General features: G+C 41.3%; 3 protein-coding genes and 4 pseudogenes across 3 annotated transcripts; 2 read left to right on the top strand and 5 right to left on the bottom strand.

Annotated features, from left to right (window-relative positions):
• Positions 1-20,014: 20,014 nt before the first annotated feature.
• Positions 20,015-22,297, bottom strand: LOC133750741 (transcriptional coactivator YAP1-like). Its single transcript, XM_062180403.1, has one exon. It carries the CDS (start codon positions 22,295-22,297, stop codon positions 20,819-20,821), a length of 1,479 nt encoding a protein of 492 aa, XP_062036387.1. The 3' UTR covers positions 20,015-20,818.
• A 23,152-nt stretch (positions 22,298-45,449) lies between these two features.
• On the bottom strand, positions 45,450-46,415 carry LOC133750519 (protein yippee-like 1; annotated as a pseudogene).
• An 87-nt stretch (positions 46,416-46,502) lies between these two features.
• Positions 46,503-48,219, bottom strand: LOC133750518 (DNA (cytosine-5)-methyltransferase 1-like; the record flags this gene model as incomplete). The annotated part of the gene is given in 3 exon segments (XM_062180097.1): positions 46,503-47,698; positions 47,701-48,132; positions 48,135-48,219. Coding segments are annotated over 3 exon segments (1,713 nt in total), but the record flags the coding sequence as incomplete, so codon positions are not given.
• Positions 48,220-48,221: 2 nt separating this feature from the next.
• On the top strand, positions 48,222-49,879 carry LOC133750517 (protein Aster-A-like; annotated as a pseudogene).
• A 378-nt stretch (positions 49,880-50,257) lies between these two features.
• LOC133750516 (mediator of RNA polymerase II transcription subunit 29-like) lies at positions 50,258-50,737 on the top strand. The gene has a single exon (XM_062180096.1). It carries the CDS (start codon positions 50,258-50,260, stop codon positions 50,735-50,737), a length of 480 nt encoding a protein of 159 aa, XP_062036080.1.
• A 312-nt stretch (positions 50,738-51,049) lies between these two features.
• Positions 51,050-52,018, bottom strand: LOC133750904 (mRNA decay activator protein ZFP36L1-like; annotated as a pseudogene).
• Positions 52,019-58,295: 6,277 nt separating this feature from the next.
• On the bottom strand, positions 58,296-59,338 carry LOC133750621 (heterogeneous nuclear ribonucleoprotein D-like; annotated as a pseudogene).
• Between the last annotated feature and the right edge of the window lie 12,751 nt (positions 59,339-72,089).

Raw genomic sequence — 72,089 nt, 5'->3', positions numbered from 1 at the left:
CTGTCCTCTGCAGCAATGGCTATATGGCTCCCAGGCATCAACAGGCAGCTGTACTTGTAAAACATGTATTTTTAAAATATGCCAGATGGTTGTGTTATTACCATTGTCCTATCAAAAATTCTTAAAGGAATGGTCCTTTTAAAGTAAATATGAAATAATGCTTCAGCTTTTTAATTTTGCTGCAGAATTTTAACTGAGAATATTTATCAGGAGTAGTCAGGGTATTAAAATGCTTTGGATTTATTGCCATGTCTTTTTAAGGGAATTTATTACCCTCTCTTTTTATGTACACAGTATGCATATTGTCTTCAGCATTCCCTTGAGGAGTTATGAAATAGTACAGGTGAATATACACAGGAAAACCCACAGGAAGCACCAAAAGTTATTTTGTTGACTAAATTATGGAACATCTCGACTTTGCACTGTACTCTTGAGGTTATCTGCCAAAAATAGTTTCCTAAGCCAAGTTAACTGCAAACTGTTATGATCTTACTAGAATATGCTCTTTGGATTTTAATTGTCTTAATTCATATTACTCAATGAGCCTTGATCTTTACAATATATTACTGGGATTTTTTTTAAAATCCTAGTAATTTTTATTGAGTCAAAATTCATTTTGTGAACTTTCATCTCAATTTCTCCACCACCTGAGACAGACTACCCATAGTATACCACTCCTCTCTTCCTTCTGTCACTTTGCCCTTTCTGGGAATGCCTTGTATATTTTTCAGTTTCAGGAACTAAATGTAAGGCAGTTGACTAACAATAAAAATTTGAAGGTAAGTATATGGTCTCGTACTAGGTCTTTTTAAATTTAAATTGTGCAAGTATTATTTTTTTTTGAGATATAATCTTTTTATTTTTTGTAATTAATTATAATTTTTATTTTCAGAAAATATGTGATCATGGTAAAGAATTTAGAGCTTACAGAAAACTTTAAATGTATGATAAAAGCACATGTGCACTATTATTACAACAACTTGTTTACCTTTGCTATATTTTTACAAGTTTCTAAGTTTATAAATTTAAAGTATTCAATTTTATACACATTAGTTTAAGATTAAACTTTATACAGAATTGCATTATTTGTAAGTTTACTGCAAATCATAAAGATTATCCCACTCCATGAAATACTGTTTAAAATTGACACCTAATCATACTGCATTGTTTATCTTATAGCTATATTTAAATTGATATAATTATTACCCAAACATTAGACACTTAGTTTTCTTGAGTGCTTTTGATGTTATAAATATCTCATGATTTTCTTCTTTGTACAAGCAGGTTAGTCTAGATTGTGCAAGTATTATGTATTTCTTATATATAGATTTAGGAATATAAGTGATACTTCCCACTTACACTCCCTCCTACCCATGCTCCAACCCTTCTTCCTCCCACATCTGCTATTCCCACTCTTTTTTTAAAAGATTTTTATTTATTTTTACATGTAGAGTTACAGGCAGTGAGAAGGGGAAACAGAAAGAGAGGTCTTCCATCTGATGGTTCACTCCCCAAATGGCCACAATGGCCAGAGCTGGGCCAATCCAAAGCCAGGAGCCAGAAGCCTCCTCCAGGTCTCCCACCCAAATGCAGGGGCCCAAGCACTTGAGCCATCTTCTACTGCTTTCCCAGGCCATAGCAGAAAGCTAGATCAGAAGAGAAGCAGCCAGGACTACAACCAAAGCCCATATGAGATGCCAGTACCACAAGCAGAGGATTAACCTATTCACCAAAGTGCCACCCCCCACTCTTAAGTTTTACATATTTTCAGTTTACTTAATGATCATAATGTTAACCATCACTAAGTAAAGAGTTCAACAAATAGTACGCAGGAAAAAAAACACTGTTCCTCAACAGAAGAGACACTAGGTCTTGACTCTTGTCTGCCTTTACTTTCATCAAGCTTAGGTTGAAAATGAAAGAGGTGCTCTAGATATTACCATAGGTAGGTAGAATCCATCTTGTGAATGCATTTGAATCTAGAAAAGTGGCACTTGGCATTAACTGCATCACAGACTCCTTTGAGAATCTGCTGAAAGCTGTAGTACCTATACACAGAGAAAAGTACATGTGCAAAACTGCTTGTGTCTAATCTTAGGAGGTTAAAACACGTGCAGCAATGCAAGTAAGAATCCTTGACCTGCAGTTCACTGGCAGTAGGAACTGAATAGAATAGAGTGCATTTTTGCTTTGGTTAATGCCATTTTCTTATTTCTGTGTGATTTACAGTTGAAATCCCTAATTATCCTTTTTTCCCATATTCCTTACCCTCCTAAATCCCCAAATGCTGGTTTTTATATCTCAACAGAGGATTTTGCTTTGTAGTGGATGCTGTAATACCAACAAAGTATACATTTGAGGCAATTCCAAAAAGAATCATCAGTGATGGCAAATTTGGATGGGAAGCCAAATTTGAAATCACTAACATGAATATTTTTCATAGCTGGCTGTTTGATCATGAAGAATTAAACATTTTTAATATCAAATTTTACTAGAATATATTATAGAGCTTGCTATGGTACTCCTCACTTCTCACCATGCTCACCAGCAAGTATGGAAAAAACTCAAGCCAGTTCTCAGTATTTGAGTTGTCCTCATTCTAGTCCAGGGAGGCCTACTTCAAAATCTTGGTCTAAAAGGTCTTTAGCTTTTATCTAGAACAGACAACATGCTTGAGAATGGTCCTTTAACTTTTTGTTTCAGTTGGCATTGACACAGTGGGTCAGATTTGTCCCAAAGCACCATGTCTAAACAGCTTCCTTTATGTGATTCTAATTGGGTTTCTTTCTCAGGAGAGTCAAATTAGGGCTCCTGCAATTGGAGCTACAGTGCTGACAGTTAATAACATCAATACAGTTCTGCCTCTTGAGGCATGTAAGACAGCAACTTAGAGTTTTTTCCTACTGACTTTTGACAAATGGCCCTTCTCTGACTCTACCTAATAGACAGTTTTTGTTTTTCTTCTGTATCTGTGCCAAAACTGTGGTTTTTACTTAAGCACCTTACTTGTGCTTTATTTTTTTTTTTGCTTTTGACTTTGGTTTGCCATGATTCTGTTTGTTCAAATGCAATTGCTAATTATCTGGTATTCCTGTTATCTCTAGCATACATACATGACACCTGGCTTACACAGATTCATTCCATTAGAATGAATGCAACAGAACATTGAACACCTGAAACTTCTGTAGGTCTGTTTGTGAAGAAAATATGTGGTAGATCATTTACGTTGGACATTGCAACAGTAAAATTAATTAGCAATGACAGGGTTTGATCTAAGACTTCTTCCAAAAAATCATTGATTAGTTGATTACCTCTCATGTACCATGACCTTTGAAGAGATATGTTACATGTGTTAATTTTAACCTTATTTTGTTGAGCATTTTGGTGTACATATTTTCCAGTGTTCCATTTTTGGTAGCTTTGAAACAGGAAGCTTTTATAAAAATTTTAAATTGCATCATACCAACTGAGTTTAGTTACTAGAATTTAAGTATGTTCCAGTGCCCTTTTAAAATCTTGCTGTTTAAAAGCCCAAGAAGAAATTTATGACTGTGAAAATAGTAGTGATAAATTGGAGACTAAAGCATGCATTGCTTTCTCCCAATGCCCTGCCTGATAATAGGAGGTCAGACAACTTAAGTCTGTTCTCTTTTCTGGGTTCTATAATATGCTTGTAGAAGAAGGGGAAGAATTGTTTTTGAACAGGGGCAGCAAGAGTGCCAAGTGACTCTTGTCTTCAGGGTCTGTAAAGTTTGATTAGCTTTATGCTCCCTTGACCAAAGTTGTTTACAAGGGGGATACTGGATTTAATATTATGAATACGCTTAACACCATAAACACCTTCTCTGACTTCCTTTGAAATACTTTGAGTCGTATCAGAGCTCCCTTTGTGGTCAGAAGGATCCAAGTATATGAGGAGAAAAAAACAGAGGCTGAGAGAGGGTACAATAGGATCATTTTCCCCTCTTGCTAGCAAAAGATACATTTGTCAGGCCCTTCTCCCCTGTCCACAAAAGAAAGAAGACAGAATGCGTGAGTGTTAGAAAGGATTTCTCCTCCTCTCAAGAGGAGGGGAGCTAAGTGAAGAGAAACACTTTCTGTGCCCTTTGCTTTGTTAGACATGTGATGGGATTTTAGAGAGGACACTTTTTGTCTTCTGAAGACTTCCGTTTTTTACTTGCATCTGCTTATTTTTGACAATCTTGACTGCTTTCTTTCCCATTCTTGTTGAATGGTTTCTTCAGGCTCGTGCTGAGCAGCAAGCTGTCTCAGGCATGGAATTGAACAACTGCCCTGCTAGGGTCTCCATTAAGTCTGTGGGTGTCCCACAGTCATGACATCTGAGCACACCACATAGTCCCTGCCTTGTTCACATCCTGCTCCTCACTCAGCAGACCTGATTTGTATTTGTGTGTGTGTGCATGAAAGAGATTGTTTTAAGTGAGTGGCAAGGAACCTCAATAGATAATCTTAGGGAATGCTGTCCTTAAATTACATAGCACCCACTGTTGGATCTGTGTTATATTCTTAAAGATTCTCATACATAGAAATTCACTATCTCCCTAAGTAGGCATCACTTACCATTTACACATAAAATATATTCAATCTGCATTGGGTTTATTGCAATTGTGATAGTCAAACCTTTTCAGTATTCTTGGCTTGCACATAGATTGCTTTTTTTTTAATTTTGTAACTGTTTTAAATTTTCATTGCTCAAGTACCCTGGTTTCTAACCACTCAGCGGCAGGGGCCGTATGTTGGTAGTAGACTCAGTTGTCCTTTCCTTGGATACTATGTGTGCTACTCAGTGTGCTACTTACTGTCTCAGCTCCATCCTCTAGAAAGGGGCACACCGCACTGACCTTACAGGATTTTAGTAAATGCTAATTGATAACATGTGTATATGGTGTTTGGCACATAGTAGTACACTTTAGTAAAAGGTGCTTGATCTTAAAGTTTCCTTGAAACTTCCACATGATGAACATGTAAATGATGGCCAGTGTTAATAGAATGATTATTACTTAAGAAACATAGTTAAATAAGTATAAATTCTACTGGACCAATGTCAACTAAAGGGGTATGCCACTGGCAACTGCTGAGGGTTGTACAGAAGACATATAGTAAAACATTGTTTTTTTGAAGGCATAGGTGTTTAAATGAAGGAGAACTCTCTTTTGTGAAGTCTTTCCCTTTACCTCAGGACCCAGTCAAGCAAGTAAGTGCTGTTATTCTTGTGTTCCTTTTCTTCATATGTGTTTTGAAAACAAAGAGCATTTTTAATGCTAAAAAGTACTTAAATTGTTTATTCCTGTAAAATATATGTAATACACTTTACCATGTTATCCACTTTTAAATACTTATTTTTTAATTGATACAAAAAACATTTTTGAGGACCATGTGATGTTTTGATAAATGTACAGGGATGCTTGAAAAGATACATGAAAAACTGAATTAAAGGGGACACTTAGTACAACCTAAATTGAAATCTATATAATTCTTTCATAATACATTTTTCATGAACTTTTGAAGATCCCCTGTGTGCATGTGTTTCAAAAATTGCATCAAAAATAAACTTATTTTTCAATTCCAATTTCCATAAACATATATAGATAGTGTATTGTTCAAATCAGAATGAGCATATCCATCTCCTCAAGTGATTATAATTTCTTTGTGGTGGAAGCATTCAAAATCCTTTCTTATAGCTTGTTTGAAATACACATTCCAGGACCCATTTCTAATTATACAATATTGATCATATTAAGTACAGTCAGATGGTTGTGCAGCCATCACCACCATTATTTCTAGAACTTTCTCATCTTCTCCAACTGAATTTTTGTAGGCTTATCTCCCCCTCCCCACTGCCCACTGCTGCCCACCCCCATGCTACTTTCTAGCTCTATTTTACTCTTGTAGATTCTGCATATAAATAGAATCATATTTGTCCTTTTGTAATTGGCTTACTGTAAACTAATCCCATGAGGCCTACGCTGTCAGGGTGGTGGGGCTACGGCCTTCAACAAGAAGCATAGGAGACAAGTTTTGGTGGACATGTCTGTTTATTAACAATCAGGCACAAGCTTTTCAAGGGCAGGCAAAGAGGAGTAGCTAGCTCACGGTAGCAACACTAAAGCAGATACTGCCACCTCAATGCTTCTCCAATCTACTTGAAGGTCATGTAGTGTATGTAGCCTTCCAGGTGATCATTAAGGATCAGGGCCACACCTGAAGCTGTTTACCTAGTTGACAAGGCAAAGCCCTTCAGCAGAAAGTGAGGGTGGGAGAAATATGCCTGGGGTCTCTGCTGCCTGCCAGCAGTCAGGTCATTTGTGGCTCTCTGTTAGGAAACTAGCGCAGTTTTAGCCAGGTGGCCACATGGCCCAGCTACCTGAGCCAGGCTTCATCCCCATCCTAATGGGATTCTCTGCTCCTGCTTCCCTGTCCTCCCTCAGGCAAAGTTTTAAAAGGGCCTGTTCCTGAACACATGCTCTCTTGACTCTTCTCTCTTGGCCTCCCTTGGCTCCTCTCCTCCTTTAGTCTCTCTTCTCCCTCCTCTCTGTCTCTCTCTCTCTCTCTCTTTTTTTTTTTACACATTTCCCATGAACTTTTGAGAGACTGCTTGTATTATAATTTGGGTATTGTTTTTTTTTTCTTGTTTTTTTTTTTTTTTGACAGGCAGAATGGATAGTGAGAGAGAGAGACAGAGAGAAAGGTCTTCCTTTTTGCCGTTGGTTCACCCTCCAATGGTCGCTGCGGCAGGCACATCTCGCTGATCCAAAGCCAGGAGCCAGGTGCCTCTCCTGGTCTCCCATGTGGGTGCAGGGCCCAAGGACTTGGGCCATCCTCCACTGCCTTCCCAGGCCACAGCAGAGAGCTGGCCTGGAAGAGGGGCAACCGGGATAGAATCCAGCGCCCCAACCGGGACTAGAACCCGATGTGCCGGCGCTGCAAGGCAGAGGATTAGCCTGTTAAGCCACGGCACCGGCCCTGTCTCTCTCTCTCTTACAGTCTCCTTCTCTTTTCCTTCACCGCCCCTTCACTCTGGTCTGTTGGGTGTTCCCCAATAAATCCTTTCCCTTACTCCAGTGCTTGGTGTGTTTTGCGACAGCTAACATTAATATATAACACTCTCAGTGTGCCTGAGCCCCTGACCAGGGTCTTTCCTGGGAGGCATGGTATGCCATGCTCTCTTAACCTCCTGCATGGGGTAGGCAGGCAGTCTCCCAGCCAGGTACAGGCTCACTCACAGCTTATTATACTTAATAAAATGTCTTTAGGGTTTAGTGTATGTAAGAATTTCCTCTCTTTTTCAGGCTGAATAATAGTACATTTTGTGTACACATCACATTTTGTTTATTCATTCATCTATCCCTTCATGTATGGGTTGTGCCTTTTTGGTATAGTGGATAAGGCAGGTAGGTTGCTTTTTTTTTAATGCCATAAATAGGCACCACATAGAGTGTAAATCTATATATCAGTCTATGATAATTAAATGTATAATACCACTAGTGTGGACATACTGATACTTTTACATTTAAAATTACCAGATAAAAATAATTTTTAAGTAAAATGTGTGCAAAATAACCCTAAGTACTCTGAAGTATCAGGTACCCTATTTCTCATAGTTGCAATGAAGTTTCTGAATTTTCTCTGATGAGTTACAATTAAATATATGCTTATAAGTTTATATAATGTAAACTTGTCAAAATTGGTATTTCCTTTCCAAACTCCACTTACTGCATTTTGCTAAATGAGATTTTGCCACATTTGGCATTTTATTATGGTAACTGTTAAGAGTTATTAATCTATTGAATTCATGATTGAGTTTTTTATTTTTAGTTATATAGTACACACACTGGAAAAGATTCTCTCCTCCCATTTTAGTGTTTAAGTAAATGTCATTTCCTTTTGATTAAAAATTCTTGCTTTCTCTTAAATTCTAATTAGGAAGTCATCATTCATTTGTTCATTTTTAGGCAAATTGCAGCAGACTGGAAATGACCTTTATTACCATTCATACTTTTTTCACTCAGGGGAAATTCATATTAAGATACAATTAAGCATTTTAAAGCATACAATTCAGTAGCATTTTGTATATTCACAATGTGCATTTTTTACTAAGTACTAAATAGTATTATCTGTGACATTCTTGGAAACTCCTTTTGTCAAGATGAAGACTTTTTAAAAAAATTGCAAAGTTTTCTTTTAATTTCTAACTAAATAGAAGTCAGGACATTGTTTCTCCTACATTTGCAAAACTAAAATAATGTTTGATGGGTTAAGCTTCAGTCTGCAGTGCCACCATCCCATATAAGTGCCAGTTTGAGTCCCATCCAATCCCTGCTGATATGTCTAAGGAAAGTAGCAGAAGACGCCCCAACAGATGTGGATGAAGCTACTGGCTCCTGGCTTCAGCCTGGCCCAGGCCCAGCTGTTGAAGCCATCTGGGGAGTGAACAACAATCTTTTTAAAAAAAAAGTTGGAAATATTAAAATAATAAATGAATTGAGAGTCTTTTTTTAAAATTTTTTATTTGATGGCTGGTGCCGTGGCTCAATAGGCTAATCCTCTGCCTGTGGCACAGCACACCAGATTCTAGTCCCGGTCCAGGTGCTGGATTCTGTCCCAGTTGCTCCTCTTCCATTCCAGCTCTCTGCTCTGGCCCCGGGAGTGCAGTGGAGGATGGCCCACGTGCTTGGGTCCTGCACCCACATGGGAGACCAGGAGGAAGCACCTGGCTCCTGGCTTCGGATCAGTGCAGTGTGCTGGCTGCAGTGTGCCAGCCACAGCAGCCATTAGGGGGTGAACCAACAGAAAGGAAGACCTTTCTCTCTCTCACCCACACCATCCACTCTGACTGTCAAAAAAAATTGATTTATTTGAAAGACAGAGTTAGAGAGAGAGAGAGAGAGAGAGAGAGAGAGAGAGAATCTTCCATATTCTGGTTCACTGTGCAAATGGTCGCATAGGCTAGAGCTGGGCCAGGCCAGTACCAGGAGCTTCATCCAGGTCTCCCACATCGGCACAGGGCCCCAAAGACTTGGGCCATCCTCAGATGCCTTCCTAGGCACTTTAGCAGAGAACTAGATCAGAGGTGGAGCAAACAGGGTGAGTCTTCTTTTTCAAAACTTAAGCCAATGAATCTAATCTCTTAGTAAACAGTTTCATAAGAAATTCAGATGATTTGGTGTGTAAATGATTTTAGGATCTAAAATCATTCATAAGGCAAGTGCTAAAGAATATACATGTGTATATAATATATTCCAATACTGAGATTTGTCATTAGACATAAAAGTCTCTTTGTTAAGTTTGCCTCATAGAAAAAGCTGTTTTTCCTGTTCTAACTGTAGATGAAATTGTCTTAATTTTTTTTAACTTTTATTTAATGAATATAAATTTCCAGTGTACAGCTTATGGATTACAATGGCTTCCCCCTCCCATAACTTCCCTCCCACCTGCAACCCTCCCCTCTCCCGCTCCCTCTCCCCTTTCATTTGCATCAAGATTCATTTTCAATTCTCTTTATATACAGAAGATCAATTTAGTATAAAGGTTTCAACAGTTTGCACCCACATAGAAACACAAAGTGAAACATACTGTTTGAGTACTAGTTATAGCATCAAATCAAAATGTACAGCACATTAAGGACAGAGATCCCACATGAGGAGCAAGTGCACAGTGGCTCCTGTTGTTGACCCAACAAATTGACACTCTAGTTTATGGCACCAGTAACCACCCTAGGCTCTCGTCATGAGTTGCCAAGGCTATGGAAGCCTTCCAAGTATGCCGACTCTGATCATATTTAGACAAGGTCATAAAAGACAGGGTGAGGATAGTAACCAATGATCCTAAGAGTGGCATTTACCAGGTTTGAACAATTATACAGCATTAAGTGGGGAAGAGGACCATCAGTACACACAGGTTGGGAGTAGAGCCATTGGTGGTAGAGTAGAGGTTATGATTACAAAGGAATGAGGCCCAAGTACGCTAGACAGGGTCTAGAACAAAGGACAGAGTCATTATTAGAGGAGCTAAGAAAGGTGCTGTCTAAGCTACAATTAAGTTTTCTGATTGAGAGGCAAATAGAACCTGATAGAAGGGGCTTGATAATAATCTGGTGGGCTTTAGGCCTTGTAAGTTAAGAGGCCCAGACCTATCTATCTCTTCACATGGGGTACATCCTAAGGGAGGTGTGAACCTCCTGGGGGAAGGCACTCTGCTGACTTTCATTACTTGGCTGGCCTGGGAAGAGAGCTGGCCAGGTAAAGGCAGGTGGCATCTCTAACAAGCAATTTACAGTTCTGCCTGGAATGTTGCTGATCCTACTTGGCCGTCCCCTCAGCTGCAGTGGTCACTTTGGAAGTTGGGCTGAGTGAAGGGCTTTTCAGCTTAGAGCCAATAAGATCTGTGGCTCTGACCTGGGCATCCTTTGACTCCAGGGCAGGTCCATTTCCAGTGATCCAACTCTTGGCAGAGCTGCCAGGGCTCTTCACAAGCTGACTTCTGCTGAAGCCCAGGCTTACCACTTTGAAAGCCACTGCAGTGGACTGGCCTGTTGGGTCTCCTTGAGGGCAGATCACTGTACAGATCAGCCATTAATAGGCCTGCCACCCATTGCTTCTGATGCCGAGCTTTCTTTTCCTCCTGGTTTGTGTTCAAGCAGACCAGAGGATGCAAGTCAAGGGAGTGCCCGTGTCCCATCTCTAATCTTCGGTGGCCTGAACTACAAGTCTATAGTCACAGGCATGTTCTGTAGTAGTTTTTCTAAGGTAGACAATGCCCATGAGGAAAATTATATTCTCACTTTAAAACTTTCTTTCCCTTTGGTCTGAAAGGGAGGTTTTCTCTACTTACTGTATACTTGGCTGATGGCAAAGTGAATCTAGCTATGAGATTATTAAGTTCTTATTTTGGCTATGCTATTACAGAAAAATGTTAGCCATCTCTTTTATAAGGTCTAAAGATTAAATTGTGCGTCCTACAGATTCCTTCATAATAGAATTAGTTTCCTACCTTGAAGAGAATAGAGAAATGAAAGAACAAGTTGGGCTTAGAATAGAGAAATGAGGGAGCAAGTCCTAGATCGCTTGCTGACAATAGCAATATCACATGAATACTTAGCAAACCGTTTCAACCATTAGATAACAACTTAAGAAAACATTTACCAGAAGGTCCAATGCCTTCTATAAATTTTAAGAATCATGTATTTGTATTTGAAGACACCTCTTAAATATCTAACATGTTGTAGTTTGTTTAACCAGTAAACTTAAGCACAACCATATAAAATGTTTTTAGTTTCTTTCTACCAACAAGTTTAAAACATATGATACACAGATTCAGGTCACACAAATTAAAATGTATCTTTGATTGATTTTAGCAGCTTAAATTTATGAACAATCTTATCTATAAGCCATTTAAAATAAAACTCTTAATAAAATTTCCCCATTTGGACATACAATATGTACACACATATAACATAGCATAATAGACCAATATAGCAATTTTAATAATAGCTTTTAAAATCTTTAACTCTTTTTGTAGATTGCCAATTGATTTGAATTGCTTTTTGTTTTTAGTAACCTCAGTTAACCATACTTTCTCTCAGTTGGTACTGTTAATACATTATTGGCTTCATCTGTTTACAGAGCCATCCCAAAGTACTGAATACAATGGAAGTGGCTGGAAAAAGTCCATAGGAACCTATAGGAGGACAGCTACACACAGAACCAACAACGCTTTAGTTTTATGAGCAGCAAATCATATATAACTGTGGATGACAAAAGACTTTAAGTCGCCATGTTTAAAATTATAAACTCATCAACCAACAAGAGGCACTTGCTTACTTCACAGTATTTTTGAAAGCACCTGTAGGATTTTACAAGTATTTAACCTTTTAGGCCTCTGGGGCTTTCTCATTAAGATAACTATCATGTCTAGTAATACAAGATCATTAGACTTTTTAATTCTCAATCATTTGTATTGATAGCATTTTCCATTATAGAAACTTAAAATTTAGTACCACATCACATCTTGACAGTTCTTCTAATATAATCCAAATAGCCTGATTAGTTGGTGTCTCTATAAGATGAGAGACATAGGTCCTTCGATTTTTTTCAGTTGGGCCCAAACTGGAAAAACCAAAGTCCAGGATTTACTGGAAATTTTAGAGACCAGATTGTTTGAAACTTTGATTTTTTGAATGCCTGTCAAGAATGCCAAGAAGGCTCAAAATCCAAAATATCTGGTTGAAATAAGATTCCTTAAAATCATGACATAACATAGACCAAATTTGATCTTTTTACAAGGTGATTATGCAAATCTTTGAAAATAAGCACATATTTAAATAACCCATAGCTCTTAATAAAAATTCAGCTGTTTTTGAACAATTAGAATTTAACATGCATCAAGAGAACATACTAGATTACTTTAACACATTGCTTTAACAGAGCATCAGAGTTTAATTCTATGTCAAAGAGAAATTGAGCTCCTGTGATCTTTTGCTGTGAGATTTCCTTCCTTTACCTTCTTTCATATTGGTGACCATGTTTCTGTGTTTCTGTGTGTAACACATCTTTAAGCATCTTTTGCAGGGCAGGATGAGTGGCAACAAATTCTTTCAGTTTCTGTTTGCTATGAAAAGTCTTAATTTCACCTTCATTCACAAATGCGAGCTTTGCAGGATATAATATTCTGGGCTGGCAGTTTTTCTCTCTTAGTACCTGGGCTATGTCTCGCCATTCCTTTCTAGATTGTAGGGTTTCTGATGAGAAGTCTGCTGTGAGTCTAATTGGAGACCCTCTAAGAGTAATCTGAAGTTTCTCTCTTGCACATTTTAGGATCTTTCCTTTATGTTTCACTGTGGTGAGTTTGATTACAACATGTCGTGGTGAGGATCTCTTTTGGTCATGTTTATTAGGGGTTCTATGAGCTTCCTGTACTAAGATGCCTCTGTCCTTCTCCAAACCTGGGAAATTTTCTGCTAGTATCTCACTGAAAATGCCTTCTAATCCTTTCTTCCTCTCCATGCCTTCAGGAACTCCTAGAACCCGAATGTTGGGTTTTTTAATAGTATCCTGTAGATTCCCGACAATATTTTTTAGATTTCTAATTTCTTCTTCTTTTCTTTGGCTCTCTGTTTCCTTTCCTGTTCTCTGTCTTCTAAGTCCGATATTCTCTCTTCTGCTTCGCCCATTCTGTTTTTAAGGCTCTCTAATGTGTTTGTCATTTGATCTATTGAATTCTTCATTTCATTGTGATTTCTCATCACTATCTCAGTTTCTTGTTCCACTAGTTGTTTCATTTCATTTTGATTCCTCCTTAATATTTCATTTTCATGAGATTTTCTATCTTGTCCATTAAGGATTTCTGTAGTTCAAGAATTTGTTTTTGAGAACTTCTTAATGTTCTTATCAATTTTTTGAGATCCACTTCTTGCATTTCTTCTATCTCATCATCTTCATAATCTTGCATTGGGGTGTCTTTTTCATTTGGGGGCGTCATAGTGTCTTCCTTGTTCTTGTTACCTCGATTTTTGCATTTGTTGTTTGGCATGTTGGAGATATTTGGTTTCTTCACTGTGGTGTTTTTTCTTGTTACACTATGGCTCTATATTAAGTGGACTGCCTGCTTTCGGTGGAGCCTTAGAGGCTTGAGATGAATGTGGACTGAGAGCTGTGTTTGGTTCCTCAGGGCTAAGGGTGTGTCAAAGATGACACTCCCAGGTTAGGTGTGGTAAATCTCTCTTTCTTTCTTTCTTTTTTTGATTCAAAAGGGAAGTAATTCCGCACAGCTGAACGTAATTGGAGGTAGTTAGCAGGCAAATGATATACCCACAGGAGCCAGAGATCGGAAGCTCTTTCCCAAGGACCACACAGGGAATCTCTGCTGCCCTCAGTGTGGGCTCCAATTCTTCTGCAGTCTCCCACTGGGTTGCCAAGTTAGATGCTAATCTCCTGTTATTTCACCCCTCCCCCCAGAGTCAGGTTTTTCTGCTAGGCTCAGGGCTGGTGCAGACCTGAGGTCGCCCTGCTTATGACGTATCTCCAAAATGGCGCCTGATCTTTGTCTTGCTCGCCTTTGAGAGGTGAGCGGAGAGAGAGAAATTCGTGTACGTATCGGTCACTTTTTTTTTCCCCTCTCTCTTCTAGTTAGCCTGGTGAACTTTTCCCCATGTAGTTTCAAGCCTCGTTCCCTCTAGTCTCCTCTTTCCGCTTGCCCGCTGGTGTCTCGGGCTATTGAGGTTCGGCTCACCTCGCGTTCCAGCGCTGGTGTGTTGATTCTGCCGCTGGTGTCCCGAACTTGGGCTCCCACGCTCTCCACGCAGGTCCACTGTGAATCACTAGTTCCGGAAGAGTTTCCTCTGCTGTTTCTTCCCCTACTCTTCCTTGACCCTGCAGTGTCTCCACTTTTATTAACATGTGTCTTGACAAACTATCAATGTGCTCCCTTCCTATTCCGCCATCTTGCCACTCTCCGAAATTGTCTTAATTTTTTATAACTGCTGATTATGTTCATGATAATTATGTTCATGATAATTATTTTTGAAATTTGCTATTAAAATAAATTAGCCACAAGAAAATTTTCACACATCTTTCTCTCTTTTTTTTTCCTCCCCAGACTGAAGTAAACTTCTTACTATGTAACATCCCTAGAGTTTATTCAATGCATAAAATCTCATTTTCTTGACAGTCTAGAAATTGTGATTCTGATATTTAGTCATTTCAGAAGTACCCTTAGGAGGTATCACCAGATTAACTCTAGAGGAGAGAACTGCCAAAGACCTTAGAAACTTAAGAAACCTTAATAGAGGCTCTTTTTCAGAACCACAATGGAGCTAGGCAGCTTTTAGGGAATTTGAAAACTACAACAGACTGAGATTATTCACAGTATTTGGCCCATATGTGGCTTTACTTTCTGTATTTTCAAGTAATAGCAACTAAATTGTTTGAAGTAGTTTAGATAAATTAGACAATAGTCTGCCTCTCTCTCTCTCTTTCTCTCTCTCTCTCTCTCTCACACATACACACACACACACACACATCATGTTCATATAAATTGATGTCTAGCAAGCTACCAATCCCAGAGAGTTTTATTAGGTATGAAAACCAGAAGTGACCTCTTGATCATTTATGTCTGCTTACTTGATCATCCATCTAATCCTGAAGAACAGGCAGCTTTATATACCTCACATCATTTCTTATACATACATTTTTAAACATCCTGTTTTAAAGTTACAGTTATTTAATCAAGAGGCTGCAAATAAAATAAATACAGGTAGCATCATGCCAGATATTATTTTATGATGACCTCAGTTCAACATCCGTATATATGTCTGATGTGCTGTCTTTTACAGACTCATTTATATGTAGCCATTCCTAACATACTGTCTTTATGGCTACCATCAGAACTGTGTAGATTGCCAATGCCATAAGTTTTAGATTGTAAGCTCCCAAGGGTAGAGATCACATTTTATTAGTGTTATTTAAAATCACCTCAGTGCACAGTATTGTCATGCACTTCAGTGGGTTCAATCAGTATTCATTGATGAGCATTTAAAATAGTATAGCTTTCATGTGTCTCAATATTTAATAGGTAGAATTTAATATTACAAATCATTTAGTATTTTTCAACTTTTCTTAAGTGATGGCAAGTGACCCAGTAGGAAATTGTTTCCAAAATGACTGTCTGTTGTCGATTGTGAAATGGAATCATGTTGACAATGAATTACAAACATTTATAGAATACTTACAGTATGCAAGCACTTTGCTGTAAAGGAGTGCTATAACAATAAACAGCTCAGGGTGGTCATTTGGCATGGTCATTAAGATGCCCACATCCCATATGGAGTGCCTGATTTGCAGCCTCAGCTCCATTCCCCATTTCAGGATTCTTTCTGCTAATGCAGACACTCTGGGATGTGGCAAGTAATGGCTCAGGTAGCTGGGTTCCAGTCATTAGTGACCTACCTCCATTTGCTCTGGTCCAGTCCTGGCTGTGGTAGGCCTTTTGGAAGTAAACCAACAGGAGGCAGCTCTGTCTCTGTCTCAGCTCACAATTTAGGAGTATATGTTGAAGTTGATACTGAGAATATCATATAGAGGCATATAGAATAATAGAAGTAAAATATGTTGACTTAACTAGAGAAGCAACCAATAAATTTGGCCTGTATGTTTCTGATAAAGAACTTCAGATATGCATGATAGAGAGGAGGAAGGAGGTAGATTAGAAGAAGATTCCCGAAAAGGTAGGAAATAGAAATGAAGACTAGAAACTTTAAGGAATATTGGGCAGCCTGGGATAGTCATACTCCATAATGTAGGTTTAGGAGAGGCAGCAGAGGAAACTGGCTAGAGGTTAAATCCACATATGGAATACAAGCTATAGAGTGAGGGTAGTTATGAGGAGTCCATAGTGTTTGGAGCAAGCCTGATAGCAGGAATATAGGTGATCAGGTCCTAGAATAGAGCAGGGCAGTGTAAGTGGAAACCAGATATCTGACTCAGGACACATGGTGAGTGGTGACAGATGAACATGCTTCCCTGGGCACCTGGTGGGATGGTACAATGGACAAATATATTTGAGATTTTTTTTTTTTGCAAAGGAGGAACAAGCTATTTTTTACATGCTAAGTAATACTTGTAATTAATTGCAAAGTATGTATAAATGAAATCTACCTCTTACTATTTTTCAATATTATTAAATCTTTTCTCAATCAAGTTAACTTTTCTTTAATCTGGAGGGGTGTGTGACTTTAAATGATTAAGAATTTAAATGACCATTGAGAGCTGCAAATGTTCTAAGTTCTGTGACTTTAAATGTTCTGGCTTATTTGAACTGAAGCATTCTCACAGCAGAACAACTGATACTTTCTATGATGTGTGGGTATTTAAAATGCAATAAAAATTATTTTGGTACAAAAAATTTTGAAATCCATGGATATGAGGGGGTCCTCAACATTCATGTAAGATGAATGCTATTAAAAACTGTGCATAGATTCAAATTTTTAACACTAAAATATTTTGATTATATATTCATGAACTTTTTGAAGTATTTGCATGTTTATTTTCACTCTTTGTTTTCTTTCAAAACTATTTAGATCAAGAGGGAGCCCTATCCCAATAACTGGTCTAAAGACTGGTCTCTTCCAGACTCTTAGTGCTGAGATCCTAACCCTCTGCTGTCTCCTTCAGTAAAAACTCCTCTCAATCTGTGTGACCTTTTAAGTCATCCATTGACATAGGCAACACATGCTCATTTTGCCATTAATTTTTAAATACGAAAAGCCACATTACTGTATTTTCAATGGGTTACCACTATCAACCCAAAATAAGATTTACTTTTTAAAAAGACTAGTCACAAATACTTTTTGAAAGTAATTACATGAAAAGCAGTTCTTTTTTTTAAGAGTTTAAGGAAAGAATATATTTGAATCACATAAACAAACAAGAAGGTATTACATAAGAAAAATAATGTAACAACTTATGTAAGTACCTAACATGAGCGTGCTCTTATATCTAAAACAAAAAACAAAACGGTAACATTGGTAATATATATATATATATATATATATATATATATATATATATATATTTGACAAGTGTGCATTAAAGAAATCTCTAATATAAAACATTTAAAAAGTGGAGAATACTTTTTTAAGGTACAGAAAACAATTGTTAAGATAGGCACACCCACAACTCCTAAACATGCTTGCAAAGATAAAATGCAACTGAGTACTCATTTCTCAGATGTACAAAAGCTACAGAATTGTTAATTACTGGATATTGCTTCTCACTTTTGCATTATTTGAGCTGCAACACTGATTGGTATGAATTCTGAATTACTATTATTTTTTCAGTCTTCCTGTCATGAAAGCATCTATTTAATATGAATACTTAAAACAGCAACATTATTGGTATCAAAGTCACTTCCTTATGTTCATTTTTTCTTATTTAAAAAAGGCACTAATTTTTACAAAGTTGTTATTACAACAAATATTGCTTTGGAAGATCTGAAACTCCAAATCAATGTATTCCATCAACCACAAGTATTATCAAGAAGCCCTAATTAATAAGAACATGAATGTGAAAAGCTGGTAAGATTAAAGATTATAAAATTGGTTTATTGTAAAAGCAATTCAAGAATACCCAGTTAAAATATTATTACAATGCTATCCAATACAACCAAGAAGCAGTTAAACACTTTTACGTGAGGAACGACATAAAACAAGAAAGACCACATCAAGGCTGTGATTCAAACTCAAAAAGAGAAAGGACTCTTAGGTCTCGTTAAGGTCAGTACATAAGGTATGATAACATCAAGGCACTGTGTCAGGTACCACAGTGTTGCTACAACATTGAGATATAACTGGGAAAATTAAAGTCAAGGGGAAATGAAATCTGCATATTCTTGTTCATAGGTATACTTAAGTGACTAAAATTTTAGAAACTGCCTTCAATGATAGCAAGATGCGAGACAAGTCTTTATGGAAGAGAAAGAAGTTTATAAAGTTCTCTATCAAGGTCCCACTAAATCTTCACAACCCACTCCCACCCTCCCCCTAAGCTAAAGCTATTTTGCTGATATATAAGATAGGATCTTAATTTGTGGCTTACTGGCAAATTGTAGGCACTCCTTCTAAGTAGCTTTGATCTTCTGCACATTAAAAACAACATACTGTATCATTCATATACTCAATTTTGCATTTTAGGCAGAATTTCATTATTGCTCTAAAACTCAATGCATCTATACAGTGGCCATTTCCCCCCAGACTTATTCAAGATATAATCTTTTTGCTGTTTTCTTAATAAAAGCCTTAGAGTCAATTTTTTGAATGATCGACCTATGAATCATTATATACAACACAGTGATTGCATTTTTTTCAGCACTGAAAGTACTTAAAATAAAATTTACTTCCATTTTTATAATCCTCCAAATCGAAGGGCCAAAATATTTAGATGTAATAATTGAAAAGAAAAATCTATCTTCCCAGGCTGAGGCTTTTTATAGCAGCTTTAGCCAGGAAAAGGGATTTTATGTCTGTTATAAACCCTTGAAAATAAGGGCTTACTCTGGAAACATTGAAAGACCCTTAAATCTCAGGGGTGCTAGCTGGTGCCACTATAATTCATAACCAACTATTACTTCATAGCTTATACTGAAGAGTTAATTCATGCTCATTTTGTTCCTTTAAAAATACTCTTTGGAAACCATTATTACTACTGTAGACACATACTCTAATTATATCTCTTCCTGTAAAAATAAAGGTATAATCATGATTATCTCTATTTCTTTGCTAATTTCAACTACCAATGTACATTTTTCAGTCTGATCACTTTACCAGCTAACTCATACCTTATGGCATTCTATATACTACCCAGGGTCAATTTTCAGTATATGGAAGTAGGAGCAAGTCTTACACCAACAATTTTGCAGGTAATATTTCAATCTAGTCTTTAATGTGTTCATTGCAAATGAAACCAAAGTACTAGAATTGACTTTCAAGAATAGGGAGAAATAAACTTCCAAAGCTAAAGAAAGCAAACCATTATAAAGCTTACTTCTGTCGTGTACATGATAAACCTACTCAGTGATTTCCCATCAAGACTTAAAATTCGTCCAGGGAAGTCTAAGAGGGAAAATAAAGCCTTTTCTTGTTTGTTCCTTTCTAATCCATCAGATACTACTTGTTGTGTGTTCAGAGGGCACACAGTACCCCTCTAGGCACTATCCATGTTAACAGCCCTTCCTAGAATACTAAACTACCTCAAACATCTGTAGGTTACCCCAATCAAGTTTAAACTATCTGTGAATATAAACTACTAGCCATGTACTCTAAATGCATACATTCAAAGCTACCATTTTAAAAATAAACTGGAAAGTAGAGAAACCTAAAAACAAAGATAGATTCTGCTATCACACTATTATAAACATTTTAAGTGTGTGTGTGTATAGAGAGCGAATAATCAAGATTTAAATAATATGGTAAAAAACTAGGAAATGTAGATTTTACCAAAAGAACTACAATAATCGCTCCAAGCTATACCTATAAACAGATTCACTAATATGGTAATTTGCCTAGGTTCCAACAAAAACAAAAACAAACAAACAAAAAACCATAAAATATCCACCAAAACCTATACTAGAGTATGTGGCAATAATTAATATATTTCTATGGAAATTGTCTCATGCCTTATAAGCTCCTAAAATAAAATCAAGGTCACTATGTGACGAATGATAGCACTAGGAGGAAAAAAAAAACACTGAAAGTAAAACAGTCTTCAGCCTTAGTTTCAGCTATCTCTTCAAATCAGCATTAATCATTCAATATTAGATACAACATTTTTGGCTTGTCAGACCAGTAAGTCATGTTTTCCCACTGGCCAAAGGCAGCTGAAGAAACAATTGCTTGAACAAATTAAATGCTGTGACATGAAGCATTTGACTTCCAAGTCTGAGTACTTAGTTAAAATGACTGGTGAATGTCTAACTGGGCAAAAGGAATGGCAGCCATCATCCAAACAGGCTCACTTCCTCCAGCCCCCAAATGAACAGTAGTTATAATAGCAAAAGAAATAAAACAGTTTTGTTTTTTGCTTTTTGATTCTTTAGAGCCAACTGTGAGAGAGGTCAGCAATATATTAACAGCAGCAATGGACAAGGAAGAGCAGAAGAGTGGATGAAAGAATCTTGCTGGACGTTTGTTCATCTGTTTCTGTATTGGCCATAAAACTGTGACCGGCTTATTTGGAAATATCAGGTATTATGTCTTATCTCCTTAGATCCTTCACAGATTTAGAATTCAGTCTACCTGAGGGCTCTATAATCATGTAAGAAAGCTTTCTTTATCTAGCTTGGTGGCAGCCAAAACAGACTCCATATCATTAAGGATGTCAGAGCTCAAAGCTTCCTGCAGACTTGGCATCAACTCCTCTCCTATGTTCATTCCATCTCCTTCCAGTGTTCCAAGGTCCACATTTGTCCCAGGAATGGCTTCAAGGTAGTCTGGGAAACGGTTCTGCTGTGAGGGCAGGGAGATTTGGTTTATGGTATCACCTGTATCCATTTCATCAACACTGTTCAAGAAGTCATCTGGGGTTCGAGGGGCACTGTAGCTGCTCATGCTCAGTCCACTGTCTGTACTCTCATCTCGAGAGTGATAGGTACCGCTGTTAAGAAAGGGATCTGAGCTATTGGTTGTCATTGTTCTCAATTCCTGAGACATCCCAGGAGAAGATACTGGATTTTGAGTGCCACCATCCTGCTCCAGTGTTGGTAACTGGCTACGGAGAGCTAATTCCTGACATTTTGGAGAATTTGCTGTGCTGGGATTGATATTCCGCATTGCCTGCCAGAGCAGTTCTTGGTGTTTCAGTCGCAGTCTCTCTTTCTCCATTTGCAATTGTTGCAGCCTCATCTGTTGCTGCTGGTTGGAACTGCCACCTCCCATGACACCCCCTTGTGGGCTCTGAGGAGCAAGGGGTGGTGGCTGTTTCACTGGAGCACTCTGACTGATTCTCTGATTCATGGCAAAACGAGGGTCAAGCCTTGGGTCTAGCCAAGAGGTGGTCTTGTTCTTATGGTTTATATAGTAAATTTCTCCATCCTGAGTCATGGCTTGTTCCCATCCATCAGGAAGAGGACCTGAGGCCGAGTTCATCATATTCTGTTGCACGGGTGGACTAGTGGGGGCTGTAACATTCATCTGAGAGAGCATGGCCTTCTTTGGGTCCTGCCATGTTGTTGTCTGATCAATGTGATTTAAGAAGTATCTCTGACCAGAAGACGTCTTTGCCATCTCCCAGCCTGCTGGTAGAGGAACATCGTCAGGTATCTCAAAAGATGACTGTTGAAGATGTTGTTGAGTTGTGGGTGTAGCTGCTGGGCCAGAGACTACTCCAGTGGGGGTCAGTGTCCCAGGAGAAACGGCTCCCAGCTGCAGGGAAGCTGGAGAGGAATGAGCTCGAACATGCTGTGTACTGGCCTGTCGGGAGTGGGATTTGGGCTCCGGCGGCTTGAAGAAGGAGTCGGGCAGCTTCCGGAGCCTCATGGGCACGGTCTGGGGCACGTTGGCCTTCTTGGGGTTCATGACGGCGTTGAAGAGCGCCTCCAGGTCGGTCTCCGAGTCCCCCCGGACGTGCACGATCTGGTGCCCGGCGGGGGGGGCCTGGGGCGCCGCCTGGGATGCTTGCGGTGCAGGCTGCCCCGGCCCGGACGGCGGGCCTTGCCCCTGGGGGGGCTGTGCGGGCGGCTGCCCTTGGCCCTGGGGAGCCGGCTGAGGCGGCGGCTGTTGCCCGGGATCCATGGCTTCGGCCTCCCCCCCCCCCCCAAACGCGCACCCCCGTGACCAGGCGGCGGGCGAGGGCTCCGCCGGGACGCCCCGGCTCCACGGGCCGCGACTGGAGAAGCGACGAGAGCGGCGGGCCGGGCGGCGCTGCGTGGCGGGAGCGGCGCTGTCCTCGCTCTCAGGGCCGGGGGGCTGCGCTGTGGCCCCGCATCCCCCGCCCCGGCGCCTCCGCCCCCGCCCTGCGCCCGGGCTCCACTGGTCTGGCGGCGGCGCCTCGGGAGGGGCTGCCAGAAACTCGGACCTGCAGCACCTCAGAACTTTTTTTTTTTTTCCCTTCAGCTCCCTGGACGGAGCCGCCGGACAGCTAGCTGCCTTTCCTCTCCCCCTTTCTCTTTTATTTCCTTTTCTTGTTCCTTCCTTCCTCTCTTTCTTTTCCCCGGCGGCGGCTGCGCCCGACTGAGACGGAAACTCGCCTCAGACGCCAAAACTAAAGCTGAGAGAACCGCCCGCCCGAGCCGCTCGCCGGCTCCGCCTCCTCCCAGCTCTTCCTTCCTCTGCGCGCCCGCCCGCACTAAATCCCCGGCCGCCCGCCCGCCGAGGGAAACTTTCCCCGGCAAGTTACCACATTCCTGCAGACTCCGGCCTCCGCCGCCTGTGCCAGAGCACCGAAAAGCAGTTCTTTAATTTTCCTGGCACCAGGTTCAGAAGAGGAAGCAATTCCCCCAGGGGTCACCTGTAGGCTCTCAGTGAGGAAATGAAGCCTCTTTTTCTTGTGCTAATGGTTCTTTGATGGGGAAGCTCAGTGCCTCAGGTTCTGTTTTCATAGGTGGGGGACTTCATGGATTTAGTGTTAATCTGTAAATGTGTTTGCAATTTAGAGGTTCTGCATCCAAAAATTCTGTTAATAATTGGAATCTCGAGTTGAGATGCAAACTCAAGTTACACTTAAGAAAATGTAGGCAAGAAATGCTAATGTCGCCAAGGGCCTCTAAGTGCTGTTTATATTACCCCCTCTCTTGTCAGGCTCATACTACTAGAGAATACTGTGGTCCTTCCTAGGTTCACACAGTTTTCATTTTGGTTTTGCCTTCTTGGTGGTCCTTGCTCCAATTTTTGCGTTAAGCACTTTTGATACATATATGTTAAATGAAGACTTCAGAAAATTTATTTTAAAATGAAGTTAAGAGATAAGTTATTTTGGTAGAAATATTTGTCCTTGTGCATATTTTCTGTGACCTTTATAAAGGCCCCTTGTATGCATGGATTTCAGAATTTTTTGCATCAGCACACGCAGACACACACATGCGCATGCACATACACAGAGAGAGAGAGGTTTGGTCTGAAGATGCTTGCAGATTCCTGAAACACATTGACATTTTTTTTTTTTACAGGCAGAGTGGATAGTGAGAGAGAGAGAGAGAGAGACAGAGAGAAAGGTCTTCCTTTTTGCCATTGGTTCACCCTCCAATGGCTGCCATGGCAGGCGCATCTCCCTGATCCAAAGCCAGGAGCCAGGTGCTTCTCCTCGTCTCCCACGCGGGTGCAGGGCCCAAGGACTTGGGCCATCCTCCACTGCACTCCTGGGCCATAGCAGAGAGCTGGCCTGGAAGAGGGGCACCTGGGATACAATCCAGCGCCCCAACTGGGACTAGAACCCGGTGTGCTGGCGCCGCATGGCGGAGGATTAGCCTGTTAAGCCACGGCTCCAGCTGACACAATAGTCTTTTTTTTTTTAATTAAACTTTTATTTAATGAATATAAATTTCCAAAGTACAGCTTATGGGTTACAATGGCATCCCCCTCCCAAAACTTCCCTCCCACCCACAACCCTCCCCTTTCCCACTCCCTCTCCCCTTCCAATCACATCATGATTCATTTTCAATTCTCTTTATATACAAAAGATCAGTATAGTATATATTAGGTAACGATTTCAACAGTTTGCCTCCATATAGCAACACAAAATGAAAAAAAAATACTGTTGGAGTACTAGTTATAGCATTAAATAACAGTGTACAGCACATTAAAGACAGAGATCCTACATAATGTTTTTTTAAAAATTAATTAATTTTCTATGCCATTTCCAATTTAACACCAGGTTTTTTTTTTCATTTCCAATTTTCTTTATATACAGAAGATCAATTCAGTATATAATTAGTAAAGATCTCATCAGTTTGTACCCACACAGAAACACAAAGTGCAAAAATACTGTTTCAGTACTAGTTATAGCATCACTGCACATTAGACAACACATTAAGGACAGATCACACATGGGATGTAAGTACACAGTGACTCCTGTTGCTGACTTAACAACTTGACACTCCTGTTCATGGTGTCAGTAATCTCCCTAGGCTCTAGTCATGAGTTGCCAAGGCTATGGAAGCCTTTAGAGTTCGCTGACTTTGATCTTATTCTGATAGGGTCATAGTCAAAGTGGAAGTTCTCTCCTCCCTTCAGAGAAAGGTACCTCCTTCTTTGATGGCCCCGTTCTTTCCACTGGGATCTCACTCACAGAGATCTTTCATTTAGGTCTTCTTCTTTTTTTTCTTTTCCATGGTATCTTGGCTTTCCATGCCTACAATACTCTCATGGGCTCTTCAGCCAGATCCAAATGCCTCAAGGGCTGATTCTGAGGCCAGAGTGCTATTTAGGACATCTGCCATTCTATGAGTCTGCTGTGTATCCCACTTCCCATGTTGGATCCTTCTCTCCCTTTTTGATTCTATCAGTTAGTATTAGCAGACACTTGTCTTGTTTGTGTGATCCCTTTGTTTCTTAGACCTATCCGAGCCATCGAATGTGAACTGAAATTGATCACTTGGACTAGTGAGATGGCATTGGTACATGCCACCTTGATGGGATTGTGTTGGAATCCCCTGGCACATTTCTAACTCCATCATTTGGGGCAAGTCTGATTGAGCATGTCCCAAATTGTACATCTCCACCCTCTCTTTTTCCACTCTTAAATTTAACAGGGATCACTTTTCAGTTAAAATTTAAACACCTAAGAAAAATTGTGTGTTAATTACAGAGTTCAACCAATAGTACTAGAACAACAACAACAACAAATACTAAAAAGGATAAAGTATTACATTGTACATCTAGAGTCAGGACAAGAGCTGATCAGGTCATTGTTTCTTATAGTGTCCATTTCACTTCAACAGGTTTCCCCTTTGGTGCTCAGTTGTCGCCGATCAGGGAAAACAAATGATATTTTTCTCTTTGGGACTGGCTTAATTCACTCAGCATGATGTTTTCCAGATTCCTCCATCTTGTTGCAAATGACCGGGTTTCATTGTTTCTTACTGCTGTATAGTATTCTATGGAGTACATGTCCCATAATTTCTTTATCCAGTTTACTGTTGATGGGCATTTGGGTTGGTTCCAGGTCTTAGCTATTGTGAATTGAGCTGCAATAAACATTAATGTGCAGATGGCTTTTTTATTTGCCAAATTAATTTCCTTTGGGTAAATTCCAAGGAGTGGGATGGCTGGGTTGTATGGTAGGGTTATGTTCAGGTTTCTGAGGAATCTCCAGACTGACTTCCATAGTGGCTTAACCAGTTTGCATTCCCACCAACAGTGGGTTAGTGTCCCTTTTTCCCCACATCCTCTCCAGCATCTGTTGTTGGTAGATTTCTGAATGTGAGCCGTTCTCACCTGGGTGAGGTGAAACCTCATTGTGGTTTTGATTTGCATTTCTCTGATTGCTAGTGATCTTCAACATTTTTTCATGTGTCTGTTGGCCATTTTGATTTCCTCTTTGGAAAAATGTTTATTAAGGTCCTTGGCCCATCTCTTAAGTGGGTTGTTTGTTCTGTTGTTGTGGATTTTCTTGATTTCTTTGTAGATTCTGGTTATCAATCCTTTATCTGTAGTATAGTTTGCAAATATTTTTTCCCATTCTGTCGGTCGCCTCTTCACTTTCCTGACTGTTTCTTTTGAAGTACAGAAGCTTCTCAATTTGATGCAATCCCAAATGTTAATTTTGGTTTTGACTGCCTGTGCTTCTGGGGTCTTTTCCAAGAAGTGTTTGCCTGTACCTATATCTTGGAAACAAGTGCAAAATTTGAAGGTCATTAATTAAAGTAAAATAATGGGAAATGAGCAACAGAAACCCCATCCTTCACAAGAGTAGAAACTCACTTCACTGTCTTTAAGGGAAATTGCTGCTGGGGTGTATGGAATGCATCAATGCTGCCTCTTGACAGGTTCACCTTAGAGAGACACAAATTAAACCTTTTCAGTTGCTGTTTTGAAACTAAAATTGTTTGACCAGTTCAGTCCCTGAATGATGTTTAAGGAATAAAGAGAAAAAAGGAGGAAGCTCTAATTGGCAAATTACTCCTTGTTATTTAGCTTGACTTTCAAGTTGGAAATTCCAATAATGAGTAGCTTTGGTGGGACTTGCCCTTAAGCAGAACCAGGGGCTTTTTTTTCAAATACTATTTAATGTGAAGGTATTCAAGAAACATATTGTAGCACTTAAGCCATCACTTTCTATTAATATTGTTGTATAATAATTTTTAAATCTGTCTCCATGGATGCTTTTATGATTCTAAACCATTTAAGTGAAGTGTAAATTGCAAATAAGATGTAAATGGATTTTTCTTGTTACATAGTCTTTATAGGGGTGCTGTTACTTAATGATAATTTCCTAGAATGTTAGAAAACATGCTTACTTACCAGTTATCTTAACATGCCCATGATGGGTATTCTAAACTTCATTAGGAAAAAACAACTCAAGATTTTTTAAACTCACCCCAAACAGATTTAGTGGCAAATATTTACTTTTGGATGTTAATGATGAATTTATTTGATTGATTAATAAGTTGCAGAAGATGTTTTCTGACATTAATTTTGACTTACTTAAATTGGGGAAAATGAACTCCAATTTGCAAAACTATCTTGCTGACTAATATTACTGAAGGATGGAGGATTATTTCAAATTTGGTGATAGATCATTTTCTACCTTGATGGTTCCACTGAACCTCAGTATTTAATCTTATCAAAAGTTGTAAAAAGAATGAAATAAAGAACTAGGGTTTTGCTCAATGAAAAGCAATTTTGGAAATAAATGATTATGTTTAATATTTTTTCTTAAACTTCAAAGATTGGCTGTATCATTTAGATAAATAAAAGCTAAGGGTTTAGTTGAAATTTTCTGTTTAGTTTCATTTCAGATAGGGTTATTGGGCTTCAGAGGAGATAGACTTTTTTACTTCATTTTTGTAACTTTGCATATTCACTTAAGTCTATTACTTGGATAACAGATTTCACGACATGAATATTACTTGAAATAACCATGCAGTTGAAATGACTGTGAATAACCAGTTTCCTATTTACATTGAAATGTCTCAAACAGAAACTATTGATATAGTGCTTTTGGAAATGATAATGGCTCCTGAGGTACTAATCTTGCCTTGTTTCTGAACAGTTAGAAGTCTCTCTGAGTGGGACATGGGCTTACACTATGCTGTGAGGAGGTAGTAAGCTGGTAAATGAATAGTTTTATGATGAGATATGAGTCTGAAGTTTTCCCCAAGGGTATTTAGCCTTCCTGATTAAAAAGAAGGAAGTTGCCTTTTCCCCTCTAGCATTTTAATTTCTCTACATTGGAGTATGTATTTGAAAGTAGTGATTACAATCGAAAGTGTGTCAACACTGCTCCTTCTTTGAGGTGCATTTGGGATCCCTTACTCATTGATTAATAGGTTCAGATTCTTTTACCTTGATGAAAATTATAGTAAGCACTCTACCACATGTTTTTTTGGAAGGAAGGATACTAAACTGGAAATACTCAACACAGTCCAAATTTGTGATTTGGGAAATGATGGAGAATAGTTGGAGCCATGTCATTGAAGTATATGTGTGACTTGAATAGCTGCTTAAATTGTTTCCTGTAATCTAATGGCATGTGGCATACTTAGTTTTCTCTTTTATGACCAGATTCTCAATGAGGAAATGATTAGAAAGCTATTACCAGTGGTCCAGCTAAAGTATGACAAAGGCTGAATGGAGGCAATAAGCCAGTAGATCTATAGAAGAAAGGGGGGAAGTTTACAGTTTTTAAGAGGTTAAGCAGATTGATTGTTGACTGTGGACTTAGGAACAGAGTGGGGACTGCAGAGGCCTAAGTCAGCCATGATAGTGTCCCATGCTATGAAGTCACCCTGCAGCTGATGTCCAGGTAACATGACATTTCATTAAGACTCTAACTATTGACTAAGGAAACATCTATTGTTCCTTAAGAATGAATAAGCTAACTGTGGGCCAAGGCAGGAGGAGGGATTAAGGACTCCCACTGTTTCCCTCTCCCTCCATGGCTGCATGCAGGTAAGGCTGAGTGCCGGAATGAGCATGCAAATATACTTCCTTAATCAGTTATCAAGTCTGTTAGCTCTTAGTTCTTCAGTTTCAATAAGCTATTCTCTGATTTTCAATGTGACTGATAACCACACATAAATCTGTATTGTTGAAACTTGATTCAGTACACATACCCACTCTGTAAGAAAAGTGTAAAAAGCTGTAACCAAACTCAGGCTTGTGGAACAGCTGACTCAGGCAACTGACTCTTTCCAGGTTTAAATTCTCAGTTTGACCAGCAGAGTAAACTTTCCCTTTGATTTTCCATCCAGACTGATTATTTCAGTTGCCACAGTTAATTAAAGGAGAAGTATTATATAGGATATTGAATTTTATAACTAGAATTTTGTAGCCAAAGTTGTTTACTTAAATGTTTATTTTTATTGATAGTTCCAGATTATTTTTTCAACTTCATTGTGACAATTTTACTGTCTGAAATGGCAAATAGAAACATATTTAATGTCATTTGCAGCTTAAAATCCTTCAACAAATTCTCATTCCTTTAGGTTAGTGCTCAACCCAATTCTTGAATAAGGCATGTAACGTTTGTGCTAACAAATTACCCACAAATGTAGGGGCTGGAAACACAGATTTGTTTTGTCACAGTTTCTGTGGTCACATGTCCAGGAGCAGTTGGTTAGGATGCACGGTCTCAACGTTCCAGGTGTCAGCCAGGGCTGCACTCATTTCCAAGTGCAACTTAACAGGAATCTGCCTCCAAGCTTGCTTAAGTGGCTCTCAGAGACTGCACAGGCTTTCAATGGAGCAATTCATGTCCACTGGAGTGACAGAACCGTGGAAGAGTGAGAGAGCACCCAAGACAGAAGCCATAAACCTTAAATTTGACATGCCATCTCTCTTGCTGTATAATCCTTAGAGGGGAGGTAATAACCCAGTCCTTGTTCAAGGGCCGAGAACTACACAAACTGGGGCTCACTGTGGCCTTCTCAGAGGGCTGCCTGCCACACCTGGCTCACATCAGCAGGGCCCTAACTACCTAGTGCTCTGGTTTTATCCCTTGCCACTTTTTCATTCCAATTAGAAACAGTCCAATCAGATTCTTTCAGTTTCTAAAATGCTTCATGTTCTCTTTTGTTCCCAGACCTGGGGCAGATGTCCTGTCTTCTCTTTGTTTGGCTAATTCAAATATGTAGGGTAGATTTCAGCTTGATATTATCTGACCAGTCCCTCCCAATTCCCCACAATTGGGTAAGAACTCCTGTTCCTTTTCAATTGTACATGCATGAGACTTGAAGATTTTTGTTTTTAGGTGTGCCTTTTATGCCCACTGTGAACTGTATCCTCAGTGCCTGGGTGTCTAGCACAATACCAAGTACTTATTAATGTTTGTTTATGAAAGGCTAACTGAATACCAAGAGGCAGTAAGGATAGGATCAGTATGATAAGTAAGCTGATGGTCTCACATATGGATCTATCAGAGCCACCACATGTGACTTCCTTTGACTACATTTTGTTGTGTCAGATCCCATGTTTGTAGGTTTTTTTTGGAGGAAAAAGCCAGATGTCTGTTTTATGTAACTTTGTCCTGTTTTGCCTTTTATTTTTTACAATTCCTTAAGTAGATTTATGTTGCATACTGAATTTGGAGATTAAGATTAAGAAAAAAATAGCTCTACTTAAATTAAGATTCAATTATTTGGTAGAAACCAGTCCCTGTTCTGATTTAAGATGTCCTTACCAGTTTTCAAAGTTGATAGTTTCAGAAGGACTAAGGGAATTTTTTTAACATGGGTATATTTGCTTTCAGTCTTGCTGGTGTTTTAACATTAGAAATTTAGTATGAAAAAAAAATTTTGCATTGAAAATGGAGGAATGATAGTCTCTGGGATAAGCTTGTGTGATTATATATTATTTTATGTTTGTTTTTGTTATTTATTTTCACATCAGAATGGAGGGGGAGAACTGAGAGAGAGGGAAAGCTCATGAGAAAGTACGCTCCCATCCACTGGTTCACTTTCCAAATGCCTTGCAGTGACTGGAGCTTGGGCTGGGCTGAAGCTGGATCCAGGAACTCAGTCCATATCTCACATGTGGGTGGCATGAGCTTAGCCAGAAGTTGGAGTCAGGAGGGGAACCAGGTATTAAACCCAGGTATTCTGATGTGGGGCATGGTGTCTTTTCCTTTTTTAAAGATTTATTTTATTTATTTGAAAGTCAGAGTTTCACAGAGGGAAGAGGCAAAAGCAGAGTTTGGTTTGGGCCAGGCTGAAGCCAGAAGCCAGGAACCTCTTTCAGGTCTCCAATGTGGGTGAAGGAGCCCAAGCACTTGGGCCATATTCTGCTTTCTTAGTCACACTAGCAGGGAGCTGGATCAGAAGTGGAGCAGCCAGGACTTGAACCAATAGATGCTAACACTTCAGGAAGTGGCTTAACCTGTTACACCATAGCACCGGCCCCAGGACATGGTGTCTTAGCCAACTACTAGGTCAAATGTCTTCTCTATTTCTTTTTGGATTTAGAAAATGATAAGGAGACATTTTTTTCAGTGAGTAAACAATAAAAAAGCAACACAGAATTAATATAGTTTAACTTCTTCAAAGACTACTCTCTTTTCACTGTAGTCATTTCCTCAATCTAACTTAGTCCTCACTTCTAAATAGCCTGTCTTCCACTTCTGTGTCTTCCTGGAATGTCTTCTGGCAAAACTCATGACTGCCAGTTCACAGCCAAAGGTAAGGGGTGCCATATGCCAATCTTATTAGACTTCTCTACTGCACTTCATTCTTGATGACTGGATCTTTTTTGGAACACTTTTACCTGTGGATTTCAGGGGATCTCTTCTTGTGGTGGAGGTCATGGTTCTCCTTTTCTCTCCCCTACTCCTTCCCTCTTTCTCCTTGGCCTTTCTTCTCCTGCTCATCTTTATTTCTGAACAATTACTTCTCAACTGTCTTGATCTCCTCTTTGTCTAGTGCCTCTTGAGTATGCTACAGGTCATATTTTGGCCTCTACATTTTGGGGTCCACAAGAAATTCCATCACTTGTGTATTATCTCTCCTCTACAGCCTGATAAATTCAAATCTCCAGCTCAGACTTTTTCTCTAAGTGTCAGGCTTACATTTGTAACCCCAGCTGACTGTTCCAGCTAGATGTTCACAAACATTTCAGACTTCAAATGTGCCTTTCCCCACACCTTTTTGCTCATTGCAGTTGATGGCTCCATTATCGATCTGGCTTATACAATAATCCTAGGTTCCTTATTTCTCCACCAGATTAACCACTCAGTCCAAGTGATTATATCTTCTAAATATGTGGCTCTCAACCTTTTTATTCCCTAAGAAGATGAGGACCAAAGCATATTTATAGGCATCATAGTAAATCATAATGTCGGTGATCCTCATTGGAGGTAGAGGGCTGTACTCCTTAGGAGAAATCCTAAGAGAGAGTGTAGTGGTCAAGGTAGCTTGAAACAGGCTGCCAATTGGCTCCAATGGATTCCAGAGCTTGGGGACTGCTGTCCTAAGCATTGTGTTAATCAGATGCTCTCTTCCTTGCAGATCCTACTGTTTTAGTTCAAGCCCTTATCAATTCTCTTCTTGGGGCCGGCGACGTGGCTCACTTGGTTAATCCTCTGCCTGCAGCACTGGTATCCCATATGGGCATTGGGTTCTAGTCCCAGTTGCTCCTCTTCCAGTCCAGCTTTCTGCTATGGCCCGGGAGGGCAGTGGAGGATGCCCAAGTGCTTGGGCCTCTGCTCCCATGTGGGAGACCAGGAAGAAGCACCTGGCTCCTGGCATTGGATGGGTGCAGCGCTGGCCATATTGGCCATTTATGGGGTGAACCAATGGAAGGAAGACCTTTCTCTCTGTCTCTCTCTCACTGTCTAACTCTATCTGTCAAATAAAAAAAAAATTCTTGACTACTGGAAAACAATTCCACCTCTGTCTAATTTATTTTCTACATAATGTCAGAGTAATTATCTAACATAGAAACTTATCATTTGCTACTTAAGACTTAAAGACTTCCTATTACCCATAAAAAAACTAAACCAAAACAATACAGTTTCTGTGATCTGCTCTATGTCTTCCTTTCCAGTAATCTGCCTTCCATTTAATCCACAGCCATGTGGAACTTGTCATTTTTGAGCACCCCTTCTTTTTCTCATCTTCTTGCTTCCCCTGAGGTGCTCTCTGCTTTGTTAGCTCTTTGGCAGACTATTGTTCATCACTGAGTACTCATTTCTTTGAAGAAACATTGCCCAATCTACATTCCTCTTCCCACAGTCCTCCAAAGATGGATTCACATGGTATTTTATGAAAACTTCAGTTATTGCATTTTCTATTTTTCATGGTTTGTAATTTTTTTTATTTTTCATAATTGATTGACAGATTTTTGGAGGTTGAAGATTGTGTCTTACTCCAGTGTTTGTTTCTGTATGTTCAGAAATATTATTGAAGGAAAGGGTGAATTGATTTAATAAATTAGTTCTTTAATTGAAAATATTTGCTGAATGCCTCTGTGTGACAGTCACTGTTCTGCTCAAAGTCACAGGTAACAAATTCCTACTATAATAGATGTTATATTAAATTGCTAATATATCCTTATATAAATATCACTGGCATTTACAAGAATATTCTGATAAGGGGAGGAGATTTTCTGATTCTAACTGAACAAATTGGGCCCTTTCCTGGTAAACAATGAGTCTCTGCTCATTATTTCCTTAATTTGTACCATGGATATTCCTTTCCTCAACGTTTCCTTGTGGGCAAATACTTATTTGGTGGAATTTTGGGGAAAAAACTCCATTAGTCATAATAGTAAATAATAGAAATATTGGACAATAGTAAAAATAAATATTAAGATAGGATCTGTTAGAGTGGTGCTGTGGCTCATTTGGCTAATCCTTCACCTGCGGTGCCAGGACCCCGGGTTCTAGTCCCAGTTGGGGTACTGGGTACTAGTCCTGGTTGCTTCTCTTCCAGTCCAGCTCTCTGCTGTGGCCTGGGAGGGCAGTGGAGGATGGCCCAAGTGCTTGGGTCCCTACACCCGCATGGGAGACTGGGAGGAAGCACTTGGCTCCTGGCTTCGGGTTGGCGCAGCGCTGGCTGTAGTGGCCATTAGGGGAGTGAACCAACAGAAGAAAGACCTTTCTCTCTGTCTCTATAACTCTCTCTCTGTCTCTCTCTCTCTCACTGTCTAACTCTGCCTGTCAAAAAAAAATAGGATCTGTTGGTTCCATTAAATTTTTACTTCTATTACTTGGGTCACTTTCCTTTAGTATCATATTGCTACAAATTATACTGTTTCTTCAACATTTGTACAAATTAAAATTACAAAATCACTTCCTTACCGATATTTCATTCTAAATATTATGTTAAAGAAGAAAATCATATTTTTCTTTGTAAACATATAGAATAGACATGTTTTATAGATTAATAACTGTAGTCTTCAGATAGTATATGCTGTTCTAGTTACTATAAATGGGTTCCATATTAAAAGTTTTTATTTCTCTCTAACAACAATAAGTATAGTCAGTTTCAGGGGGAAGAAGTCAAATCTAAACATAAAATATCTCATTGTAAATGATTATGTAAAGTGACTATTCCTACTTTGGGGAGTATATTTATCATCATGAATTGTTACAGCTCCTCTACTACTAATGCTTTGACAATTCATTTGTAAGTGGGAAAATCAACAGAATGTATGTCCACACTGTAATATCCAAACCCAGAAGATTGGTGGATTTATATTATTGGAAGAGGCTTTGAAAGTAGTTGTTCCCATTCCTCTGCCTTCTAAAAATGAATACTATGTTATCAATTCCTTATATCCAGAGAAGTATAATCCATAACTCCAGAAAACATACTCAAATATGTCAGAATTCACATTGATTCAGTTCAGTTGATTTCTTGATAGGGAATCAAAGTTTCTCCTTTCCCTTAAAAAAATAACTCTGTAATTAAGTCCATGTAATAGAATGGATGTGGGTAAAAGCAAATCTGAGATAAGACCCCTATTTCCAGTCTAACAATTATAACAAATATGGCAATATCATGTTCCAATGTAAAGGATGTTGGAAGTATTGTCTTTGAAAACTATTTTTGAGAAAATAAACATAAATACATAAATAACATATATATTTTTATATATTTAAGGTCTAAATGCCAGACTATTTCAAGTGTAATGGCTTCGTTCCACCAGACACTGCTTGGATGGGCACAAGCCTCCCCTTCCTCCTCCTTTTCTCTCACTCATTCTCACTCAACCTCTGATACTCTTACTGATGTAGTTATGACTAACCATCCAACTGCTGCATCCTTTTTTCTTTTTAAAATCTAATTTTTAAAATATTTATTATTTGAATGGTAGAGAGAGAGAGAGAGAGAGAGAGATCGATCTTCCATCTGTTGGTTCACTCCCCAAATAGCTGCAACAGCTAGGGCTGGGCCAGGCCAAATCCAGGAGCCAGGAGCTTTTTCTGGGTCTCCCATGTGGGTGGAAGGGGCCCAAGCACTTGGGCCATCTTCCACTACTTTCCCATGCATGTTAGCAGGGAGCCAGATAGGAAGTGGAGCAGCCAGGACTTGAACCATATGGGATACTGGCACTGCAGATGGCAACTTAAACCTTTGCTCCACAATACTGGCCCCATCTAATATTTTTTAACCTTACAAACTCATGTAAACTTTTCAGCACCAAGAATCTCGAAATTCTGGGTGTGATTAAGTTAGGGACCTTTACTGCAGGATAGTGAGATGTGTAAGAGGAAGGATTTTGCTGTCTTGGCTAGCAATATCTTAATAACATATTTTTCATTGCTTTGTACCCTCTCAAGGACTTCTCCTACATTTTTATACTTGTATATTGCCACCAAATATTTATAAATAAGTGGCATTTAAAAACATAGTATATTCCCTGCCAAGTGAGTATAGTAATATGCTTAAAGCTTCATGAAAAATATTCTAATCTTGCTTTCTATCATCTTTTACATTTCAGCTGTATCAGTATCTAGAAGAGTGCTGTACAGTGGAAAGAGCCACATATGCTATTTTAAATTTTCTAATAGCCATGTTTTAAAAAATAAAAATATGTGAAATTATTTTGTCTAACCCAGTATATCTTTTTCTTTTCTTTTAGGCACTTTTTATTTTCCAAAAAAAAGACATTAATATATAAACATCTTGTTCTCTCAAAAAATCCTACAAAAAACACCTGTTTCCTCCATTATTTGCATAGTAAATTACCACAATACAAAAATAAGGGAAAAAGAAGCAAAACAGCAACCAATTTATGCTTTTTATGTAGGTAATGTTTCCATGTATTAACGTTTTGAAGCCTCTTACAAAATTATTACACGGTTCATCATCTATTTACATCTATTATTATCTATTTAAGAGCAACTTTTCTAACAAAATTATAATTTATCAAATTATGAAAATTATTTTCTAAAAAACACGTACTATATTACCACAAAATAAAGATAAACGATATTTTTAAAACAAAATTAAATTTTAATTTCACTTAAGACCCCTTTTGTCATTTTGCTTATGGATTCTGCCCTTTGGTTAACAGCATCAGCATCACATTACTGTTTTATATTGCACATATGTAGCACTTGCTGCCTTACATTTTCAACATTGCATTTCTATTTAAAGGCAGACACAGTATTAACAACAGATTAACTGAACTGCACTGTAATTTAGATTAAATTACTGTGTCTCACTGTACATTACATGCGAAACCCACATAAATTGTCATTTATCCAGCAGTACTGAGTAAACATCTCAGTATATGAAAACATCGTCATCAATACAACATTGCCATATGTGAAAACTACGGTCCTTCTTAAAAATGATACTGTGTTTAGCTTATTGTAAGAGGTTTAATTTTCGTATATTGTAACTATCTTGAAGCTCTTTGGTTTACAATTCATATAAAATGTCTTTTATTTAAAATAAACACTCCTGTTTTAATCAGTGCATGAAATTTGCTTTTAAAGTTCACTGAATGATTATTATTCCTTCCCCTTAAAGAAATGAATTTGATGATGTTGAAAGTTATCTTACCACAAATTCTGTGAATGTACTCATGGTTATTTTCAAAAAGAAATATGATTTTTTTTCCCCAAAAGGATCCTAAAAATCTTATAACAAAACTATAAAGCTGATTTGCATGTTTACAAAATCTTGAATAGCAAATATAGGCAACTCATATATAAAAAAAAACAAAACACATTTGTTCAATGGCTATTATTTGTGAATTACCAGGTACTGCTACGCACCTATCTGGAATCATCTATCCTCAAAAAACCCACTCAACGTCAAGTAAAATCTTGACATACAGTCCATCCATCCTTCTTCTGGTGCCTGCCAGCTGACTTGTTTACTGGTTACTACAATAGCAATGATGTTATAATATCTGTTCTATCAAGTACTAGCCCCTTGCTGCCAATATTCATGGCTTTACAGCAATGGAATGTTAACCATTTTATGCTCTAGGGATACTTTAAGAAAATATTGATTACCCATTTTACTCTTAATTTTTGAAAATTCATTCAGAGCTTATTTAGACTGAGCATGAAATATACCACCTAAAAGAAATGGGTGTTCAGCATCTTGCTAGCTGTGCTTAGTAGACAGTTCCTGTAATTTGGAAGTGGTACTTCCTCAGAAGTCTACTTTCTTTTTTTTATTTTTTTTAATTTTTATTTATTTATTTTTTTGACAGGCAGAGTGGATAGTGAGAGAGAGAGACAGAGAGAAAGGTCTTCCTTTTTGCCGTTGGTTCACCCTCCAATGGCCGCTGTGGCCGGCGCATCATGCTGATCCGAAGCCAGGAGCCAGGTACTTCTCCTGGTCTCCCATGTGGGTGCTGGGCCCAAGCACTTGGGCCATCCTCCACTGCACTCCCGGGCCCTAGCAGAGAGCTGGCCTGGAAGAGGGGCAACCAGGATAGAATCCGGCACCCCAACCGGGACTAGAACCAGGTGTGCCGGCACCACAAGGTGGAGGATTAGCCTGTTAAGCCATGGTGCTGGCCTACTTTATTTTTTAAAAGATTTATTTTATTTATTTGAAAGACAGAATTACAGAGAGGTAGAGACAGAGAGAGAGGTCTTCCATCTGCTGGTTCACTCCCCAGATGACCGCAATGGCCAGAGCTACACCAATCTGAAGCCAGAAGCCAATAGCTTCTTCTGGGTCTCCCATGCGGGTGCAGAGGCCCAAGGACTTGGGTCATCTTCTACTGCTATCCCAGGCCATAGCAGAGAGCTGGATTGGAAGAGGAGCAGCTGGGACTAGAACCAGTGTCCATATGGGATGCTGGTGCTTCAGGCCAGGGCGTTAACCCACTGCACCACAGTGCCGGCGCCTCAGAAGTTTATTTTCTGTGTCACTGGGGATAGTTACATCTGTGTATTGAATAGGTACCTAGATTATAGCAATCTTGAAAAAAACACTTGTAATCGTTAGTGATGTAATACCATCAGTGTTGCTTCCCTAAGTGACAGCAATCTGCTTCTGCCTTCCACATGCACATTGTGGGACTAGATGGAGTTTAATTTGTATATCCCTATGATAACTCTTAGGAAAACAGCTTCTCATCTGTAGATACAGATTCTACTGGAAAATAGAGTATTGTTAGGTGGAATTACATCTTGGAGTATTTCTGCTTACTTTTTCTGTTGTTATTACAGGAGAAAAATGGAGAGTAGGGGGTTCTTTGCTTTTTAAAAAAAATCTCCATGAGTATTCCTATCTAACTATATCTTAATATTCCTACTTTTCCCATCTCTCTTTCCCATTTACTTTTCCCCTTCTCTGGTAACCACTATTCCACTCCGGGCTTCCAGGAGATCAATTTTTGTAATTTCCACATGAGTGAAATCATGTGGCACTTTCTTTCTGTTTGTGCTTGGACAGTACATAATGTATACATGGATTGAAACATCACATGGTACCTGATAAACATGAAGAATTTTAATTAAATTTTTTATTTTTAAAATTCTATTAGTATTAAATATAATAAATAGGTTACCTCAAGCATTCAAGACAGTATTAAAAACAATTAAATATGTTCTTTGAGAAACTCTCAGTTATAGTAAAAGTAGAGATAAAATACATATATTTTATTATATTTTTGTACCCAAAGAAGAATGGTACATATGTGATTACTTCTTAAACACAATGAGTTAATAGAACTACATTATTTGGCTATGATTCTGTGTTTTGCTTCTTTGATTTGGGGAAGAAAATCTTTCTAGGTATTAGGACAACTCAAGGAAAGAAGTGAATCATTTTGCACTTATTATTGGATATCTACTATATAGGGAAACTTTTCAAGTGTTAATACATTATTTTTAATTACTTATTTTTATTTATTTGTATAGACAGAATTAGAGACAGAGACAGAGTTCGATCTTCCTTCTGCTGGTTCACTCTCCAAATGGCCACAATTGCTGGGGCTGGGTCAGGCCAAAGCCAGGAATCTGGAACTCCATCCAGGTCTCCCATGTGGGTAGCAGGGGTCCAAATGCTTGAGCCATCTTCTGTTGCTTTCTTACGTGCATTAGCAGGGAGCAGGACTGGACTCAAACCTGCATTCATACAGGATGCTAGCATCATAAGCAGCAGCTTAACCTGCTGCACCACAATGCCACAATGCTGGCCCCAACACACTTTTTAAAGAAGTTATAATAACTATTTGTTCTCGGCTACCAGTCTGCCACCAATGAAAGATTAGAAGCTGGAAGGAAAATGAAATGTTTTGGGGTTTTCTTTCCTTTTTCCTTTTTTTTTTTTTAATCTGTGTCAGCATGACTTTTTCATGTGACATTCTTTGCATTGTTTGAATAGAAAAAATAGAAAAGTTGTTTATCATTAGAGGGATATTGTATCCAGAATGAAAAATATCACACAATCATGTCTTTTAAACTTTACTTTAGAGGGTGATTATAGTTAATAATATCTAACCTCCAGAGTACTTTGCCCACATAATTGTATGGTATAACTTAGCATTGCATTTTAGGACAGTTATTAAAACCTTGAAGTCAGTATAAAATATTGAGAAATATATGGGAGAAGGGAGCTGAAAAACTGTTTTTGCTGCATAAAATTAAACATTGATTAAAAAGGAGCAAAGATTGTAAAAAATACCATCTCACACAAAATGAAATGCCGACTTGATGTTTTAAAATATTTTCAATACTTGAAACAGAGTGGTGAAAATAATCATACAAAGTGAAGATTTTTCAATGGAAAGTCTTTAGTGGAAAACTTGGGGCTCAGGAGAACGGTTTGAAGAAGCTCAGAGGCTTTATGTATCTATGCCTTGCTGCTTGCATTTATGTATCAGGGGCAACAAATCAAGATCGTGAGATACAGGGATCTCAAATGAAGAGGGGTGTGGGTTTGGCATAGTGGTTAAGATCCCACTTGGAACACCAGCATCCCATATTGGAGTGCCTGGGTGCTGCTTCTGATACCATCTTAACTGCTAATTCTCATGCTGGGAAGCAGCGGTGATGGCTCATATGCTTGGGTCCCTATCACTCATATGGGAGCCCCAGAGTGGGCTCTAGCCTGACCCAATCTGACTCTAGCCTGACCCAGTCTGGACTACTGAGGACATTTAGGGTGTGGACCAGAGAATGGTAGATCTCTGTCAGTCTGTCTCTGAATCTTCCTTTCAAGTAAATAGATACATACAACTCCCCACAATTAAAAAAAGGGGGGACTCCTAGGGAGACAGGAGTAATTGTAATGGCTCTAGGATCTAATTTGGGCCCATGCCCAAGAGCAAAACCTGGGATCATAGAACACTTTGAATAATTATAAATATGTCATGGTTCTTTACACAGATGTGGAAATAATTTTATTTTTCAATTCCATCAGTTATATATCTTTGTAATTGTGACGTGCCTTATTAATCTCTGGTCCAAATTAGAAAATATGGCTTATACTTCCATATATTCATCAACTTAGCTAAGCCTTACTTTTGCCAAAATTTAATCATATGTATTTAATCATTTATTCATCCTTTTAAAATATTTTGTTTATATAAAAAGAACAAATTCCATGTATTTCCCTTTCTCCTCCTCCCATATTTTTCTTTTAATTTTTACAATGACATTTTTCAATTTACTTATTATTTTAAAAACATTATTAATATGAGTTAGAAACTTATTTCCTGGTTTGACACAAACGATATTGTGAAAATAATAAAAATAAAACTTCATTTAGACATTTTAATAGATTGGTATGATTTTGTTTTGTTAAGGAAATATCTGTAGATTTATACTTAAAAGGAAAAAAAAAACTGCTCATTAAGGCAGTTGCTCTGGTATCACTAACCTTGAATTTAAAAGGTGGGAAGGCTTCCTTATTAAAGTTCTTGAGGACAGAGAAGTTGGTTAAACATCCCACACTTCAGATGTTTATGTAAATACTGGTTGTTATACTTGAAAAGTATTGGATATCTTCTAGAAGGAATTTCATAGCCCTTAAATAGTGGGCTTAATTTGAAAAATATTTGATTCCTCTTGTGTAGCTTTTTTAGTGACTCCACAGTAGTTGAGCTTTTCATTACTGTTACTATTCATAAACTAATTGTGGGGTGGGCATTCAGTGTGGTGGCTAGTCACAGCTTCAGATGGCCACATCCCTAATCAGAGTGCCTGGCCCAAGTCTCGTTCCTGGCTCCTCTGATTTTGATTCAGCTTCCAGCAAATATTCACTCTGGGAGGCAATGTATGATGGCTCAAGTGCTTAGGTCATTGCCACTCATGTGTAGGACCAGGATGGAGTCCCTGGCTCCTGGCCTCAGCCTGACCCAGCCCCTCTGTTGTGGGCATCTGGGGAGTGAGCCAGTAGATAAAAATGGATCTCTCTCTCTCTCTCTCTTTCTCTCTCTCTCTCTCTCTCTCTCTCTCTCTCTCTCTCCCTCTCTTTTGACAGGCAGAGTTAGACAGAGAGAGAGAGACAGAGAGAAAGGTCTTCCCTCTGTTGGTTTGCCCCCCAAATGGCTGCTAACATCGGCACCAATCCAAAGCCAGGAGCCAGGTGCTTCTTCCTGGTCTCCCATGCAGGTGCAGGGCCCAAGCACTTGGGCTGTCCTCCACTGCCTTCCTGGGCCACAGCAGAGAGCTGGCCTGGAAGAGGAGCAACTGGGACAGAATCCAATGCCTTGACCAGGACTAGAACCCGGGGTGCCAGTACTGCAGGCAGAGGATTATCCTAGTGAGTCGTGGCGCCGGCCTTGCCCCTGGATTTCAAATTTTGTAATAAAAACTTTTTAACACAAATTTTCAAAAACTTCAGTATTTTTATTTATTTATGTTAATTTTATATGAAAGGCAGAGAGACAGATCTTCCATCTACTAGTTCCCTTTCCCAATGCTCACAATAGCTGGGGCTTGCCCAGGCTGAATCAAGGAGCTCAGAACTCCATCCTGGTCTCCCAAGCAGTTGGCAAGAACCCAAGTACTTGAGCAATCACCTATTTCAAGATTGAGTTTTAATATTTGAACTTGAAATGTAAATATGTAATGGAAATGCAAGTACTACACAAAGTAGCAATCCATTTATATAGTTACATCTGTGCTTATTAATATTAATTGTCTCCTTTGGATAGAAACTTTTTAAAAGATTTATTTTATTTATTTATTTGAAAGAATTGAGATATGAAGTCAGAGAGAGAGAGGTTGTCCATCCACTGGTTCACTTCCCAAATGGCCACAACAGCCAAAGCTGAGCTGATCCAGAGCCAGGAGCTTCTTCCAGGTCTCCCACGTGGGTTTAGGGGCCCAAGGACTTGGACCATCTTCCACTGCTTTCCCAGGCCATAACAGAGAGCTGGATCAGAAGTGGAGCAGCCAGGACTTGAACCAGTGCCCATATGGGATTCCAGCAGTGCAGACCGAGGCTTTAACACACAGTGCCACAGTGTCAGTCCCTTACAGAAACATTTTAATCTGCACACTGAAGATGTTTACCAAGTTGTTTGATGATAAACATGTCTTTCACAGTTTTACAGATGTTGTAAGTGAAGGAAACAAATGCTAAACCATGTCCCTAGGCTGTCACTTTCTTGTTTGTTTCATCCCAGTGTTTAAAAGCTTTAAGCTTTTGATAATTTTTGAAAAGTTACAGAAATCCCTATTCTATAGCCAAATTACAAAAAAGTGTTTACTTTGTTGAATTACCTAAATTATATTTAAAAATTAACATGAATAGTGTATAAAAAGTGTATGTTTTAGAACAACAACAAAACAAAAGATTGATTTATTTGAAAAGCAGAACGACAGAGAGCTTCCATGGACTGATTCACCTCCCAAAATGCTGCAGCACCCAGGTCTGGGCCAGGAGGAAGCCATGAGCCTGGAATAATCATGCTACTCTCCCACACAGATGGCAGGGGCCCAAGTACTTGGGCCATCATCTCTGAAATGATAATATTAGATATTAGATATTAGATACTCTCAGATCCATTAGCAAGAAGAAGAATAAACTTGAACTGGTGTTCTGGTATGGAATGCAGGCATTGCAAGCAGAGGTCTAACCCTCTGTGCCAGAATAGGCACCCCTACTCCAGAAGCATCATCTTAACTGCTGCACTGAACACCTGCCCCATTTCTACAGCCTCTCTGCAGTATTCTATGTATATATTATAGAAAGATTAAAGCAAACTAACATATCTGTCACCTTATAAAGTTCATCATATTTTTGTGTTGGGAATGCTAAAAATCTGTTGTTTTAGAAATTTTGAAATATTGATACGTTACTTTCAACTGTGGTCACCATGCAGTGTAATAGGTCATTAGAATTTATTTCTTCAGACTAACTTTGTAGTTGTTGATGAATGTCTTCCCTTTCCTTTTAGATAGTATAAAGATGGGTTACTTTTTTTTTTTTGAAAAAAAAAAAAAAAGAAAAACGGGATTTGTTGATTTTCTTTAACCTGCCAATAGTCCTTACAAAAAGTTTTTTCTTCTTTTAAATAAATTCACACAAAGAAAGAGAGATAGAAAGCAATGGTGGTGGCCAGCCAAAGGAGTAATTACATTCATCTTTGTGTGTGTGCGCACCAGTTCTGTGTACATCAACATCGGAAAACTCCACACCTAGAATCCAGAATCTTAGCGCTGCCAGCGGAATGTCGAGACGGGCACGTGGAAGTTAAAGGGTTTCTCTCACTTAGCTCCCTTTCAGAAGGTACCCCGGACAAGCTGGTTCCCTTCTGTACTGTCACAGAACTTCTGCATACATTCTTAGTCCTAGTCGTGAGAGGCTGAAAGAAACTCAATTTGCAGTCCAACACAAAGGGGGGAATTTCTAAAATAAATAATCCAACAGTTTTTTGCGTTTTTAAAAATTATTTATTTATTTATATTTTTTTAATTTATTTTTTGACAGGCAGAGTGGACAGTGAGAGAGATAGAGAGAAAGGTCTTCCTTTTTGCCGTTGGTTCACCTTCCAATGGCTGCCGCGGTAGGTGCGCTGCGGCCAGTGCACCGCGCTGATCCGATGGCAGGAGCCAGGTGCTTCTCCTGGTCTCCCATGGGGTGCAGGGCCCAAGCACTTGGGCCATCCTCCACTGCACTCCCTGGCCACAGCAGAGAGCTGGCCTGGAAGAGGGGCAACCGGGACAGGATCGGTGCCCCGACCGGGACTAGAACCCGGTGTGCCGGCGCCGCAAGGCGGAGGATTAGCCTATTGAGCCACGGCGCCGGCCCAATTTTTTATTTATTTAAAATAAAATAACCAAAAAAGTGTGAAGTTACAAAAAATGCTGTTTAATAATAATATATTAAAACTGGAAATAAAAAGGGAAGACACATCACAAAATTTTAGGATTAATATGAAGGTCATAATTTAACATAAAAGAATATGTTCTATGAATTTGCCATCTTGATAAACATGAACAAAATTAACAAAAAAGGGCATAGTTTGGCAACAAATACGTTTTGATAAGTTAAATAAGCTTTTTTATATTGATGTGCAGTGACAAGCAAAATTTTTGCTCTGCAGTTTCTCAAAGTTACATGAAGTTTAAATCCCAGGGGGAAAAAAAGCACGGTGTGGATGCTCTAAGGAGAGATCTACTGTATTCTAGAGCAAAAAACCATTAAAGCTACTTCTACAGAAAATCGCCTTACACAGATACTGTATGTGGAATGAATACCATTAACTGCTCACCCCTTACATGTTTTTTTGTTGTTGTTGTTGTTTGTTTGTTTTTTTAGCTTTTCTCTCATTTTTGTTACTTTTTTTCCGTAAAAGATGTCATGAACTGGGGAACTTTAGCACCAAAATCAAGTCTCTCATAGTCCACCTAGCGTCCCCTTCCTCTCCACTTTAAAAAAAAAAAAAAAGAAAAAACTTAAATCACAAAGTCCCACGGATGTCAAAATCTTCGTGTCCGCTTTTCCCAGCCTTCCTTCCTGCAGCACTAGCAAACCTGGGCAAGATTAGTCAACAGGGGCTCGGGATGGAAGGAAAAAGACTTTCGGACATCAAGATAAGGTCCTCCCCGACCCCCCAAAACCCAGGTCTGCCAAGAACAACTCTCCTCCGAGGCGGGCGAGGGGTCCCAGGAAGGGAGGAAGAAGTGTGTAGGAAGCTGAGACAGGCGCAGGCAGGCGCAGCTCTGTCACCCGAGTGGGGAGCTGCTAGTTCTGGGTCACCTCCCCCTCCCCCTGGGCAGAGGCTCTGGGAGGCCGAAGGGCGCCCCCTGGCGCTGAAGAAGCAATATAGTCACAATGACAAAGTTCGGTTACAAGGCACTAAGTTGCACCTTTTTTTTTTTTTGAGCAGCTCTGTGTTGCCATTACATTCGGCATCTCTCACAAAATAGCGCTCCCTTCACTCCCACCCGTTGTCCTTGATCATGTGGGCAAGCTCAATGATGAACTTGCCTTCCTTGTACTTCTGGCTGCTCTCAAAGGCGTGCTCAGGAGATCAGGGCCACCACGGGGAGGGCTGGGCCTCCTGGGTGTGGCAACCCTGCGGCCGGGCGGGCACTAATGTATTTCCACCCCAGCGTGGTCTTGCAGTACTGGCAGTAGATGTCCGCCACCGCGTGCAGTCCGGTGAGCAGTACCCTCTCCTCAGCGGGGCCGCAGCCCACGTTCACCGCAGAGTTGAAGGGGTAGGCTCGTCCTTGACTTCCCTGAAAGGACGTGGAGATCAGTTCGTCGTGGTTGGCCAGGTGGGCTCTGCAGTGGATGCAGCTGTAGGTGCGGTGGCAGCTGGGCAGGTACGCCTGGAAAGTTTTGGATTTGGTCATCTTCACCATGTCTGCGGGCCACTCCTGACTCAGCTCAGCGCCGGCGCTGGGCGAGCTGCGGCTCTGAGGGGTCTTCTGGCACAGGAAGCACTGGAAGGTGCACGCAAGAGCCGTCGTCGTCTGGGGGAAGGCGCGTGGTGCCGTCCACACCGCGGGCACCAGAGAATGCCACTATGGCCGCTCATCGGTCCGCACCCTGGCACGCAGCGCCCATCCAGCACCAGGCCTCCGTCGGCCTCCAGCGCTCTCAAGCGGCCCCGGCGCAGCCCGGGAGGTGCTGTGGCCGTTGGCGCGTCGGCAGAGCGCAAGCCATCCTCCCACCGCCTTTTTTTTTTTTTTTTGAGGTTTATAGGAGAGATTTATTTGAAGAAATATTACAACATATAAAAACTACATAAAGTCTTAATTTCCACTCGGACAGTGGTCATTTGATATAATGCATAGTAAAAAACGTTTAAAATCCGGAGTGCACGGAGAACTGCACGGAGCGCCCGCCGACTCCGGCAGCTGGGACGCACACCTCATGACAGCCCCTCGGTGGCCGGGGCCACGCACAGCGCGCGGCCCGGACTGGGCACGCGGCACGAGGACAGCGCGCGCTGGCGGGCGGGGCTAGTCCAGGGCGACCTGGTCCTCCTGCTTCACCTTGGCTGAGGCGCTCTCGCGCGCTCTGGCCAACACACACAGCTTGACCTCCAAGCCGATGGCCTTGGCCAGGGGAGGCGGCATGGTGTTGCCCACCTGCCGGCGCTTATCCAGGATGTTGCCGAAGAGCCGATAGGTGTCAGGGAAGCCCTGGGAGTGGGCGCACTCCCGCACGCTCACCACGCGGTGCTGCTTGGGGTGCAGCACGCGGCCCTGCTTGCCCATGGGCTCGGGGTTGGTGATGGTGGTGCTGAAGAAGCCGTCCCACTCGAGCCGCCCGTAGAGGCCGGCCCAGTGGTTGTGCCTGTTGCCCGTGTGGGGCAGGCACCAGGGGATGAGGGTGTTGAACTGCCTGGCCATGGGGTCGCACGCCTTGCCCGCTTCCACGCAGGAGCAGACCCCGTGGAGGGCGCCTGAACTGCTGCGGCCGTTCTTGCGGTCGTGGTGGGTGTAGTGCAGCTTCTTGGCCAGGGTGCTATCCGACAGGCGCACTTCGATGTTGGGCAGGTCCCGCCAGTCGGAGCCGGGGGCCAGCGGGATGTGGCGCATGCGGGCGACCACCAGGGCGCTCATGTCCTTGCAGATGTGGTCCCTGAGGATGGGCTGGTACGGCGCACCCCGCAGCTGCCTCTGGAACCAGGACTGCGGCTCCCCGTTGTAGGAGATCTCGGGCGCCGAGGCACCGTTCCGGATCTCCGGCAGGTCAGACATGGTGTCCCGCACGGTGATGGTTCGGAACGGCCCGGAGCTCAACCTGGTGATATTGCTGATGAACTTCTTGTCGTCCACCACGACGCTCAGCTGGCAGGCCCGGGGCGCGAACACATGCAGCAGCTCAGGGAACAGGGGCAGCTTCTTGCTGAGCGCCGCGGCCAGGATGATGGCCCGCCTGCGTGTCTGCCCCACGCCATACTGACCGGCCTGCAGCACGCCGAAGGTGCACTGGTAGCCCATGCGGACCAGGCAGTGCAGGGTGAGCTTCAGGACCATGGAGCGCTTGAAGGACACGAAGTTGCGCACATTCTCCAGCAGGAAGAAGCGCGGCCGGTAGTAGTCGCAGTAGCTGAGGAAGGAGACCACCAGGGAGTTCTTGAACTTGGAGTAGGTGCGCCAGTTGAAGCGGTTCATGCCGCTGAAGCCCTGGCACAGCGGCCCGCCGCAAGCATCTCCACGTCACCCTTCTGTGGCAGCCGCTGGCCTATGGAGTTGGTCTTCTCGCAGGCCATGACCAACTTGAGCAGCACGTTGCAGTCCTCCGTGAACACCGTGCAGCCGGGGTTGTTGAGCCGGAACGCCTGGGCTGCCGGCTCCCACATCTCGATGGCCCACAGCGTCTCCGAGATGCCCACCTGATGGAAGCCCTCCGACAGCCCCCTGCAGCCCGAGAAGACGTCCAGCGTCTGCAGCTTGGGCAGCTTGATGTCCAGCTCCGGCTCGCTCGGCTCGCTCGTCGGGGACCTGGTCTTGCTTTTCCCTTTCCCTTTGCCCTTGCCCTTGTTCCCAGGGCTGCGGGCATGATTGGCGTGGGGGGGGTCCTCGAAGCTCTTGCTCTTGGCATTGTAGGCCTCGAGGAAGTAGAAGCAGTCGGGGCTGCCGAGTAGTCCTGCAGGCACTCAGGTAGGTCCTCCTGGTACTCCATGGTGCAGCGGCCCTGCACGGCCTTGAAGTCGTTCTTGGTGGTGGAGCTGTAAGGAGAGCGAGAAGCATTTCTTCACCTCCTTTGGGGCCTGGGACCACTGCTTCCTCCTCATCTTCCGTCTCTGGCAGAACGCGCTTCTGGAAAAGACACTGAGTCCCCGTGAGCTCTGGCACCTGGTACATCAGTGCTAAGGCTCGGAGCTGGACCTCACCAGCGAGGACCAGGACTACGTCTGCCCCTTGCAGCTGAACGGTCTCGGCAGCCCCAAGGAGGTGGGAGATGTGATTGCCCTGAGCAACATCGCCCCGACCGACCACAGGGGCTGCTGACCACAGCCAGGAACCAAGCCCTGTGGGTTCGTGCCCAGGCCGCGTCACCCCCAACCTTTCCCGCGCCAGCAGCGATGCCGACCACAGGGCAGAGGAGGACAAGGAGGAGCGACGGACAGCCAGCCAGACGCCCCGTCCAGCCAGACTGCCACTCCACTGGCAGAACCCCCAAGCACAGAGCCCACCCCGCCTGACGGACCCACCTCCCTGGGCCCCTTGGACCTGCTGCCCAGTGAGGAGCTCCTGACAGACACCAGTAACTCCTCCTCATCCACCGGGGAGGAAGCCGACCTGGCCATCCTGCTGCCTGACCTCTCGGGCAGGCTCCTCATCAACTCCATCTTCCACATGGGTGCTGAGCAGCTGCAACAGATGCTGTTCTCAGACTCGCCCTTTCTCCAGGGCTTCCTGCAGCAGTGCAAGTTCACAGATGTGACCCTGAGTCCCTGGAGCAGGGACACAAGTGCCACCAGTGCCGGGTGCTGACCTACACCATCCCCATCAGCAACCTGCTGGGTCCCAAGAGCACCTCTGTGGTGGAGACACAGACGGTGTTCCAGAGCAGCATGCAGGCCAGCAGCTGCATGGTGGACTCAGAGGTGCTAACCCATGGCATCCCCTACCAGGACTACTTCCACACCACCCACCGCTACTGCATCCTGGGCCTGGCCCGGAACAAGGCCCGGCTCTGCGTGTCCTCCAAGATCTGCTACCACAAGCAGCCCTGGAGCCTGGTGAAGTCTCTCATCGAAAAGAACTCGTGGAGTGGCATCAAAGACTACTTCAATCACCTGGAGCGAGAACTGTCCAAGGCCAAGAAGCTGACCCTGGAGGAGGGCAAGAAGGAGGCCCGGGGGCTGCTGCCAGGCCTACGGAGGCAGAAGCAACCCGAGATGGAGGAATCACAGCAACGGGCCCCAGCACCCGGACCCTGACCCCGGTGTGCTGGCAGGCCTGCACCCTCAGGCTCCCTTGGCTCCTGCTTCTCTGAACCAGCCGCGGACCAGGGCCCAGGGGCCGGCATCCCCAGTGCCCCGGTTCTCATCAGCATTGTCCTCATTGTCCTCATCACCCTCAATGCCCCCCTCTTTTACCGTCTGTGGTCCCTGGAGAGGACGGCCCACACATTCGAGTCCTGGCACAGCCTGGCCCTGGCCAAGGAGAAGTTCCCCCAGACAGCCACGGAGTGGGCTGAGGTCCTGGCCCTGCAGAAGCAGTTCCACAGTGTCGAGGTGCACAAGTGGAGGCAGATCCTGCAGGCTTCTGTGGAGCTGCTGGAAGAGATGAAGTTCTCACTGGAGAAGCTGCATCAAGGCATCACCATCTCAGACCCTCCGTTTGACCCCCAGCCACAGCCCGACCACAGTTTCTCTTGAGGTCTCCAGGGCACACAGCTGTCCCCAGATGGACACACACAGCCCAGTCCCGGTGGCCACTGCTGGCACAGTGTGAGTGCCGGGAACCTCTCGCCTGCCCCTCCTGGCGGCGGCCCTGCCAGGGGCCATGCAGATGTGGGGACCATAGGAGCAAGATGCACTTTAGAGCAGCATGTGCGAGTCCAGCCACCGTTGCCCGCCCGGCCTTCGGCAGGACCCCACTAACTTATTTTACATGTTCGGTGTTGTGTGGGGGGGTGCCTCCTGGGGTGCATGACTCCCTCAGCTCTGGGTTTCATGTATTATATTTATTTGGGGCTGACAGAACCCCCAATAAAGGGTTGGAAATGAAAAAAAAAGACGCTCTGAGCGAGGAAGATGGCTGCTCCCCAGCAGCAGGCTCCGGGGGCGTCTTCGGCCACTGGTGTATCAGGCCCAGGGTCGGGTTGCGGCCCCGGCCCCCAACAGCAGCCGCCACTGCCAGCACAGCTGGTGGGCTCATCGCAGAGTGGCCTACTGCAGCAGCAGCAGCAGCAGGACTTCCACCCTGTGCAGTGCTACAAGATGCTCATCCCGCAGCTCAAGGAGAGTCTGCAGACCTTGATGAATGTTGCAGCCCAGAACTTGATTCAGAACACTAACATTGACAATGGACAAAAGACCAGCGATGGATCCATCCAGCGCTTTGACAGGTGCCTGGAGGAGTTCTACACACTCTGGGACCAGCTGGAGCTCTGCCTGTGCCTGGCACACGAATGCCTGTCCCGGAGCTGTGACAGCGCCAAGCACTCCCCGACGCTGGTGCTCACGGCTACCAAGCCTGATGCGATGCCTTTTCTTTTGCGATTTGGCACTTAAGGCTTAAGTTGGAAACAGGCGTCTACTGACGAATATGGGACTTGTCTGTTTTGCGCATTGAGTGGGCTGTGAAAACCGGGGGGGGGGGGGGGGGCGTTTCAAGTCAGAAGAAGCTACTGATAAATGGACTTGTCCTCATGTTAGGCACAGACACCAGGGGGGCGGGGGGCACGGGGAGGGGCACTCCAAGGTTCTGGGTGTGTAGGGGAAAGGGTTGAGTTTAACCTTGCTGGGGGCCTCAGGTGGGTAGGGGGTCTGGGGGTGTGGGGCGGGGCGGGGCGTAGCAGGCAGGGGGTTCCTCCCTACCCTGGCTTAGTCATCTGAGATGGAAAGTCTGCTGAAGATGGGCAGACGTCTTGAGTTGTCCAAGCTAGGGGAATCGGAGCCACTGTGCTGCTGCTGGAACTGCTCAGGTAGCCCTCCTGGTCCGATAGCGAATCCTGAGGGCTGGGGGGCGACTCGGACATGGGCAGGAAGAGGAAGGCGGTCTGGGAGCCGCCGTCTGGCAGCCCCATGCTAGGGGCAAAGAGGTTCGCCAGCTCCCGGCTGGCAAAGGCGAAGGGGTTATTGGTGCCATCGGGCAGGGTAGGTGAGCTCAGGATGGGGGGTGGGGTGATGGACTGGGGCTGTCCAGCAGCCCGAGGTGGCGGCACCAGGAAACCCAGCAAAGCTAAAGCTATGCTGGAGGCGGGGGCGGTCAGCGGAGAGGCAGGGCGCAGCGCTCCCCTGCGTTGTGGATGAAGTAGCAGCGGGGCCATAGGGGCGGAAGCTGATGGTGTGGAAGGTGCGGCACAGCTCCGTCTTGTACTTGGGGAGGCAAGTCAGGCTGCGCAGCTCTTGGATGCCTGCTGGCACTTGACCCTGTGCTTACAGGCGCCGTTCTCCTCGAAGGGTTGGCACAGCTCCGTCTTGTAGCAGCTCGAGTTGACCGGGCTGTCCCTGGCTGCTTCTGCACCGGCAGCAGCCGCTCGCCCCCTTTGGGGAAGGAGCGGTCTCCGAAGCTGCTGTCCCGGGAGCTCAGGACCGCGGCCGGCTCGCCCTTGAGGCTGCTAAGGAGTTGGTTCTGGTGGAATTTGGAGCTGGGTAGGGTGACCGAGTGCTTCCGGGGGGAGCCCCCGCCGGCAGGGGTGCCCACTGCCTTTCTGTCCAGCAGGCAGCCCGCGGTGCTGGGAGCGCTGTAGTTGATCATCTTGTTACCCTTGCATAAAACTTCGCTCAGGTCGAAGATGGTGGCAGACACGAGGGTGGTGGTCATCTTGAGCGCTCGCACAGGGGACAGAGGCGAGGGTCTGGTGCGTGGGAAGGTCCCGGTGCGGGGAAGGCGCAGCCGCTGGCTCTGAGGTCTGGACTCCCGCGGGCCTGCTCCCAGCGCCCCTCGCCTGTCTCTCTCCCTAAACCTGGATTTCTTGCCAACAATGTAGTTTGTCTTGCTTTTTATCTACTGTGACAATTTCTGTATTTTAATTCTTGTATTTAGAACATTGATGTGTAAAGTGATTATTGATATAGTTGTATTAATAACTACCATATTTATTTTTCTATTTCTTGTCATTGTTCTTTATTACTATTTTGTCTAATATACTTTTCTGTATTTTATGGTCTCATTTGAGCATTTTACACTTTCAGTTTTTCTCCCTTTTTTTTTTTTTTTGGACAGGCAGAGAGAGAGAGACAGAGAGAAAGGTCTTCCTTCCTTTGGTTCGCCCCCCAAATGGCCACCATGGCTGGTGCGCTGTGCCGATCTGAAGCCAGGAGCCAGGTGCTTCTTCCTGGTCCCCCATGCGGGTGCAGGGCCCAAGCACTTGGGCCGGCCTCCACTGCCATCCTGGGCAACAGCAGAGAGCTGGACTGGAAGAGGAGCAACCAGGACAGAATCCAGGGCCCCGACCGGGACTAGAACCCCAAGTGCCAGCACCACAGGCAGAGGATTAGCCTAGTGAGCCACGGTGCCAGCATTTTTTCTTCCTTTTTAGCATATTATACTTTTTAATTTCCTTAATATAGTTGCTGTAGAGTTTGCAGTAAGCATTTACAAGTAATTTAAATCCATTTTGTAAATAACACTATGCCACTTGACACATAGTGGAGTCTACTTCATTATTTCAATATATTCCTTTTTTTAAAAACCTTTATTTAATGAATATAAATTTCCAAAGTACAGCTTATGGATTACAATGGCTTCCTCCCTCCCATAACTTCCCTCCCACCCACAACCCTCCCCTTTCCTGCTCCCTCTCCCCTTCCATTCACATCATGATTCATTTTCAATTCTCTTTTTATACAGAAGATCAGTTTAGTATATATTAAGTAAAGATTTCAACAATTTGCCCCCACATAGCAACACAAAGTGAAAAAATACTGTTGGAGTACTAGTTATATCATTCAATAACAGTGTACAGCACATTAAAGACAGAGATCCTACATGATATTTTTAAAAAATTGATTAATTTTCTATGCAATTTCCAATTTAACACCAGTTTTTTTTTCATTTTCAATTATCTTTATATACAGAAGATCGATTCAGTATAAAGATTTCATCAGTTTGCACCCACACAGACACACAAAGTGTAAAAATGATGTTTTAGTACTAGTTATAGCATCACTTCACATTGGACAACACATTAAGGACAGATCCCATATGAGACATAAGTACACAGTGACTCCTGTTGTTGACTTAACAATTTGTTCTTAATTCCATCCTCCAATTCCTTCTATCATTCTCTCATCTATACGTGTGTGTATAGACATGCATAATGAATAAAATTAGCCCATTTCAGAGTAAGTAAAAAGTTTTTTCTTATTCTTTCTCTGGCATTCCTTTTCTCTTTATGTCCATTTGAATTTCTGACTGCTTTCCTTCTCTAGCAAGAACCTCCTTTAACAGTTCTCACAAGGCAGATCTAGAAACAAATTCCCTTACTTTTTGTTTGAGAAAGTTTCTATTTCTCCTTCATTACTGAAGGATACTTTCACAGGGTATAGAATTCTAGTTTGGTTGTTTTCCTGCAACACTTGAAATATATCACTTCACTCTTGAAGAGAGGCTAGATGGAACTTTTATTCCGTATGGTTTGTTACTTAAGGTTTCTCTTTCCTCTGTAGTTTTCCAAGGTTTTTTCCTGGGTCTTTGGTTTCTTGTGAGGCTTGAATATGATATGTGGTCGAGGTGTATTTTGTTTGCATTCATCCCACTCAGTATTCCTAGATGTGTGATTTGGTGTCTGATGAGAATTTGGACAAGTCCTCTGTTTTTTCAAACATTTCTTCTTTCCCTTTTTTCCTTCTGATATTCTTATTACATGTACGTCACACTTTTTGTAGTCCCCTCAGTTCTTGGATAGTCTTGTTTTGTTTCTTGGAATTTTTTTTTCTTATTTTGGGGAAGTTTCTACTGAAATATCCTAAAGTTTGGAGATTCATTCTTCAGCCATGTCCAGTCTGCTAATGAGCACATCAAAGGTGTTATTCACTTGCATTGCTTTGTTTTGATCTCCATCATTTCTTTTTAATGCTTTCTTATAATTTCTCTGTTTATGTAATTATCCATCTGTTCTTGAGTGTTGTGTATTTTTTTCTATTGAAGTCCTTGTCACAGTCTTTTTTTTAAGTTCTGTTCTTATAATTTCAACATTCCTCCTATATATGACTCTGGTTCTGATGCTTTTTAGTCTCCTTAAATTGTGACTTTTGCCCTTTAGTAAGCCTTGTAATTATATTTGAAAGTTAAGCATGATGTACTGGGTAAAAGGATCTATGGTAAATAGACCTTTAGTAGTACTAGTAAGGTCTAAAGGTAGGAGAACCAGTCTACAGTTGAATGATTAGCATTCAGTCTCTTGAAGAGCTGATATCCCTGGATTGAACTTCACCAGTGCCTCTCAGTACCCCCCCCCACCTTTATGTCGGACAGAATGACTAGAGGGGCTGCAGTTATGCATTTCCTTTCCATATGTGGATAGCTAGAAGGTGTTGGAATTAGGCATTTCCCTATCCCCAGGTAGGTCAAGCTCTAATACAGTTCTAACAGGCTAGGCTTTTGTGAAATAAGTTCTCCTGAGGGTAGACCATGTTAAGAAGAATAGAATGCTCTGCAGTATTTCAGAATTGTTGGTTTCCCCATCTTCTAGCTGCCAGCATTGATATTCACTGCCTGTTTTTCTGCCGCATTCCCGGGGAAGATCTGGTAGAGCTCCTAGAGGTAAACCTCACAAAGGTTTGTGGACCACCACATGGTTGGGTGGCCCAGGGATTTTTGCTCACAGTTGTCCACACTGAGGCTCCAGTAACTAGTTGATTACAGTTGAGGCTTTGCAATCCTGGCATTGTCAGAATTTTCTGCTCTAGCAAGTTGAGGTTCTCTGTATCTGTCACTGAAATTTTTGGGGGAGTGATTCATGTTGTGACGGTGCTTTTCTGACAAATTTAAGATGAACAACAGATTGGCTGGCCTTTCAAATTATTCAGCTTTTGACTTGTTAGGACAGGGTGGTGACTTTTAAGTTCCTTCATGTGTTGTACCAGAAATTGGAAGTTAACTTAGGTTTCTGGAAAGCATGAATCACAGCTTACTCATTCTCTTTACATCCCCTTATGGAATTTGCATCATGCCTCTCAAATAATTGGTTCTCAATGTGTGCTTTACCTAAACTTTTCTGTCATCATTTCAAATGTTGAAAATCCCTGATGGTTTGTTTGTTTTTCTTTTTTCTTTTTGTTTATCTGTTTTAAAGTGTGATACCTACACCGTTAACAGGTCTTGACCTAGAATCTACAGTTCAAATATGTAAGTAGCATTTGTCCCAGCTTTAATCAAGGTAACTATCCCTTATCTCATATTTATAACCCAAAGCCCACCTTATTTCAGGTATATGGTAAGCAGAGGCAGCGTTTCATGTGCACTTGAGACATTACCTTGGCAGAGCAAATTTTCTGTTCTCTAAATTTAAGTGCTGCCTGCTTTACTACTTATATTGACATATTAAGAACTTGAACTCTGGAACTACTTCTTTTTTGATGCTAGTGTATTTACCTTGGCCCCAGAAGAAGGATTTATCAGAAAATCCATTGTTCTTTTTATTGCCTAATACCTTAATCTTCCCCCCAAAGTAATTGTCCATGTCTCCTTACAGCATTCAGTGGTTTCAATCAGCTTTGCTCAGGGAATGCAAATGGTTGATGGGAATGTCAGCATAGAGAAAGAAAGATATTAAATTGATGTTATGACCAACTCCTTTATTCAATTTAAACCCTAATTTCTCCACTCTCTAGCTTGGTTTATTGACTTGAAGTCTTCCCCATGGTTCTAGCATCCCATATGGGCACTGGTTCCTGTCCCTGCTGCTCCTCTTCCAATCCAGCTCCCTGCTATGGTCTGGGAAAGCAGTGGAAGATGTCCCAAAGTCTTGGGCTCATGCACCCATGTAGTTGACCTGGAAGAAGCTCCTAGCTCCTGGCTTCAGATCAGCCCATCTCTGGCTGTTATGGCCATTTGCAGAGTGAACCAGCAGATGGAAGATCTTTTTCTCTCTCTCTCTCCCTTTCTCTCTTTCTGTCTGTAACTCTACCTCTCAAATAAATAAATCTTTAAAATAAAATAGAGATCTTCCATCTGCTGCTTGACTTCTTGAATCCTCAGGTGGCCACAGGAGCCAGGAGCTTTTTCCAAGTTTCCCACATGAGTGTAGGAGCCAAAGTAAAAGTACTTGGGCACCTTTTGCCACTTTTCCAGGCACATTAACAGGGAGTTTAATTGCAAGTGGAGCAGCCTGGGCTCAAACCTGCACTGATGTAGGATGCCAGAGCCACAGGTGGAGGTTTAACCTACTACATCACAGCACTGACCCCAAGATGTTCAATTTAGCAAGGGAGGTAGAGTGTTTTGTGATAGGGCTAAGTGCAGCCAAAGGATCTAGGGGGTCTTGCACCTATAGTTTTGGATCTCTGTGATGTTTTCCTGCTTAAGTATTTTTTTTGTTTAAAAAGATTTTATTCATTTTGATCAGGGAAAAGGACAATCTCAATGTCAACTCATCACCTAATCATAAATTTGAAATTACAGGATTCACTACCTACTGTAACTACTGACAACAACTGAAACTCTCTCTCCCCTTCCCTATTGTTGCATGTTCAAATAAATGGAATCCCTTCCAACAGCCAACAGTGGTACTTGGCCTAGGTCTAAGGTCAAATAGTAAAGCTGGAGCAAAGAAGGCCAAGAGCACTGTAACCAGATAGCCCACAAGTACATCATTCATCAAAGTTGCAGGCATCAAATTCTTAAAATGGTGGGAATCAGCACACACACACACACACACAGAAAACAAAAAACTTACAGTGGTAGAGTGTGAGACCCATTACTCTACATGTGAACATGGATGCCAACTCCAGAAGCTAATATGGAACCATGGAAACCAATTTCCCTAAACCAACCTATACTGCATTTAAAATTCAAAGTTTCTATTTACCTAGGACTTTTTCTAAAACCTAGATATAAAACTTTCTCCAGTGCACCAGGAAGACACATTATGTGACTCAAGTCACATATGAAATCAACATTAACACACCTGACTTAATGCATATCCATCACTCCTTCTGTGCCTGAACATGGAAATAAACAGCAGTTAACTGCTCAGTTCATGCACTAACTGCATTAAAAATGGTATTTAGCTATCAGTAACTTTTTCCTAACTTGACATGTTAACAGATTAACCCAGCCTCCTAAGAATGCCCAAATAGAAAATATTTAGTCTGGTAGCTTACCAACAGAACACAAGGAAAGTATTCTGCCAATACTTCCAATTTTAATCTTTTCGCTCTAACTTCAATGGATACCATCAGACCTGTCTGCCAAAACCCTTGTCAATGCTCTTGTTAAACCAGAGTGCCTACTGATTTTACAGTAGTATCTGTTCATCTGGAGATTTTTAAAATCGAAGGAACTAAAGTCAGAATATTAAGATTAGCAAAAGTTTTTGCAGGGAAACCACCAATTAACTCTTTAGCAAGTAATTAGGAAATCATAAATGGCTTTCCAGAGACAGGAATAAAGCAAATGGGAGCTATTGTATTAACAATTTCTGTTGTAAAAGTGAAAACACAATCTAGAAGACATAGGGTCTACCAGAAAAGCCTCCACTAATCCCAATACAATGGCTTTCATAGCCTCCAAGCAACCAGAAAGGAAAGAACATTACTCAGGGATATGGTAGAAGCCTCAAACAAAGCACAGGATGCATCTACATGAACAGGGAACAGGATCATACTGTAGCTGGCTATTCATGAAGGACCACAGTGTGTCCTTGTAGACTACATATGCCCTACAAAATAAACTGTGCCTTAATTATTGCTTATTTAAAGTACATCTTACAGAGCTATGCAGTACCTGATGCAGAAAAACAATCACATAAGGAAGCATTTATTTGAGGTTTAACATGAAATCATACAAATAAAATTTGTATAAACACAAATCCACATTGAGTCGTAACACAGATAGCAAAGGACAAAGTAAAAACAAAACTAGTTGGTGGCTATATACAGTCGGACACATTTGTGCCTTGTACACTAGAAAGTCGTTTACAAAATAATCATCTTAGATCAACAGAAGACCAATCTTCAGTGTCCTCCTGCAAGATGGGTTTCTTTAGCATCTCCTGTTTTCTCCAGAGTCCTCCTTTAGTATGGCTGGTAATTATTTTGGTGATTGCCACCCCCTCAAGATGCCTTGCCGTAAGTGCTCTGTTGACCACTGTAGTCTACATATCCCTGTCCATATCCATAGTTCCCATAGTTATACCCAGTATAATCATATCTGCCATAGCCACTATAGTTTTGATCACCACCATAGGCACTATTGTAATTTCCATATCCTTGATCATAATAGTTATTAAATCCTTGGTTCCAGTTTTGGCCTTGACCTTGGCCATGACCCCTAGTACCACCCCGGCCACCAGCTGCAGCACCCCTTCCTCCTTTTTGTTGTTGCTGTTGCTGCCTATATACTTCTTTAGGTTGTGCAACTTTGATTTCACACTTCCCAGAACCAATTTGATGGTATCTGCTTCCCAACAATTTCCTGGCTCTTCATCTGTGTATGTGATAAAGCAAAACCCTCTTCTTTCATTTGTTTTTGTATCCATGGGAAGTTCAATGTTTCAATCTCTCCAAAGGCTCCAAAATATTCTTTAATTTGCTCTTCAGAAGTATCTGGACTCAATCCACCCACAAAAACCTTTTTAGGGGGTTCTTTCCCTTTTAAATCTTTGACCCTTTTCGGGTCCATCAATTTGCCATTCAGTTTGTGTTCTTTCAGTTCCAAAACCTTATCAACACTAGCAGCATCTTTGAAAAGCACAAATCCAAATCCTCTTGATCTTCCCATGACCGGATCTGTTTTAATTCTACAGTCTACAACTTCTCCAAATTGAGACAAATATTCAGTCAGATCTTTCTTGCTTGTATCCCAGCTCAAGCCTCCAATAAACATTTTACCGTCATCCTGCTGATTCTTGCTTGCGTTGATCTTGGTTCCCTCCGCGAACTCCTCTATGTTGCTGTACTCGTTCATATCCTCCATGGCGGCGGAGCAGTTGGCAGGGGGGTGCTGGCACACGGTGTGGGTCCCGGCGGCCACGGCAGCGGAGCGTTGTATGGAGCTGGATTTAAAATGGCGGCGCAAGAGTTCCTGCTTAAGTATTACTCTTCTTCATTCTTCATGATACTCAAACGGGTCAAACACTCCCACATGCCCAACACTACACTTGATCTTATCCAAAAGGTGGAGAAGTGATGTGCCCGTACACCTCTTCACACACTCTTTCCGAATATAAAAGTTTTTTTTTTTGTGGAGAGAGCCATAGAAATCTATGATAAACAAGTATATTTCCATAAATTGACAGAAACTGAACATTCTCATGCCCACAACTGTCCTGCTACCAAGTTACACTGAGAAGTCAATGTCATATAAGGAAGGGGTTCACACTATGCTGTTTACAGAAAATAAGGCAACTCCCTGGCTCTCTTGGCATCACCTTGAAATCATGCTTTTTTATAGCTTATGCCATTTCACATTCTAAGTAAAGAGAATAACCTATATTAATATCTGGGCATTAAAAGAGAAGTTATATTCTATTATTTTGAGAAATTTTTTTAAAAAATTGTTTTTGTTCAAGTAACTCTTCCAGCAGTGGGGTGGGGTAATTCTTCTGATTGCTGTTTAAAATCTGCTGGAAATGATTAAGATGAACTTTCAGTTGTATAATTTTGTAATGTATATAATATTACAAAAGTGTTCTACCTTATTTTGACTCTTACTTAAACCTATGAATTTTATTTGGGACCAAAACCATTTCAGTAAATTTTTATTTCTGTTTTACAAGCACTTCACTGGATGACTATCTTCATAAATTTTAAATAACATTCTGCTTCCTACTGTTCTAGCAATTCGTAGTCTAGCTGTCTAATTTAAATGCAGTTTGATTTTTCTTGAATAAATACTTTATTGGAGCCATTCTTTACTATGTTAGTAATTTTCTTTTTTTTTTTTTTTTTGACAGGCAGAATGGATAGTGAGAGAGAGAGACAGAGAGAAAGGTCTTCCTTTTTGCCGTTGGTTCACCCTCCAATGGCTGCTGCGGCCGGCGCATCTCGCTGATCCGAAGCCAGGAGCCAGGTGCCTCTCCTGGTCTCCCATAAGGGTTCAGGGCCCAAGCACTTGGGCCATCCTCCACTGCCTTCCCGGGCCATAGCAGAGAGCTGGCCTGGAAGAGGGGCAGCTGGGACAGAATCTGGCGCCCCAACTCTGGACTAGAACCTGGTGTGCAGGCGCCGCAAGGTGGAGAATTAGCCTGTTAAGCCACGGCACTGGCCAGTAATTTTCTTATGCCCTAAGTAAATAGCCACTCCTTCCCTTGCAAGACCAATGATTGGGTGGTCTTGATAATATAGTCCTATTACAACTTAAATTCAAGAGTAATTTTGGCATCCGGATTGCCATTTTTGTTAATAGTACTGCATGAGTCTTGCATAAGGACATGGGTTGGCAACCTCACATTTTAGTTACTTGCCAAAAATGAAAATCCTAAATACCATGTTGATATTCTTAGTAAATGTGTTTGAGTCCTATGTTCCAGCCTCACTTGAGGTATTTGGTGTTCCCAGAATAAAGACTGCTTATGTCTTCACTTCTTTCACATGCTGTTCCCCAAGATTAGGTGACACAATTTAGCTCTCAGTACCACTCTTTGTTTACTTTCATACCTGGATAACTTCTGGTTTTTCAAATTTCTTTCTTTTTTTTTTTTTGACAGGCAGAGTGGACAGTGAGAGAGAGACAGAGAGAAAGGTCTTCCTTTTTGCCGTTGGTTCACCCTCCAATGGCCGCCACGGTAGTGCGCTGCGGCCAGCGCACTGCGCTGATCCGATGGCAGGAGCCAGGTGCCTCTCCTGGTCTCCCATGGGGTGCAGGGCCCAAGCATTTGGGCCATCCTCCACTGCACTCCCTGGCCACAGCAGAGAGCTGGCCTGGAAGAGGGGCAACCGGGACAGTATCGGTGCCCCGACCGGGACTAGAACCCGGTGTGCCGGCGCCGCAAGGCGGAGGATTAGCCTAGCGAGCCACAGCGCCGGCGGTTTTTCAAATTTCAGCTCTCTGTCAGATCCTTTGGGATCTTTTGTGAATTCTGACTTCTTCAAATCTGGGTGGAATACCTACCTGCATTAATTCTTACACATAACTATCTATGTAGGCATACAGTTATTATAAATCATTGTCCTAAATTGTGACCCTGTTGATATATACCATTTATCTCCATATTTCCAGGAAATAGTACATGATCAATTCATGTTTAAGGACCTTCTATGAGTGTTGCCTGTAGATACTCATTTGAGTATTCATTTTGGTTTATTTATTTATTTATTTTGACAGGCAGAGTGGACAGTGAGAGAGAGAAAGACAGAGAGAAAGGTCTTCCTTTTACCATTGGTTCACCCTCCAATGGCTGCTGCTGCCGGTGCACTGCCACCGGCACAACTTGCTGATCCGAAGCCAGGAGCCAGGTGCCTCTCCTGATCTCCCATGCAGGTGCAGGGACCAAAGACCTGGGCCATCCTCTCCCGAGCCACAGCAGAGAGCTAGACTGGAAGAGGAGCAACCAGGACAGAGCTGGCACCCTGACCGGGACAAGAACCTGGTGTGCCAGAGCCACAGTCAGAGGATTAGCCTATTGAGCCACAACGTCAGCCTCATTTTGGTTTATTTTTTGTACCTGGATGATATATTCTCATATTATTTTTATATTAAATTACTCACAAATCCTAAGGAAGGGACTTTTAATTTCATATTATTTTCAGATCTTGGGGCCGGCGCCGTATCTCACTTGGTTAATTCTCCGATTGCGGCACTGTCATCCCATATGGGTGCTGGGTTTCAGTCCCAGTTGTTCCTCTTCCAGTCCAGCTCTCTGCTGTGGCCTGGGTGCTTGGACCCCTGCACCCGCGTGGGAGACCAGGAGGAAGCACCTGGCTCCTGGCTCCTGGCCATAGTGGCCATTTGGGGAGTGAACTAATGGAAGGAAGACCTTTCTCTCTGTCTCTCTCTCTCACTAACTCTATCTGTCGAAAAAATTTTTAAAACTTTTTCAGATTTTATTGTGAAACTGTTGTTATTTAATAACAGACATTGGCAATTACTGGTCATTTATTAAATGTTAGACTTGCAGCTAGGTACTTAGTATATTTCTTCATTTAATGCTTCTGATCTTTTCAGATTGGTTTTATCTTTATTATATTTTTGAACTAGACACTAAAAAATAGTAAGTAATTTACTCCATTTCTTATCTGTTTATTGTTAGAGCCAGGTTTTGGATTCTTGGTCTATCTATTATTTAGAACTCACTTTTTTTGTATTATGTATGTTGTATTTCTATAGATGGATATGGAAATGCTTATGAACATGTTTATTGTTGATGCAGTGCTTATGAAGGGTTACTGTAAGGACATTTTGTTTTATGAAAATAGTACCAAAAGAGTGATTCAAAGAATGTTTGGCTCAATGACCTAGTCTTTATTGCCCAATTTGTCATAAACTACTAGTTAATTTTTAAAATGTTTTATATTAAATGCAAATATTAAATAACAGGATTAGCATTTTCAAAAATGCATTGGTGTAAAAACAAAGCCTCCTTGGTTACATTGAGAATTAAAACAAAATTAATAACAATCCATGAACTAGAAACAAAATTATGTTTGAGATCACATACAACAAAATCAATGCATGCTAAGCCATGAAAACAGAACTTTGTGTCCAAAACAAAACAAAAAAAAACCTCTTGTGTTATTAGAATATCAGTTTTGAATTCCCTAAAAATGTGATACCGTGCTTCTGTACAATGTCCAAGATACAGGGTCTGGTTTGCACATTTGTGAGAAGTCTCTTCCCAGAGCTGCAAGACAATTTGTTCCTGTCATCAGGGGGTTTAAGAAGCAGTTTTCTTCCTGTGCTTTTGAGAGACTTTTTTTCCCTAAAAGATCAGGGAAATACATCAGAAGAGATTATTCACATTTGCCCCAGTGCTACTCAAGCTGTTTGTTTTTTTCTCTCTCAATGATAGAAGCTTTGTCTATTCTCCTCTTATCAAAGAAATTGAAGAACTGTACCTGTGTGCTGCCACCACTGCTGTGCTTTGATTTCCCCCCGTATTCATCAGGTTTTAACTTGAGTTCAAAGCTCAGCTAAATTTGGTGGTCCTTCTTAAGTCTTTGTGGACATTTGCCAATTTTGTAAAACTGCTACAGAATTCAATAGACTTCTGCATTCTTGGCAAGGTTCCACCTCTGAGAGATCTGGGATAAGGATAGAACAGCATGGAAAAAGAGAAAAACTTTTGTGGAAATGTGATGCTTGCTTAGTTTGCTCTGCTCAGTAATGGTAATAATTTGTCAAGTTACATTAAACACAAAATTCTCTTTGGGACTACTCTTCGGGACTAATCTTTTGGACTACTTTTATTTTTCTGATAAGTTTTCTTAATAAGGAAATAATTATCTATTAATTTTGCTTAGAATTTAATATAGACAGAGTAGATATATTCCAAAGGTTAAAAAATGAAGTCTACTTTTTATAGATATCATAGCAAGAATAGAGATAATGATTTTGTCTAATATTTTATAAAATCATAGATTCTAAGAAGAAAACAGTGGAATTTTAAACCAAAGGCAATTTTGACATAATGAAGTTTTTTAATCCATAATCAATCATTTTTATGACAAACAGGCAAGCTTTATCTTAGAAAGGACTTGCTTGTACGTTGATATACCTCAAGAAAAATAGACTGTGGCCATGATTTTTAATCATGTCAAGAGGCTCAGGTGCTCTCTGAGGTCATACGTAAGAGTGTTGTTAAATTAACAACAGGAGTCACTGTACAGTAACTCCCCATGCAAGATCTCTGTACTCAATGAGTTGTATTATGAAAGTTAAAACTAGTTATGAAAGTGTAAAACTAGTTCTCAGTTTGTGTGTGTGTGCAAATTGTTGAACTCTTTGCTTAGTATAGAGTTGGTCTTCTGTGTACAAAGTTAATTGAAAATGAATCTTAATGGCAAATGGGACTGGGAAGGGGAGAGAGGGGAGGAGGAGGGGTGGGAGTGTGGGTTGGAGGGTAGGTATGGTGGGAAGAATAACTATATTCCTAAAGTTGTACTTATGAAATTTGTATTCCTTAAAAAATAAATTAAAAAATACTGAAAATCTTCTATAAAAGCAGAGTTTATTACCCAAGTTTATTGATAAGAAAATACAAATTCACCAAGGTCACTGAATTTGTATTACTAAATTAACTCATTCATTTACTATTTAATTCATTTAATAGACATATTTTTAAAATTTTTATTGAGAGGGAGCGTGAGAGAGAGAGAGAGAGAGAGAGAGCGAGATAAACCAATAAATCCCATTTACTGGTTTACTCCCCAAATGCCTGCAATAGGCAGAGCCTGCTCGAAGCCAGGAGCCAGAAACTCAATCTAGGTCTTCCAGATGAGTGCCAAGGACCCAAGCACTTGAGCTACCATCTCCCTCCCAGGTTATGCATTGGCAGGAAGCTGGAGTCAGGAGTCAAAGCTGAGAATTGAATTTAGGCATTGTAATACAGGGTATGGGGACCTTAACCAGTGTCTTAACCATTTATTAGTCTAAATGTCCACTCTTTAATAAATATTTAGCACAAATAAAAACAAGAAAACAAAAGGTAGTAAGAGAAAAATAGGAAAGCAGAAACTAGAGAAAATAACTAAAAACCTGGAAAAATAGTAATATTAAAGATTAAATATTATATCCTGGGGCCGGTGCTGTGGCGCAGTGGGTTAACAACCTGGCCTGAAGTGCCAGAATCTCATAGGGGCACCAGTTCGAGACCTGGCTGCTCCACTTCTGATCCAGCTCTCTGCTGTGGCCTGGGAAAGCAGTAGAAGATGCCCCAAGTCCTTGGGCCCCTGCACCTGTGTGGGAGACCTAGAGGAAGCTCCCAGCTCCTGACTTCAGATTGGCGCAGCTCCGGCTGTTGCAGCCAATTGGGGAGTGAACCATCAGATGGAAGATCTCTCTCTCTCTCTCTCTCTCTCTCTCTCTCTCTCTGCCTCTCCTCTCTTGTGTAACTCTGACTTTCAAATAAATAAATAAATCTTTAAACAAATAAATATTATATCCTTCCTACATATTGGTACATGAACTTCTTTAGTCATAAGGAAAGACTAACTGGAGAAAAGTAATATTGAATAAGAATTTTCCTCCTTCAAACATTATATGTTAAATATCTATCATTTTCCTAACATCATTGGGTATTATGAATATAAAATAAATACTGCATTCTTTTTTTTTTTTCTTTTGACAGGCAGAGTGGATAGTGAGAGAGAGACAGAGAGAAAAGTCTTCCTTTTTGCCTTTGGTTGACCCTCCAGTGGCTGCTGCGGCCGGAGCATCTCGCTGATCTGAAGCCAGGAGCCAGGTGCTTCTCCCGGTCTCCCATGCGGGTGCAGGGCCCAAGGACTTGGGCCATCCTCCATGCCTTCTCGGGCCATAGCAGAGAGCTGGCCTGGAAGAGGGGCAGCCAGGACAGAATCTGGCGCCCCAACCAGGACTAGAACCTGGTGTGCAGGCGCCGCAAGGTGGAGGATTAGCCTGTTAAGCCATGGCGCCTGCCAATACTACATTCTTTATGTAAAGTATTCATAGCCTAATGGGTGAAAAAATAATAACATTAAAATAATATAAAAGCCGTATTGTCATGGGGTAGCTGGGTTCAGGTTTTTCTTTTAGATGCAGATAGAAATTCAAGGACAAGACATAGGTAGAGGTTAACAAAGAAATTAGATTTTTTTTTGCATGCAAGGGGAAAAGTTCACACTCATAACACACATATACTAAAAAATGAGCTGTACTCAATAATGTCTGGGTCCATTCCTTTATATAATCCTGAGGTATAGAGAACTAGTGTCTTCTATGGGTTTAATTGAGTGTTTGCAGAGGGTAGAGTTTCCATTGTTTTGGAAATCTCAGAATTTGGACATCTAATTGTATCAGTTGCATGATGGGAGTAGGAGTGTCAGCTGTGGTAAGTTTATTTTAATGATAAAGGTCATCACAAGGACACAGTCACAGCCATGTTATTTTTGGTCAGCTCTAATTCTGAGTAGTAGTTTCACAGAAGCTGTGGTTTTCCACTTTGTGGTGTTTGGGTGTTGTAGACAGGGCTGCAGTTTGGAGTCTGGAGACCTTAATACATCCTTGCCTGTAATGCATATTTATTTAGAGCCATAGTTAATTAATCTTGGGGATAAGAAAAGGCTTCATAGAGGAGCAGTGATTGAAACTTTAAAAATGGGAAATATTTTGCCAGGAGATGTCACCATTACCCAATTGGTTAAGGCCAAAGGTAGACCAAATACATAGGTTATATTCACAGTATCCATGAAAGAAGTTCCAGTGGATTAATTCCAAAGGCATTATTGGTCTGTTTGCACTGGTGGTTTATGGCTGAAGAATTTGTAAAGCAAAGGAACAACCATTGATACAGGACTAAATACAAAAGAGGAAAAAAGAGGACATATTGGTGCTTCAAATCTAGAAGAGACTATGTCAATTCCCACTGGATAGAGAGATGTGGACAGGGAGATGTTCCATACAGAAAGACCAGTATTTGCAAATATACACTTTATAACACTGGGGGAAATACAATTTACACCTCAGTTAGAGATTCCACATGCACAAATGTAGAGAAGAAGATTAGAGAACAATTTGAAATTGCAGCCAAAGAGGTTTTGAAAGGACTAGTGTGCTACATGGAGTTTTGCACTGAACATATAGCTGATGAAGAATCCCTGAAGGATAAATATTGTCAGCTTTGAATTTTAGAAGAAACACGCTGGAACTTGGCTTGAGAAAATGGGTCATGGTGACTGGGTAGGATGCTACTGTAGTAGTGCAGAAAAATGCAGGTGAAGAGCTGGACTAGAAGCAAGGGAGACAGGGATAAAGGGAACTATGCATATTCTAGAAACAGCTGGCTTTGGAGACCTGTCAGGTAAGTGTGGTGATCCAAAAGTAGAATCCAAGATAAGTGTTTGACTTCTTGGTAGACAGAAACCAGATGAAAAGAAGAGGCTAAATTGGAGAAATTTGAGTTCAGGGCAAGGAACTGGGAAGAGAGCAAAAATGATCTGAAAGTTTCAGTTTTTTGTGAATTATATCTGAGTAATCTGGAGAATTGGTCCCTATGATTTTGGTAATATTGGAATGGAGCCACACTGGTTGACTTCAAGCCATGAATGTAGGTGAACTGCAAGAAAAAAAGTTAACAGAGAAAATGGCATAAAGCTTAAGAACTTTGAGAAACACTAAATTCCCAGTGAGAAGAAATGGAATCTATAAATAATGGGATTTTGGAAACCAGGAATAAAGAAATCTTAAGGAGACTGCAAAAACATAAGCACTAGAAAGAACAGATGAAGTTGCTTAGTGCACACTAGCCCAAAATCATATTGGGGATAGGTCACAGATGACCGGCTTCATATCATTTTGGAAGTACCTGGTTTCTCCAACCTTGGAATTCAGCATACTCAAGAAGAACAGCCACAATTTATTATAAAACAAAAACAATAATGATTAATATTTTAATTATTTTTTTTACTTTTATTTAATGAATATAAATTTCCAAAGTATAGCTTATGGGTTACAATGGCTTCCCCCCTCCCATAACTTCCCTCCCGCCCGCAACCCTCCCCTTTCCCGCTCCCTCTCCCCTTCCATTCATGTAAAGATTCATTTTCAATTCTCTTTGTATACAGAAGATCAGTTTAGTATATATTAGGTAAAGATTTCAACATTTTGCCCATATAGCAACATAAAGTGAAAAAACTACCATTGGATTACTAATTATAGCATTAAATAGCAATGTACAGCACATTAAAGACAGAGATCCTACATAATTTTTTTTCAAATTAATTAATTTTCTATGCCATTTCCATTTTAACACCATGTTGTTTTTTTTCATTTCCAATTCTCTTTATATACAGAAGATCACTTCAGTATATAATTAGTAAAGACCTCATCAGTTTGTGCCCACACAGAAACGCAAAGTATAAAAATACTGTTTCAGTACTAGTTATAGCATCACTTCGCTTTAGACGACACATTAGGGACAGATCCCACATGGGGTGTAAGTACACAGTGACTCCTGTTGCTGATTTAACAATTTGGCACTCCTGTTCATGGCGTCAGTAATCTCCCTAGGCTCTAGTCATGAGTTGCCAGGGCTATGGAAGCCTTTAGAGTTCGCTGACTTTGATCTTATTCCGATAGGGTCATAGTCAAAGTGGAAGTTCTCTCCTCCCTTCGGAGAAGGGTACCTCCTTCTTTGATGGCCCCGTTCTTTCCACTGGGATCTCACTCACAGAGATCATTCATTTAGGTCTTTTTTTTTTCCATGATATCTTGGCTTTCCATGCCTGCTATACTCTCATGGGCTCTTCAGCCAGATCTGAATGCCTTGAGGGCTGATTCTGAGGCCAGAGTGTTGTTTAGGACATCTGCCATCCTATGAGTCTGCTGTGTATCCCACTTCCCATGTTGGATCTTTCTCTCCCTTTTTGATTCTATCAGTTAGTATTAGCAGATACTTGTCTTGTTTGTGTGATCTCTTTGACTCTTAGACCTATCAGAGCTATCAATTGTGAGCTGAAATTGATCACTTGGACTAGTGCGATGGCATTGGTACATGCCATCTTGATGGGATTGTGTTGGAATCCCCTGGCACATTTCTAACTCCACCATTTGCGGCCAGTCCGATTGAGCATGTTCCAAATTGTACATCTCCTCCCTCTCTTTTTCCACTCTTAGATTTAACAGGGATCACTTTTCAGTTAAAATTTAAACACCTAAGAATAATTGTGTGTTAATTACTGAGTTCAACCAATAGTACTAGAACCACAACAACAACAACAAATACTAAAAAGGATAAAGTATTACATTGTACATCTAAAGTCAGGACAGGAGCTGATCAGTTCATTGTTGCTTATAGTGTCCATTTCACTTAACAGGTTTCCCCTTTGGCGCTCAGTTGTCACCGATCAGGGAAAACAAATGATATTTTTCTCTTTGGGACTGGCTTAATTCACTCAGCATGATGTTTTCCAGATTGCTCCATCTTGTTGCAAATGACTGGGTTTCGTTGTTTCTTACTGCTGTATAGTATTCTATGGAGTACATGTCCCATAATTTCTTTATCCAGTCTACTGTTGATGGGCATTTGGGTTGGTTCCAGGTCTTAGCTATTGTGAATTGAGCTGCAATAAACATTAATGTGCAGATGGCTTTTTTATTAGCCAAATTAATTTCCTTTGGGTAAATTCCAAGGAGTGGGATGGCTGGGTTGTATGGTAGGGTTATGTTCAGGTTTCTGGGGAATCTCCAGACAGACTTCCATAGTGGCTTAACCAGTTTGCATTCCCACCAACAGTGGGTTAGTGTCCCTTTTTCCCAACATCCTCTCCAGCATCTGTTGTTGGTAGATTTCTGAATGTGAGCCATTCTCACCGGGGTGAGATGGAACCTCATTGTGGTTTTGATTTGCATTTCTCTGATTGCTAGTGATCTTGAACATTTTTTCATGTGTCTGTTGGCCATTTGGATTTCCTCTTTCGAAAAATGTCTCTTGAGGTCCTTGGCCCATCTCTTAAGTGGGTTGTTTGTTTTTTTGTTGTGGATTTTCTTGATTTCTTTGTAGATTCTGGTTATCAATCCTTTATCTGTAGTATAGTTTGCGAATATTTTTTCCCATTCTGTTGGTTGCCTCTTCACTTTCCTGACTGTTTCTTTTGAAGTACAGAAACTTCTCAATTTGATGCAATCCCAAATGTTAATTTTGGCTTTGACTGCCTGTGCTGTTGGAGTATTTTCCAGGAAGTCTTTGCCTGTGCCTATATCTTGCAGGATTTCTCCAATGCTCTCTAATAATTTGATGGTTTCGGGTCGTAGATTTAAGTCTTTAATCCATGTTGAGTGAATTTTTGTGTAAGGTGATAAGTATGGGTCTTGCTTCAAGCTTCTGCATGTGGAAATCCAATTTTCCCAGCACCATTTATTGAATAGACTGTCCTTATTCCAGGGATTAGATTTGGATCTTTGGTCAAATATAAGTTGGCTGTAGATGTTTGGATTGATTTCTGGTGTTTCTATTCTGTTCCATTGGTCTATCCATCTGTTTCTGTACCAGTACCATGCTGTTTTGATAACAACTGCCCTGTAGTATGTCCTGAAATCTGGTATTGTGATGCCTCCGGCTTTGTTTTTGTTGTACAGGATTGCTTTGGCTATTCGAGGTCTTCTGTGTCTCCATATGAATTTCAGCATCATTTTTTCCAGATCTGAGAAGAAGGTCTTGGGGATCTTGATGGGTATTGCATTGAATGTATAAATTGCTTTTGGGAGAATAGACATTTTGATGATATTGATTCTTCCAATCCATGAGCATGGAAGATTTCTCCATTTTTTGGTATCCTCTTCTATTTCTTTCTGTAAGGTTTTGTAGTTTTCATCGTAGAGATCTTTAACGTCTTTGGTTAAGTTTATTCCAAGGTATTTGATTGTTTTTGTAGCTATTGTGAATGGGATTGATTTTAGAAGTTCTTCCTCAGCCGTGGCATTGCCTGTGTATACAAAGGCTGTTGATTTTTGTGCATTGATTTTATATCCTGCTACTTTGCCAAACTCTTCGATGAGTTCCAGCAGTCTCTTAGTAGAGTTCTTTGGGTCCCCTAAATAAAGAATCATATCATCTGCAAAGAGGGATAGTTTGAGTTCGTCCTTCCCGATTTGTATCCCTTTAATTTCTTTTTCTTGCCTAATAGCTCTGGCCAAAACTTCCAGAACTATATTGAATAGCAGTGGTGAGAGAGGGCATCCCTGTCTGGTACCAGATTTCAGTGGAAATGCTTCCAACTTTTCCCCATTCAATAGGATGTTGGCCGTGGGTTTTTCATATATTGCTTTGATTGTATTAAGGAATGTTCCTTCCATACCCAGTTTGCTTAGAGTTCTCATCATGAAAGGGTGTTGTATTTTATCAAATGCTTTCTCTGCGTCTATTGAGAGAATCATATGGTTTTTCTTCTGCAGTCTGTTAATGTAGTGTATTACGTTGATTGTTTTGCGAATGTTGAACCATCCCTGCATACTGGGGATGAATCCCACTTGGTCTGGGTGGATGATCTTTCTGATGTGTTGTTGCATTCTATTGGCCAGAATTTTATTGAGGATTTTTGCATCTATGTTCATCAGGGATATTGGTCTGTAATTCTCTTTCAATGTTGCGTCTCTTTCTGGCTTAGGAATTAAGGTGATGGTGGCTTCATAGAAAGAATTTGGGAGGATTCCCTCTTTTTCGATTGCTCTGAATAGTTTGAGAAGAATTGGAGTTAGTTCTTCTCTAAATGTCTGGTAGAACTCAGCAGTGAATCCATCTGGCCCTGGACTTTTCTTTGTTGGGAGGGCCTTTATTACTGTTTCAATTTCTGTGTCAGTTATTGGTCTGTTTAGGTTTTCTATGTCTTCCTGGCTCAATTTAGGGAGGTTGTATGTGTCCAAGAATCTGTCCGTTTCTGCTAGATTTCCCTGTTTGCTGGCATACAAGTCCTTGTAGTAATTTCTGATGATTCTTTTTATTTCTGTGGCGTCTGTTGTTACGTTTCCCATTTCATCTCTGATCCTATTGATTTGGGTCTTTTCTCTTCTTTTTTTAGTTAGTTGGGCCAATGGGGTGTCAATTTTGTTTATTTTTTCAAAAAACCAGCTCCTCGTTTGGCTGAT

Source organism: Lepus europaeus, chromosome 21 (assembly GCF_033115175.1).
Source record: "Lepus europaeus isolate LE1 chromosome 21, mLepTim1.pri, whole genome shotgun sequence".
In the NCBI taxonomy this organism is placed as follows: domain Eukaryota; kingdom Metazoa; phylum Chordata; class Mammalia; order Lagomorpha; family Leporidae; genus Lepus; species Lepus europaeus.
The sequence above is the reverse complement of the archived record's forward strand: the minus strand, read 5'-3'. Positions and strand labels throughout refer to the sequence as shown.

Bases quoted from the DNA above. Each gene is read 5' to 3' on its own strand.
- LOC133750741 (XM_062180403.1), bottom strand. From the start codon at position 22,297: ATGGATCCCGGGCAACAGCCGCCGCCTCAGCCGGCTCCCCAGGGCCAA.
- LOC133750516 (XM_062180096.1), top strand. From the start codon at position 50,258: ATGGCTGCTCCCCAGCAGCAGGCTCCGGGGGCGTCTTCGGCCACTGGT.